Below are 72,089 nucleotides of genomic sequence, written 5' to 3' on the forward strand. Positions count from 1 at the left end.
GAGTTTGAGAGACTTCCGAGCTTAATGGTTCGGGCTCCGGGGTATCAACCGATTTCTCAGGTCCACCGTCCGATTCTAGGTTCGGAGGACAGGGTATGTAGTTCCGCGGATAGGTATCCGGCTCTCCAAGCTCGGAAATCCGAACATAGTTCGTCCTCAATATAGAGGGAGAGTCGGTGTTCTACTCCTCTACTACCGCTATCTGATGGGTGATCGGCGGAGATTTGATTTCTCTCTGATCGGGTTTAAGCCCAATCCGGTCTTAGTCTGTAGCGACTCCCAAAGCGGCGATGTGATCCAGGAGTTCGTTTAAAGACGACAATTCCGTCGGATCCATCCATTTGGAGTATTCATAGTCAACACAGAGGTGATTTTCGATGACCCGAGAAGTCGTCAGCGGCGGCTTAACGGCCGGACGGGCGGTCATGGTGAAGCCGCCCAGCCGGAGGGTTTGGCCCGTGGCCAGGGCTCCTCCGGAGGTGATGTTGTCCTTGATAACAAGGCGAGCCATCAATCCTATCTTCGACGTCACAGTGGAACTCTCAATGAAGCACCAATGTCTGTGTCAAAATCGGCGGATCTCGGGTAGGGGGTCCCGAACTGTGCGTCTAGGGTCGATGGTAACAGGAGACAGGGGGCACGATGTTTACCTAGGTTCGGGCCTTCTCTATGGAGGTAATACCCTACTTCCTGCTTGATTGATCTTGATGAATATGAGTATTACAAGAGCTGATCTACCACAAGACCGTAATGGCTAAAACCCTAGAAGTCTAGCCTGTATGATTATGACTGCCTCTACGGACTAACCCCTCCGGTTTATACAGACACCAGAGGGGACTAGGGTTGTACAAAGTCGGTTATAGAGAAAGGAATCTTCATATCAGAACGCCAAGCTTGCCATCCACGCCAAGGAGAGTCCTATCTGGACACGGGAGAGAGTCTTCTATTTTGTATCTTCACAGCCCATCAGTCCGACCCATGTCCAACTGGTCGGACGCCCGAGGACCCCTTAATCCAGAACTCCCTCAGTGGGTCGGGGCATCGGGGTAAGGTAACCTGAGCATGGACAACCTAGTCTGGAGGCTCGAACCCGAAGCCCGACATCTGGGCTAGGCTCGGTCTCCACTTTCTCGCCCGAAGCCTGGCTCGAAAGCCCAAAAAAGCCCAGAATGGCCATATATATATTTATTTAAAATATAGGTATAATAAATTAATAAAATATCTCAAATATGATTATTTAATTAAAAAATTCTACTGTTCATGTGCTTCAGGCTAGGCCCAATCTTGGCATTTTTTCTTTCGCCTTTGCCAAGCCGACCCCGAACTCGACCCGGCCCGTGGAATGATCAGGTTTAGGGGAGGGGACTCGAGGGAGGTTGGTAGGCCATTAGTGGGCTACTAGATGTCGGCCTCTCTCCTCTTATTCTCTAATATTCTAGTCTTTCACTTCTAGGCGGGCCAGGCCGGACTAGTTTCGGGCTGAAATTTAAAGCTCGAGTTCGGCCCGAAAATGCTGACTTGAGGCAAATTGAAGCTCGGGCCCGGCCCGGGAATTTCAGGCCGGGTTCGGGCCAGGTCGCCGGGCCGGGCTGCCCATAAGGAGGACAAGCAAATGCATAACACGGATAACAGATGCTACAAGATTGTTTGTTTAAAAAGAAGAAGAAAACATGCTACAAGATTATCATCCAGTCCACGTAGACCGTTCGGCTCACGAGGTGTAGATGGTTCCTAAGAAGGAAATCATTGATTGCAATCCATGTGCTAAGGACATCTTCAAAGCGACCTCAAACCTTCCGCAAGCGTCCAGACCGTCTCATGTCGGTCCGTGATCCAATCTGGACGTCCGTTTTCCCACAAATCAGAAGAAACCAGGGAGGCCTTTTTTGGGAGTCCGAACTGATGCCACGTAGGACTCCGACACCCAAAACACTACCCGAAAACCCGCCCGACCTCGCGTATCCATCCTTTCCTCTTTCTCTTCATCCGCTTCCTCCCTCTTCAAACGCCGTCATTCTACCACCCTGGCCACCTACCAAACCCTTCATCCTTCTCGGACATCCACCGCTACACCCGGCTGTCATGCCGCTTGTCCTCCCCCACCGGTCCACACCTCTTGTCCACCTGCCTAGCAAGTACCATCAGCCCCCTCGAGGGTCACCATGCCCGGCAAATATTTGGTGAAATTTTCGTGCTAATTTTTCTCCCTTCTTTCAAGCGATGGATTCGTACATGGACACTACAAAAAACACTTTCGTGATGATACGTGTTTGTCACAGTAGGTCACGTTTTCTATCATGCATGTACACCCATGACGATTTTATGACAGAATCAAGATAGTCATGCATGTGTTGTCGTAGAAGTGTTCTATGACAATGCTCAAATTATAATCATGGAAGCACTATAGGAATCAGGCACTTTGCCGTCTGCCATGGCTGACGGCAAAGGCATGCTTGGCAGACGGCAAAGGCCTTTGCCGTCAGCCAGCAGACGACAACACATCCGGCTGAACAAACTACGACAAAGGGCTCTTTGCCATCTGCTGGCAGATGGCAAAGATGTAAAGGTCTTTGCCCTCTGCCAGCAGACGGCAAAGGGCCTGGACGGCACACGTGGCAGCCTAGGTCCGTTAAGGGGTTAGCGGCGTGCTTTGCCGTCTGCTGGCAGACAGCAAAGATTTGCATCTTTGTCGTCTACCAGCAGAGATTTGCATCTTTGTCGTCTACCAGCAGACGGCAAAGTGCCCAAATAGGCCAGCCCAGATGCCCCCCTGGTAGCTGACTCATGGCACGCTATGCCGTCTGCTGGCAGACGGCAAAGCTGCCAAATAGGCCAGCCCATTGCACCCCAGGTTTCACACGTAGCTGCCACGTGGCAGCTTTGCCGTCTGCCAGCAGACGGCAAAGTGCGTGTATAGCCCCCGTTTTTTCTGTTTTTTCTTAAATTCAATCAATTTCATAGAATTTCACAGATATATATATATATACACACATTTGAAAATACTTTCAACAAGCATACCAACACATATACATACCAAATCATATCCCTGTCATTTGGATATGATCATCCAACACATATACATACCAAATCAAAACTCCATATGCAACATATAGAGCTAGCCAACATATCCAACAACAAGCATACAACGTTTCATCCATCCATACATATATAGGTAGCAAGTTTCACATTGTTCATCCTACAAAATCAAAACAAAAAGGAAGCACAAGGAGAAGGGTAGACTCCATCAGCGCAAGCTTCCTCATCTAAATCAAATCTGCAAATTGGGAAAGAAGAAAGTTAGAAGAAGAAGACTAGAAGAAGAATACTAGCAAGAAGAAGAAGAAGATGAAGTAGAAGAAGAAGTAGAAGAAGAAGAAGAATTTTTCTTCTCTTTCTTTTTCTCCTCTCCTCTTCTTTATCTTCTTCTTCTAACTAAGGTAACCTAGGTAATTACACCATTTTTTAGCTAAGCTAGGTAAAAATGCTAAGTGTCGGTCATTTTAGAGCTAAGGTAGGTAAATAGGTCATTTTGGAGCTTAGTAAGGTTATTATGTCATTTTTGAGGAAAATAAGCTAAGTCCATGTCATTTTGGAGGTAACCAAGATTATCATGCCATTTTTGACCTAAGTATGCTAAGCCGCTTTTTGTTTGGGCTTATGCTTTTGCTTTTGCAGCTTTTCCACTTTGGCCAAAAGCCATAAAAGCTCCTAAATAGGGGCTTTTGGAGCTTTTTTGGCTATTGATGAATCAATGTAACAATATTGAGCTCCAAAAAGCCAAAAAAGCTCCAAAAGCACCTATTTAGGAGCTTATATGGATTTTTGGGCAAAGTGAAAAAGCTCCAAAAGCAAAAGCCTAAACAAACGGGGCCTAAATATGTCATAAATGAAGTGAAGAAGCTAAGTATAGGTCATTTTTTAGCTAACCTAGGTAGTTATGCCATTTTTGAGCTAACTAAGCATATTTATTCATTTTGGAGGACAAAATGGTAAGTGTAGACCATTTTAGAGCTATGCTAGTTAAAATCGGTCATTTTGGAGGTAGGTAAGGTTATTTTGTCATTTTGGAGGAAAATAAACTAATGATATGACAGGTTGGAGCTAAACCAAGGTTATTATGCCATTTTTTTACCTAAGTAAGCTAATTATGTCATAAATGAACTAGCTAAGCTAAGTATAGATCATTATTGAGCTATCCTAGGTAGTTATGCCATTTTTAGCTAACTAAGCATATTAAGTCATTTAGGAGGAAAAATGCTAAGTATAGGTCATTTTATAGCAATTCTAGGTAAAGTATGTCATTTTGGAGCTAAGTAAGGTTATTATGTCATTTTTGAGGAAAATAAGCTAAGTATAGGTCATTTTGGAGCTAAATAGGTCATTTCCTAAGCTAAGTATGCATTTGTGAAGCAAAACACTTGGGAAAACTTACCATAATCATGGAGGTGAAGGACCGGTCGGGGTTGAGCCAGTGCCAGACAGAGAAGAATCGGTCGATTCTTGTCGGGAGGCATGATCATTTGCAATGTCTCGTTAGCATGATGCAACTCAAATGTGAATAGTAGTAACTAATGACCATTGAAATGAAACTCATCGTGGGCGCTATACCAATCTGGGGCATCGGCGGAGGGGTCTGACCGTTGTTCTGGCACACGGTCTGCACATTTTGTTTTCACGAGTCAGTCATATTAGTTAGTAATGAAACGAACATTACGTGCATGATTTGGCTAATACGCAGAAGAAACTTACCACGAGGAGCTCATATAGGGCCCGGTGAGACGCGTCATTCCGGTTCCTCTCCGCCTCCACCAGACTAGCCGTCCTCTCCTCCAGGTCCCTCTCCCTCTCCGCCGCCTGCCTGTTTGCCTCCGCCAAAAGCTCCTGGGCCCTAGCCTCGATGGCGAGCTCCATTGGCTGTGGACGAGGGCTTATCTCAGGATCAGAGCTCGTCTGGTGCTTCTTGATCTCTGGGAGAGTTCTAGGATAACGTATCAGTCCATTTCCAATGGCTACCGAGCCATGGTACCTCCCACCACCAGATAGCATCACGATCTCTGGATCAAAAGGACTCTGGCTCAGGTTGAAGTCCTCCCCTTTCCTCGTCTTCCCAATGTGTCTGTACCTCACGAGCTTGTTGTGGGAGGAGATGTTGGTGAAGCTCTCTGGATGATCGAGTTCATCCTCAAAGAATGCCTTGGCCTTCTTGTACGGGGCAGTATGGGCCATGGCATAGAGGTCGAACAGCGGTGGCACCTCCTTCTTGTTGTGTCACGCCTAAAAGAGAGGAATAAAATATTAGTTAAGGGCTCAAGCTAGCATGAAGAATGAAATTGCATGAATCGTGAAGCAAACCACATACCCAGTGATCCCCGTACTCAAATAGGTTGGAGCTCCCTTGATGGTGTGGCACACCTTGCATTTGGGCATGCTTATCCCTGACCTTGTTGTGGCCGGCTAGCCATTGGGGAGAGCACCACTCATACACCAATGCCTCCCAACAGTCCATCCTATCCGCACACCATCTCGGGGGCACCTAAGTTAGGCAAGAGAAATTTCAGCGCTACGCCTACGAATCAAATCAAGGAAACTAAGTACAAGGCCTTGAGAATAGGTAATTACCTTCATGTACTTCTCCTTACTCAAAAACTTGGCGCGGCACTTCATCTTGGACCTCCTAATGTTAGTCCAGGTGTAGTAGTCTCGAACAGCCTGCACCCGAGCCTCGTGCGATAAGTTCTGAAGTAGGCGCTTGCACTCGGCTTCGAGAACCATAGTCGCGTCCGCCTCATGTTCCTCAAGACACCTGTAGAAGGTCTGCAATCAAACAAGACAACACTGATTAGTACAATCACTAGGTACTGTTGAGTTTTAATTGGGTAAAGGAGAAATTACCCAAAACCGCCGGATCACAATGTCAGCCACCGTCTCGCACAAGACACCGTCGACCCTCTCCTCCGGCGGGGCCGGGGCAGCCATGTACAGCTCCCAGCTCAGTGCTAGCTATGGAACCTCACCCTCACCGGGCAACGTGACCCACCCCGGGAAGTGGTTCCGGCAAAGCACACCAAGGACCCGGCGGAAAGATCTTCTCTAACTTGCAGATCAACTCCGACGCCAACTCTTCCATTTCTTCTAGTAGGCCAGGCGATAGTTCTTTCGCACAAAGAACACTAAAGAAATAGCTCAGCTCTGCCAGTACTAGCCATTCATCCTTAGGGATGAAGCCACGCAACATCACCGGCATTACCCGCTCAATCCATATGTGCCAATCATGACTCTTGAGACCAAATATCTTCATTTTTTCAAGACTCGCTCCCCTCTTTAGATTCGATGCATACCCATCGGGGAACATCAACTGCATTTTCACCCACAAGATAATTTCCCTCATAGCTGGCCTTCCAAGATTGAACCATGCCTTTGGCTTTGTCCAATTCTGCTTTCCTTTCGGTGGTTGCATGTTTTGTAATGGTCTATCACATAGCGCCTCCAAATCGACTCTAGCCTTAGTATTATCCTTTGACTTCCCCTCTATGACGTACAATGTACCAAAAAGTGCCTCGGCGATATTCTTTTCAGTGTGCATCACGTCGATGTTGTGTGGGCAAAGGAGGTCTTTGAAGTAAGGCAGATCCCACAAGCATGTCTTGTGAGTCCAGGCGTGTTTCGAATTAACCCCTTGAAATACCCTGGATGCTCTGGATCTAGCTCGAGAGCGTTTAAGTGATCCAGGGTCTCTTGGCCTATCAACGCAGGTGGTGCAGAGTTTTTGACAACTCTACCTTTGATGAAGTTCTTCTTGTCTTTCCTGAACTTATGGCGAGGATCCAGGAACTGTCTATGCAAGTTGAAGTAAGAAAACTTGCGATCGGCCTAAAGCCAATGAAACACAAGAGCTCCCTTGCATGTGGGGCATGGGAACCTTCCATGCACACACCAGCCAACGAATAGTGCATACGCCGGCAAGTCATGTGTCGAGTACATGTACCAGACACGCATTATGAAGTTCTGTTTGCTAAAGGCGTCGTATGTCTTGAACCCATTATCCCAGGCTTCTTGCAATTCGTCCTTCAGCGGCTGCATGTACACATTCATATTCTTCCCCGGATAGTTGAGCCCTGGAATTATCAATGTCATGAAAATGTTCTTTCTTTGCATAATCTGTCCGGAGGGGAGATTGAGTGGAATGACAAATACGGGCCAACAACTGTATTGGGCTACCGTCAGACCAAACACACTAAACCCATCCGTGCTGATGGCGACTCGAGGATGCCTTGGATCTGCTGCTTTTCCATGATGTAATGCATCGAAGCGCTTCCACGCTTCACCGTCTGATGTGTCCAGCATCATCAGCTTCCCATGTGCATCTAGTTGGGTTCTTTTGCCCGTTTTGTGCCATGTCATCTGTCTGACCGTATCTTTGACCATGAAAAGATGTTGAAGTCTTGGTACGATTGGCATATACCGAAGAACATTCACTGGGATTTTGGTCTGCGTCTTCTCACCCATATCGTTATCTATCACAACATACCTGGATGACTTGCAAATGGGACAATAGTTTAAGTCCACATACTGAAGCTAAAGAAGGCACATCCTTTCTCACAGGCATGTATCTTCTCATAGGGCATCTTAAGAGCACGGAGGATTTTGTCTGACTGGTACAGGTTTGCAGTTAGTTGTCAGATTTCAGGTTCCGGCAAAACCCTTGAGGTTCGAACACTGGGGTGCGCACGAAGATCTCTCCCTACCTAATCATGCCCTCACTCTCACCGCGATCTCAAAGCTTAGCGCATCGAACCCACAGAAAGAGGGACACGAGAATTTATACTGGTTCGGGCCACCGACGTGGTGTAATACCCCACTCCAGTGTGGTGTGGTGGATTGCCTCTTGGGCTGAGGATGAGCAGTTATAGAGGAAGATCAGCCTCCTGAGGAGAGGTGTTCTTGTGCTTGGTGAACTTGTGTGGTTGAGGATGATCTGCATGATCCGTCCCCAGATGGGATCAACTCATCAGCTGCCTCGTATGGTGGTGGCTAGTCCTATTTATAGAGGCCCTGGTCCTCTCCCCAAATATTGAGCAGGAAGGGATCCAACAACGGCCAAATTCGAAGGAAGACAACTAGTACAAGTTATCCTGACTAAAGGTGGTCTTCGCCTGCCAAAGGCTCTGGTGGTGACGCCGTCTTGGGCTCCACGGTGACCTCCGTCCTGCCGTCCTGTTTGGTCTTGGTCTTGTTGCACTGATATGGAAACCTTTGCCTGATGCCTCAGGACTCCTCGCCTGCGCTTGCCTCTTTAGCACCAAAGAGGAAACAAGGACGCTGCGCCCGCTGGCGCCCACCTGGCTCCAGTCGTCATGGCTTGCGTCACAGGAACCTCGCGAGGTTCCCCTTGCCTTGATCTTGATACGTCTATTTTGCATAATGCTTTTATATTGATATTTGTTGCATTTTGGGATGTTATTACACGTTATGTCACATTACTTATGCCTATTCTCTCTTATTTTACAAGGTTTATATGAAGAGGGAGAATGCCGGTAGCTGGAATTCTGGGCTGGAAAAGGAGCAAATATTAGAGACCTATTCTGCACAGCTCCAAAAGTCCTGAAACTTCACGGTCCTGGTAGGCCTCCGGTGCCTATCTTCTGCTATATGAAGTCTTTTACCCTGGAAAAAAATCATAAGCAAGCTTTCGGGACGAAACACCGCCGCCATGAGGCGGAACCTTGGCGGAACCAATCTAGGGCTCCGGCGGAGCTGTTCTGTCGGGGAAACTTCCCTCCGAGAGGGGGAAATCATCGCCTTCGTCATCACCAACGATCCTCTCATCAGGAGGGGGTCAATCTCCATCAACATCTTCACCAGCACCATCTCCTCTCAAACCCTAGTTCATCTCTTGTATCCAATCTTTGTCCCAAAACCTCAGATTGGTACCTATGGGTTGCTAGGAGTGTTGATTACTCCTTGTAGTTGATGCTAGTTGGTTTAATTGGTGGAAGATCATATGTTCAGATCCATTATGCATATTAATACCCCTCTAATTATGAACATGAATATGATTTGTGAGTAGTTATGTTTGTTCCTGAGGACATGGGAGAAGTCTTGCTATAAGTAGTCATGTGAATTTGGTATTCATTCGATATTTTGATGAGATGTATGTTGTCTCTCCTCTAGTGGTGTTATGTGAACGTCGACTACATGACACTTCACCATTGTTTGCGCCTAGAGGAAGGCATCGGGAAGTAATAAGTAGATGATGGGTTGCTAGAGTGACAGAAGCTTAAACCCTAGTTTATGAGTTGCTTCGTAAGGGGCTGATTTGGATCCATATGTTTCATGCTATGGTTAGGTTTACCTTAATACTTGTTTTGTAGTTGCGGATGCTTGCAATAGGGGTTAATCATAAGTGGGATGCTTTTCCAAGAAAGGGCAGCACCCAAGCACCGGTCCACCCACATACCAAATTATCAAAGTAACGAACGCGAATCATATGAGCGTGATGAAAACTAGCTTGACGATAATTCCCATGTGTCCTCGGGAGCGTTTTCCTTCATATAAGAGTTTGTCCAGGCTTGTCCTTTGCTACAAAAAGGATTGGGCCATCTTGTTGCACCTTATTTACTTTCATTACTTGTTACCCGTTACAAATTACCTTATCACAAAACTATCTGTTACCGATAATTTCAGTGCTTGCAGATAATACCTTACTGCAAACCGCTTGTCATTTCCTTCTGCTCCTCGTTGGGTTTGACACTCTTACTTATCGAAAGGACTACGATAGATCCCCTACACTTGTGGGTCATCAAGACTCTTTTCTGGCGCCGTTGCCGTGGAGTGAAGCGCCTTTGGTAGGTGGAATTTGGTAAGGAAAAATTTATATAGTGTGCTGAAATTTACTGTCACTTGTTACTATGGAACATAATCCTTTGAGGGGCTTGTTTGGGGTATCTTCACCCCGACCAGTAGAGCAACGAGTTGCTCCTCAACCTACTGAACCTATTGAAAATGTTTGCTTTGAAATTCCTTCGGGTATGATAGAGAAACTGCTGGCTAATCCTTTCACATGTGATGGAACATTACATCCCGACTTGCACCTAATCTATGTGGATGAAGTTTGTGGATTATTTAAGCTTGCAGGTATGCCCGAGGATGTTATCAAGAAGAAGGTCGTCCCTTTATCTTTTAAGGGAAAGGCATTGACATGGTTTAGGCTATGTGATGATATGGGATCATGGAACTACAACCGATTGAAATTGGAATTTCATCAGAAGTTTTATCCTATGCATCTTGTTCATCGTGATCGTAATTGTATATATAATTTTTGGCCTCGCAAAGGAGAAAGCATCGCTCAAGCTTGGGGGAGGCTTAAGTCAATTATATTCATGCCCCAATCATGAGCTCTCAAGAGAAATTATTATTCAAAAATTTTATGCTCGGCTTTCTCTCAATAATCGCTCCATGCTCGATACTTCTTGTACTGGCTCTTTTATGATGAAGACTATTCAATTCAAATGGGATTTATTGGAAAGAATTAAATGCAACTCTGAAAATTGGGACCTCGACGAAGGTAAGGAGTCAGGTATAACACCTAAGTTTGATTGTGGTAAATCTTTTATGGATACCGATGTTTTCCGTGAATTTAGCACTAAATATGGACTTGACTCTGAGATAGTAGCTTCTTTCTGTGAATCATTTGCTACTCATGTTGATCTCCCTAAGGAGAAGTGGTTTAAATATAATCTTCCCATTGAAGTAAAGGTTCATTAAGGACTTCTCTAAAATCTCCAGGCCTCTGACTAATATCTTACAAAAAGATATTCCTTTTGTCTTTGATGATGATTGTGTAGAAGCATTTGAAATACTTAAGAAGCTTTGATTTCTGCACCTATTGTTCAGCCACCTGATTGGAATCTACCCTTTGAAATTATGTGTGATGCTAGTGATTATGCTGTAGGTGTTGTTCTAGGACAAAGAGTTGATACGAAATTAAATGTTATCCAATACGCTTGTAAAACTCTAGACAATGCCCAGAGAAATTGTGCTACTACTGAAAAAGAATTTTTAGCAGTTGTATTTGCTTGTGATAAGTTCAGACCTTATATTGTTGATTCTAAACTAACTGTTCACACTGATCATCCTGCTATTAAATACCTTATGGAAAAGAAAGATGCTAAACCTAGACTTATTAGATGGGTTCTCCAACTACAAGAATTTGATTTGCATATTATTGATAGAAAGGGAGCTGAGAACCCCGTTGCAGACAACTTGTCTAGGTTAGAGAATGTTCTTGATGACCCACTACCTATTGATGATAGCTTCCCTGATGAACAATTAGCTGTCATAAATGCTTCTCGTACTGCTCCATGGTATGCTGATTATGCTAATTACATTGTTGCCAAATTTATACCACCTAGTTTCACATACCAGCAAAAGAAAAAGTTTTTCTGTGATTTAAGACATTACTTCTGGGATGACCCACACCTTTATAAAGGAGTAGATGGTGTCATTAGACGTTGTGTACCTGAGCATGAACAGGAACAGATCCTAAGCAAGTGTCACTCCGAGGCTTATGGAGGACACCACGCTGGAGATAGAACTGCACATAAGGTATTGCAATCCGGTTTTATTGGCCTACTCTCTTCAAAGATGCCCGTAAGTTTGTCTTATCTTGTGATGAATGTCAAAGAATTGGTAATATTAGTAGACGTTAAGAAATGCCTATGAATTATTCACTTGTTATTGAACCATTTGATGTTTGGGGCTTTGATTATATGGGACCGTTTCCTTCCTCTAACGGGTATACACATATTTTAGTTGCTGTTGATTACGTTACTAAGTGGGTAGAAGCTATTCCAACTAGTAGTGCTCATCCTAACACCTATATTAAGATGCTTAAAGAAGTTATTTTTCTGAGGTTTGGAGTCCCTAGATATTTAATGACTGATGGTGGTTCACATTTTATTCATGGTGCTTTCCGTAAAATGCTTGCTAAGTATGATGTTAATGATAGAATCGCATCTCCATACCACCCGCAGTCTAGTGGTCAAGTAGAATTGAGTAATGGAGAGCTCAAATTAATTTTGCAAAAGACTATTAATAGATCTAGAAAGAATTGGTCCAAGAAACTTGATGATGTGTTATGGGCCTATAGAACTGCATATAAAAATCCTATGGGTATGTCTCCGTATAAAATGGTTTATGGAAAAGCATGTCACTTACCTCTCGAACTAGAACATAAGGCATATTGGGCCATTAAAGAGCTCAATTATGATTTCAAACTTGCCGGTGAGAAGAGACTATTTGACATTAGCTCACTTGATGAATGGAGATCCCAGGCCTACGAGAATGCCAAACTGTTTAAAGAAAAAGTTAAAAGATGGCATGACAAAAGGATACAAAAGCGTGAGTTTAATGTAGGTGATAATGTGTTGCTATTCAACTCTCGTTTAAGATTTTTTGCAGGAAAACTTCTCTCTAAATGGGAAGGTCCTTACGTTATCGAGGAGGTCTATCGTTCCGGTGCCATAAAAATCAACAACTTCGAAGGCACAGATCCGTAGGTGGTGAACGGTCAAAGAATCAAACATTATATCTCAGGTAATCCTATAAATGTTGAAACCAATGTTATTGAAACCGTAACCCCGGAGGAATACATAAGGGACACTTTCCAGAACGCTTCAGACTCCGAAAAGGAATAGGTATGTGGTACGGTAAGTAAACCGACTCCAAAACAGTTCTAATGGCAATTTTTCTCCGTTTTGGAATATTTAAGAAAATAGGAAAATAAGAAGTAGTCCGAAAGGTACACGAGGCGTCCACGAGGGTGGAGGGCGCGCCCTACCCCCCTAGGCGCGCCCCCTGCCTCATGGGCAGCTCATGTGCTCTCCGGACTCCGTTTTCTTGCACGATACTTCTTTTGGTCGGAAAAAAATTCATTATATAATCTCCCGAAGGTTTTGACCACCGTACCACGCAAATATCCTCTATTTTTTCGAGCTGTTTTCCTAACAGATCTAGATCACCATGACGTCTCCAAGTGCCCCCAAGGACAAGTTCTTCGAGAAGGTTGTCAACCCCTGCCTCGTGGAGGTGCTGCAACATCCTCAAACCATTGAGATGCATGAGGGGATGCTGCACATCCGCGATGTTGAGGGACCCAGGAGGACCGGAAGCGTGGAGACAGGACTCAAAGCAATGGAGCAGCAAGTTTTCAAGTGCCAAGGGATGGTGGAACGCGGACTCGACACCAACCACATGATGATCGCGGAGTTCACCAACAACCACAAGCTGGATGCCAAGAACATTGGGGAGGCCATCTTCAAGCTTCACGAGAAAATCGAGCACCTCCAACCCAGATCTATGACCTACAAAATCAAAACTGTGAGTATGAATATAGATTCAAGAGGATGAGTTTGGCTGCAGATTTGAGGATCCCGGAGACTCGATCATCTTTCTATGATGGTGAGCCTATGCCTTGGAAGAGGGACGACAAGCCTACATCGTCAGCAACTCCATCATCACCACCTCGGAGGAAGGAAAACTGAGTATCGGGTATGGGCACTCCCCTTGGCAACTGCCAAGCTTGGGGGAGGTGCCCCGGTATCGTATCACCATCACACTCCTATCTTTACAGTTTTTCTTAGTTCGATACTTTTGGTAATATCTTGATCTAGTAGAATAAAGTTTTAGTATGATTTAGTTTTGAGTTTTGCTTTATGATCCTCCTATGTAGTCGAGTCCGTGAGCTATATATAATAAAGATTAGTGTTGAGTCAAGGGCTTGAGTATCTTGCTATGATCTTGAGGGAATAAAAGAAAGAATAAAAAGAAATAAAAGAGATCATATTGATCTTATGGAGAGTAATGACTTCACATATAAAGAGTATGTTGAATAAAAGTTGTTGAGAATTGACAAACATAGTTTTGGTCATCGTTGCAATTAATAGGAAGTAATAAAGAAAGAGAGGTTTTCACATATAAATACACTATCTTGGACATCTTTTATGATTGTGGGCACTCATTAAAATATGACATGCTAAAGAGTTGATGTTGGACAAGGAAGCCAACGTAATGAGTTATGTTTTCTTATATCCGAAATAAAGTATATTGTCATGGATCATCCAACATGTTGAGCTTGCCTTTCCCCCTCATGCTAGCCAAATTCTTTGCACCAAGTAGATATACTACTTGTGCTTTCGAATATCCTTAAACCCAGTTTTGCCATGAGAGTCCACCATACCTACCTATGGATTGAGTAAGATTCTTCAAGTAAGTTGTCATGTTTCATGCAATAAAAATAGCTCTCTAAATATGTATGATTTATTAGTGTGGAGAAAATAAGCTTTATACGATCTTGTGATATGGAAGCAATAAAAGCGACGGACTGCATAATAAAGGTCCATATCACAAGTGGCAATATAAAGTGATGTTCTTTTGCATTAAGATTTCGTGCATCCAACCATAAAAGCACATGACAACCTCTGCTTCCCTCTGCGAAGGGCCTATCTTTTATTCTTATCTTATACCTTATGCAAGAGTCATGGTGATCTTCACCTTTTCTTTTTACACTTTATCCTTTGGCAAGCACATTGTGTTGGAAAGATCCTGATATATATATCCAATTGGATGTAAGTTGGTATGAATTATTATTGTTGACATTACCCTTGAGGTAAAAGGTTGGGAGGCAACACTATAAGCCCTTACCTTTCTCTGTGTCCGATTAAAACTCCATACCCATAAAGTATTGCGTGAGTGTTAGCAATTGTGAAAGACTAAATGATAGTTGAGTATGTGGATTTGCTGAAAACCTCTTATATTGACTCTTTCCGATGTTATGATAAATTGCAATTGCTTCAACGACCGAGATCATAGTTTGTTAGTTCTCAATGAAGTTTCTGATTCATACTTGACATTGTGAATAGATTATTACTTGAGCATAAGAAATCATATGACAATGTCTATATATGTTGCTGTTATAAGAATGATCATGATGCCCACATGTCTGTATTTCATTTTATCAACACCTCTATCTCTAAACATGTGGACATATTTTTCGTTATCAGCTTCCGCTTGAGGACAAGCGAGGTCTAAGCATGGGGGAGTTGATACATCCATTTTGCATCATGCTTTTATATTGATATTTATTGCATTTTGGGCTGTTATTACACATTATGTCACATTACTTATGCCTATTCTCTCTTATTTTACAAGGTTTATATGAAGAGGGAGAATGCCGGCAGCTGGAATTCTGGGCTAGAAAAGGAGCAAATATTACAGACCTATTGTGCACAGCTCCAAAAGTCCTGAAACTTCATGGAGACACATTTTGAATTAATAAAAAATACTGGCGAAAGAATCCACCAGAGGGGGCCCACACCCTGGCCACGAGGGTGGGGGGCGCGCCCTGCCCCCTGGGCACGCCCCCTGTCTCGTGGGCCCCCTGGCAGGCCTCCGATGCCTATCTTCTGCTATATGAAGTCTTTTACCCTGGAAAAAATCATAAGCAAGCTTTCGGGACGAAACACCGCCGCCACGAGGCGAAACCAATCTAGGGCTCTGGCGGAGCTGTTCTGCTGGGGAAACTTCCCTCCGGGAGGGGGAAATCATCGCCATCGTCATCACCAACGATCCTCTCATCGGGAGGGGGTCAATCTCCATCAACATCTTCACCAGCACCATCTCCTCTCAAACCCTAGTTCATCTCTTGTATCCAATCTTTGTCCCAAAACCTCAGATTGGTACCTGTGGGTTGCTTGTAGTGTTGATTACTCCTTGTAGTTGATGCTAGTTGGTTTCATTGGTGGAAGATCATATGTTCATATCCATTATGCATATTAATACCCCTCTGATTATGAACATGAATATGATTTGTGAGTAGTTACGTTTGTTCCTGAGGACAAGGGTTGTCTTGCTATAAGTAGTCATGTGAGTTTGGGATTCGTTTGATATTTTGATGAGATGTATGTTGTCTCTCCTCCAGTGGTGTTATGTGAACGTCGACTACATGACACTTCACCATTGTTTGGGCCTAGAGGAAGGCATTGGGAAGTAATAAGTAGATGATGGGTTGCTAGAGTGACAGAAGCTTAAACCCTAGTTTATGAGTTGCTTCGTAAGGGGCTGATTTGGATCCATATGTTTCATGCTATGGTTAGGTTTACCTTAATACTTCTTTTGTAGTTGCGGATGCTTGCAATAGGGGTTAATCATAAGTGGGATGCTTGTCCAAGAAAGGGCAGCACCCAAGCACCGGTCCACCCACATACCAAATTATCAAAGTAACGAACGTGAATCATATGAGCGTGATAAAAACTAGCTTGACGATAATTCCCATGTGTCCTCGGGAGCGTTTTCCTTCATATAAGAGTTTGTCCAGGCTTGTCCTTTGCTACAAAAAGGATTGGGCCATCTTGCTGCACCTTATTTACTTTCATTACTTGTTACCTGTTACAAATTACCTTATCACAAAACTATCTGTTACCGATAATTTCAGTGCTTGCAGATAATACCTTACTGCAAACCGCTTGTCATTTCCTTCTGCTCCTCGTTGGGTTCGACACTCTTACTTATCGAAAGGACTACGATAGATCCCCTACACTTGTGGGTCATCAGATCTCTCCGCCCCTCGCGAGCCAGCCTCGTGAGGCCGCCCCCGAGGAGGTCTTGTGTCGTCCGCTTCGCGAGGCTTGGCCCCTCGTGAGGGTCTTGAGTGTTTGCTGGTGAAGGTGGGCCGTACATGGCCACTGGTGGAGCCATGCTGTGGGCCGCAGGCAGGCAAGTCTTGGGACCCCCATTCCCAGGACACCGACAGTAGCCCCCGGGCCCAAGGCGCGCTCGGACTTGGCTTTGAGGCGAAGCCAAAGGGCAAGTGCGGAGCGCCGTGGGCCCCAAGAGCCTGCGGCCCCGCTTGACGTGTGGCGATTGATTGGACGTGGGCGTTTCCGCTTCCCCACGCCGTCTCGGCAACTGCCCGACTTGACGAGTCCCTGCTGCATGCAGAGAAAAATCATCATTACCTGTGATCATGGGGGTCGCCGGTTGGCCTTCTCCCGCTATAAATGAGGAGGGGGCGGAGCCCCCGTTGCTCATATTTTCCCGCTCCACTCGCTTCTTCTTCCTTGCTTCATTGCTAGTAGCAACTCCCGTGGTGCCCATTGTCAGGACCCCGATCGTGAGTCACACCGATCTAGCATGTAACACATCATATCACTTTGCGGCCTCACGCACGGTATTCCCACAGGTGCTACCTTACATGGCCCGGGACCGTTTGCGCCTTTTGGCTCACATATATGATAGTGTCGCTAGCATCCATATGACAAAGAACCCGGGCCGACATGACTAGTCATAAACCCAAAGTGGCGCTAACTTACAGGGACAGGCATACATGACCCAGCAACGAACGTGTCGGTCATCAACGAGTGAATTCGGGCTGTAGCAACTGGGCTAGCAGGACTCCGGGAATCCGGGCTGTAGCAGGCTAACAGGACTCCGAAGGACACCGCGGGACATTTCCCCGAAGGGACAGACACATGATCGAAGAAGGACACATGCTGGCCAGTCTAAGTGTTCCGGAGCAGTAGCAACTAGGCTAACAGGACTCCGGTAAACCGGGCTGTAGCAGACTACCATCGCTCAGTGGAAGCATCAGACTACATTTCCCCATAAGAGAGGCTACCAAGGATAGACAACTAGGTTGTCGGATCCCACACATACCAAGCATCTCAATCATACACACAATATGCCCGATATGTGTAAATACAACATGGCATCACAACATGATTCTACAACTCAAGTATTTATTCAATAGGCTCCGAGGAGCGATATATTACAAACATGGGTCTCATGACCCAACATTCAGAGCATACAAGTTAAAGCACATGCGGAAGCTTAACATGTCTGAGTACAGACATCTACAAATGAAAAAGGCTGAGAAGCCGGACTATCTACCAGATCCAGCCAAGGGCACAAGATCGTAGCTGAGGTATCAAGCTAAACGTCGAAGTCCATGTGGAACTACTAGCGAGACTGAAGTCTCTCTGCAAAAACATAAATTAAGCAAACGTGCGTGCAAATGTACTCAGCAAGACTTACATCAGAACTAGCTACATATGCATCGGTATCAACAAAGGGGGTGGTGGATTTTAACTGCAGCAAGCCAGCTTTGACTCGGTGGCTAACTTGAACTACGACTGCAAGTAACTCTTTTGAGGTGGCACACACGAGTCCACATATTCACCAATCAATACACCACTATGGATCCACTCCCGCCTCCTTACGAGAACGCCATCCATAGCACTCACGCTTATCTTGCGTATTTTAGAGTATCCACTTTCACTTGTCTATGAACTGTTATAGGCAACCCAGAAGTCCTTTACCGCGGACACGGCTATTCGAATAGATCATTTATAACCCTGCAGGGGTGTACTTCTTCACACATGTTTCCACCACTTAGCGTCTGCACACGACCTGTGCTCGGCGGACTTCAAGCGAAAGCCGACGTGGGTGCATACCATGACCTGACTAACCACACAAGTCTCTAGTCCAGGTTCATCGCCTATTCGTGTTCCATCCGCGAGAAGATCCGGCTGGGGTTTCGCTCACAACCCCAAACGATGTGTGCAGGGTTCCCGAGACACCAAACTGGGCGACTCGGTACACCGGGCCACGGTGTATCTACCGCATCATAGCCCAACCCTAGGGTCAGCGCTACGCACGGCCTCCAACACATATCCTACAAACACCAGAAACTAGTTGCAACTCCTGGACAGATAACAGGGGCGGTTAATAAGTCGAGCGGGGTCATATTTCAGGGACCAACGTGTGGTAGTAGCTGTTCATGGATCACAAACACAGAACTCAGTTCCTAAGGACGGTTTCAGTGACACAACCCACCATGTACTTCTACATGGCCTCTCACTGCTACCTTTACCAAATCGTGTTCACACACTTAGCTCTCAACAGTAGGACATGTTCACCACATTCCAATTCATCCCCGATGAATCAGACCTGACTCAACTCTAAGTAGTAGCAGGCATGACAAACAAGCATGAATGAGTAGGCACATCAAGGCTCAAACAACTCCTACTCATGCTAGTGGGTTTCATATATTTACTGTGGCAATGACAGGTCATGCAAAGGAAAAGGGGTTAAACTACCACATCATGTAACAGTTGAATCATTGTTGTCCTAATGCAGTAAAAGAGAGCAGGAGCGAGAGAGCGGGATTGTATTAGAATGAACAAGGGGGGTTTTGCTTGCCTGGCACTTTTGAAGATAGTATAGCTCTTCATCGGTGTCATCAAACTCATCGTCGATACGTCGTCTACTGAGAGGGGACAAACACCGGAAAACAAGGGAGAACACAATCAATGCAATGCACAATATGATGCATGATCATGACATGGCAATATGAGTGTGTTGGCCTAATGCAACTACAACCAAATGGGTTTGGGTCATTTTGAACCAAAGGTTCAAAGTTCAAACTCATTTGTGATCTTAAATAGTGCCTTATTATGTTTTGCACTAAACAGCAAGTTAACTTGTTTAAACATGCATGAAACCAGTATAGATGGATAGATTGGATTTTTCTGATCATTTTTCATATATAACACTTTGCATTTGGAGATACAGATTAATTTCTATGATTTTTAGAAGTTAGCACTATTTTCTGGAATTTCCTGAATAAGAATAATCCAGTAAATGAGTTATTGCGTCAGCATTGCGTCAGGGTGATGTCAGCAGTCAACAGAGACGGTCCAGGTCAAACCTGACCTGTGGGTCCCGTCTGTTAGTGACTAACCTAACTAATCTAATTTAGTTAGCGTTAAACTAACACTAATCTAGTTTAGTTAGTGGCCTGGGTCCCACACGTCAGTGACCCAGGGGGTCAAACTGGGGTCAACCCGGGTCAAACTGGTCAACTCACCGGCGTTTAGCCGCCGGTGAGGCCAGACACGGCGGGGCAGTGCGGGTTTCCATTTGGTCGCCGGAGGGCATCTACGTGACACGGGGAGTGAGCCGCGTCGAGTGGTGGTGGTGGTGGTTGAGCTCCAGGTCGCCGGAAACAATGCCGACGACGAGTTGTGTGGCTGCCGGAGTTCGGGTGAGGTTGAACTCGTCGCTGTGGTGATCTTGGAGGCTCAAGGCCGGCTCCTACGTGGTCTACGTGGTGTTGTGAAGTCACTGGACATGGTGGTGTGCCCGTTGGGTGGCCGGAGCATCGTCGGCGACGAGCTCAGGCGGCGGCGCGTGCGGTGAAGCTCATTGCGGTCAAAGCAGTGGACGACAGCGAGAACGAGAGGGATGGGAGGGGGCAGAAGCTCACGGTGAACACGATGAGCTAGGCGGCACAGTCGGGGACGAGCTGCTGTAGCGGTGACAGCGAAGGGGATCTCCGGCGGTGGCGGAGTCGGGCGAGGTTGATGCAGTGGCTTCGGGGCAAGCGAACACTCGGGGCTCGGCATGCTCGATGGAGAGGATGACGTCGGAGCTGCTGGACACGGCAAGGCGGCGTGCAGTCGACGGTGGTCGCGGTTTCACGGCGACGCGGCTGCGGCGGTGTCGGCCATGGTGGGAGAGGGCAAGGGAGAGGCGCTGGGGGAGAATGGAGGTGTCCAGGGGGTCGGGGAGACGATGTGGAGGTCGTCCAGACGTCCAGGGGCTCGAGCGGCAAGTAGCTGGCGCCGTGGCAAGCTCGCGCACGCCGGCATCACCTCCCTGCCTGCCTGGCAAGGACGAAGCAGCTGGCTGGCACGGGCCAGCACAGTGCTGGGCCACCAGGTGGGCCGGCTGGTGGCTTTGCCAGGTAAGTCCAGTTTCCTTTTATGTTCTGTTTTCTTTTATTTCTGCAAGTTTGTGGCTTTTCTAAAAATGCTTAGGCACTTTCAAAAATCACCAAACTGCTCATGCCCACTGTTTAGCATATAACCAACATGGAACATTCCAGTTTAGGATTATTTGGACATTTAAAATATTCTATAGCATTTAAATGCCCAAATGCAAATAGAGTATGATTTAATTCAGTGACCCTATGATGTCCTAGAAATATGTGCACCATTTTTGTCAGAGGTTTAAGACCAAGGCAAAGATGATGAACATTTTAGAATTGCATTTCAGGTTCATTGAAAATAATTTTAGTAAACCCTAGTTGGTTTCAGGGGGGTGGTGGTGGTTCTGTCATCCCCATTTCAACTTTCTGTGAAAAGTAAACATGATGCAACACCAGATGCTAGCACTAGGCATTACCAGAACTAGGGATGTGACAACTCATCCCCACTAAACAAGAATCTCGTCCCGAGATTCAAGCGTAGGGTAAGATGAAGGGGGGACGCAAACTAGCACAATCTTCATGATCCAGGTTGCACTTCGTGAGAACGTTCATTCAATCATCCGCTTTGTCTCGACGTCTTGCTCTGAGAACTCCATGTCGGCGTTCTGGGAACGGGGGTCCCCAGACTTGCCTTCCTGCGGCCCGCGGCGTGGCTATGCTAGCAGGCCTGTACGGCCCATCTTCATCAACAAGGCATTCCAGACCCTCGCGAGGGGCCAAGCGTCACAAGGCGGATGACGCAATACCTCCTCGGGAGCGGCTTCACCAGGTTGCCTCGCGAGGAGCAGAGAGATCAAAGCAGGGCAAACCTCGCGAGGCTCTCGTGACATGAGCCATGACGATCAAGATCAGGTGGGCGCCAGGCGGGCGCCAGCGCGCGCAGTGTCCTTGTTTCCTCTCTGGTGCTAAGGAGGCAAGCGCAGGCGCAGAGTATCGAGGCATCAAGCAAAGGTTTCCATATCGGTGCAACGAGACCAAGACCAGCAGGGCGGCAAGACGGAGGTCACCATGGAGCCCAATGCGGTGTCACCACTAGAGCCTTTTGCAGGCGAAGAACGCTTTTGTTAGGATAAGCTGTACTAGTTGACCCCTTTAAAATTGGCCGTTGTTGGCTCCCTTCCCGCTCAATATTTGGAAAGAGGACCAGGGCCTATATAACTAGAACTAGCCACCGTAGTAAGGGGATGGATTCCATCTTCCATCCTCATACCCACGAGTTCATTAAGCACAAGAACACCTCAACCACAGGAGGCTGTTCTTCCCCTTGTACTGTTCATCATCAGCCCAAGAGGCAATCCACCACCACCACACTGGAGTAGGGTATTACACCACATCGGTGGCCCGAACCAGTATAAATCTTGTGTCTTTTGTGTCGTGAGTTCGTCGAGTTCGTGTTTGAGATCTTAGCAAACCTAGGACGTGGATCGGTAGGAGGGAAAGAACTTCGCGCGCACCCCAGAGTTCGAACCTTAAGGGTTTTGCCGGAACCCGAGATCCGACATTTGGCGCGCCAGGTAGGGGTGCGGCGAAGCTTCCCTTCCGTCGCTCCATGTCACCTCGCTCCGTCATCTCCATGGCGGACGCTCGCCGTGCTCGCGCTGAGCGCCGGGCTGCCCTCGCCACCCGCGTTGCTCAGACGGCTCCCATCGACGGGCCAACTCGTCGTTCTCCGTCGCCTGCCGCCAACGCCGCCACCGGCCCGGCGGGGAACGAGCAGCAAGCATCCTTGCTGCACCCCTTGGTGCGGCGGGACGGCCACACCACCAGTCCATCGCCGACTCCCGCTGGTTCGTCGTCCCACACTCGTCGCGCTCCCATGGACGCACGGGCCACACTCCTCATGGCGCACGAGCTCCTGCGCTACCGCCCGGTCGACGACCTCTACGAGGACTGGCTCGACCGCATCGCCAAGCTTGTCCGCGCCGCAGGGGGCTGCCATCCCTCTCTCCGCCTCGCCCTCCGCCAGCTATAGGAGACGTAGCTCACGGAGCACCTCCACCACCCCTGCCCCAAGACGGCGCCCTGGCGCCAAGGCGCGCGCCTCCATCGCGCGACCCACCGCGTCCGGCGCCCGCGCGTGAAGAAAGAAGCTACCAAGAAGTTCCTCGACCGCAAGAGAATGCTTCGCCACTCCTCGCACCACCGCGCTAGGATTGTCTGCCGCGGCAGGGCCCCACGCCGCTTGCTGTGGCGACACGTGGGCATCAAGACCAAGCTCCGCCTCCAAGATGGGCCCCGGCAACCACGACCGGCTGCCACGCCTTCACACCCGAGCTACGTAGCGTCGCCTAGTCGGGCAAGTTCAAGCCAGATCTGCCCCCTCGCTACGACGGCACCTCGACCCCACGGAGTTCCTGCAGCTCTACGAGCTGAGCATCGAGGCGGCCAACGGCGACGAGAAAGTCATGGCGAACTGGTTCCCCATGGTGCTCAAAGACGGCACCCGTTCGTGGCTCCTGAACCTGCCTCCAGGCTCGATCTCCTCCTGGGACGAGATGCGCGACCGCTTCGTCGCCAACTTCCATGGCAATTGCGACCGCCCACCGGCCGCGGGAGACCTGGGTCGCGTCAAGCAACAACCAGGAGAGATCCTCCAGAAATACATCGAGCGCTTCAACAACGTTCGTCTCAAGATCCCCAAGGTGACGGACGAGGCCATCATCTCCGCGTTCTCTGATGGCGTCCATGACGTCAAGATGAAGGAGGAGCTCGCCATCCACGAGGAGCTGTGCACATCTCAGGAGCTGTTCAACCTGGCGACCAAGTGTGCAAGAGCTGAGGAAGGGCGCCTCTCCCTCCTTGAGCTCCCGGCTGCGGACACGGAGGAGAAGAAAGCCAAGGTCAAGGACGTGAAGCGCAAGGGAGCAGCCGTGCTCGCGGCGGAGCCGGACACCAAGCGCGGCAGAGGTGGACCCGAATCATCCAAGAGCAACCGACCGTTCTGCGCCTTCCATAACCTGCACACCCACAACACCAGCGACTGTCAAGAGCTCAGAGCCATTCGAGAACAACGCTTCAGTCGACGCCCCGAGCGCAACGACCGGGGCTACGGCCGGGGAGGAGGACGTGGTGGCGGACGCTGGGACGACCGTGGCCCGCGCCAGGAGTGGCACGACCGACCTCGTGAGGACCGCTGGCAGGGTCAGCCTCGCGAGGGGGCCTGGAGGGACCAGCCTCGTGAGGATCATCCTCAGGGCAACGCCGGTCTTCCACCACTATCGCCACCACCAAGAAGGAATGACGACCACCATCAAGATGAGGGGGCTGGGGGCTTCTAGGAGCCACGTGCTATTGCCTGCATCTTAGGCGGAGCTCAGGTGTCGGATCACGGGTTCCGGCAAAACCCTCAAGGTTCGAACACTGGGGTGCGCGCGAAGATTTCCTCCCTACCTATCTACGCCCTAGCTCGCTAAGATCTCGCGGACGAACTCGATGAACTCACAACACAAAGACACAAGATTTATACTGGTTCGGGCCACCGTTGTGGTGTAATACCCTACTCTAGTGTGGTGGTGGTGGATTGCCTCTTGGGCTGATGATATACAGTACAAGGGGAAGAACAACCTCCTCAGGTTGAGGTGTTCTTGTGCTCTACGAACTTGTGGATGTGAAGATGGGCGATGGAATCGATCCCCTTCCCAGTGGTGGCTAGTTCTACTTATATAGGCCCTGGTCCTCTTCCCAAATATTAAGCGGGAAGGGAGCCAACAACGGCCGATTTGAAAGGGGACAGCTAGTACAGCTTATGTTGACAAAAGCGGTCTTCGCCTGCGAAAGGCTCTGGTGATGACGCCGTCTTGGGCTCCACGGTGACCTCCGTCTTGCCGTCCTGCTGGTCTTGGTCTCATTGCACTTATATGGAAACCTTTGCTTGATGCCTCGGTACTCCGCGCCTGCGCTTGCCCCCTTAGCACCAAAGAGGAAACAAGGACGCTGCGCGCGCTGGCGCCCGCCTGATCTTGATCGTCATGGCTCACGTCACGAGAGCCTCGCGAGGTTTGCCCTGTCTTGATTTCTCCGCTCCTCGCGAGGCAGCCTGGTGAGGCCGCTCTTGAGGAGGTCTTTCGCCGTCTGCCTCGCGAGGCTTGGCCCCTCGCGAGGGTCTTGAATGTCTCGTTGATGAAGATGGACCGTACAGGCCTGCTAGCATAGCCACGCCGTGGGCCGCAGGCAGGCAAGTCTGGGGACCCTCGTTCCCAGAACGCCGACAGTAGCCCCCGGGCCCAAGGCACGCTCGGGCTTGGCTTCGAGGCAAAGCCAATGGTCAAGCGCGGAGCACCGCGGGCCCCAAAAGCCTGCGGCCTTGGTCGACGCGTGGCGGTTGATTAGACGTGGGCGTCTCCGCTTCCCCATGCTGCCTCGGCAACTGCTTCGACTTGACAAGTCCCTGCGACATGCAAGGAAAACCATCATTACCTGTGATCGTGGGGGGCGCTGGTTGGCCTTCTCCTGCTATAAATGGGGAAGGGGGCAGAGCCCCCATCGCCCATCTCTTCCGTGTTCACTTGCTTCTTTCTTCCTTTTCTCCATTGCTAGTTGTAGGTCTGATGGCGCCGATCCGAAGATTCTCCGCTGACGAGAAAGGAAAGGCTCCCCGCGATGTCCCAGGGCCGCTCCCGCCGAAGAAGAGGTCGACTCATCATCGTGACGAGGCGGCGATGCAGGTGGTGACGAGGCCTTGGTGCGAGCGGCCTCCTCCAGGGTATCTGCTACCCTTGTACGCCCAAGCTGGGGGTGCAGGAGGAAGGGCGATGCACGGTGCCGCCCGCGCCGGGCCCACGGTCGCCGTGTGACGGCGACACGCGCCGTTGTCCCTGGAATCCACGCCATGGATTCCTCGCATGAGCTTGTGCTATGGGCGCCGATGCCCCCAAGCTCTTGTATCCGCTTCCCGTGGTTCTTCTTTGACGTGATGCCGCCGAGGGGGCCTCTCGAGCTCTGGTTGCAGCATGCCGACTGCGACGCCCCGGCGACCGGAGCAGAGGTTGAAGTAGTCTCCACCGGCAAGATCTTCATGACCCGCGGCTGGGGCGAGGTCGCGCGGGTTTGCCGCACAGAAGGCGCCCTCGCGATCCACTTCGAGTACGACAGCGCCTCCACGCTTTTCTTCAAGGTCTTCGACACGGAGGGCCGCCGCTTGGAGTGTTGCTCTGGAGGGGAGCGCCAGGATGACGCGTGCTCTGCTCGTGGCTACTCCAGCAGCAGCGACCCACGGGAGTCCAGCGGTTCTCCGAGCTCTACGAGACTCTGGAGACGAGCGATGACAGCTACGTGCCCCCGAGCTCTCGCCGGGCTCGGAGCAGGGCTGCGGCGTCAAGCCGCCGCTGATTTGGATGGGGTTGGCGCCGGTCTCTCGCGGCCCACTGTTGATGATGGCATCAGTCGTGGGAGGGTGTAGATAGGATTCTACTAAGTTCTCATCTTTTGTTCCCTGCGAGGAATCAAGAAATGCCCCGCGGGGGCGTGTAAGGATCTGTGGTATCTTTTGTGTATATCTTCCTTATTATGAAAATCTGCGAATGCATGTCTTGTTAAGGCTCGGTCTCCCCTTTCCAACCTCGCGACAGCTTATTGCTCTACGCTGACAGGTCCCGGTCCCCAGGCAAGCTGCAGCCGTCGCTGGTATGCCAGGTCGCGTGCCGTGGTTAAGGCCAGGAGGTGAGCGGCCCGAGGTCCAGTAAGAGCTCCTGAGGCACGATGCGCAGGGGGTCCCCTTTAGCGCTCAAGCAGCTGTGGTAAGATAAGAAAGGGAGGCGACGTTGCCGCAACAGGGCTGCGGCGAGCGTGTCCCCTAGGTTCCAACAATTAGTTGTCCTGAGCTCGTGACTTATCTTGGCGGTCCGGGGTCGATTCTTCGCGATGCGCCAGACCTATGCGCGAATATCCGCAGCGTAGCTAGGTCAGGCCCGTACGAGTCCTCCCCCTTCCAATGCTCTCCTTTGTGCTCTACATCCTCAGGTCCCGGCCCTCGAGCGAGCTCAGCCGCCGCTGGTATGCCAGGTCGCGATCACTACAAAAAAATACACTTCCATGATGATACGTGTTTGTCACACTAGGTCGCGTTTTTTGTCATGCATGTACATCCATGACAAATTTATGACAGAATCCAGATAGTCATACCTGTGCTGTCGTAGAAGTGTTCCATGACATTACCAAAATTATCATCACGAAGTGTCCACTTCCATGACGATAAATCGCGCGTCACAGAAGTGCTTTCGTCAAGGGTGACCGACACGTGGCATCCACCGTAACGGAACGCCGTTAAGCTATCGGGTCGGGTTTTGGATCCGATAACCCGTTAACAGCCCCGACCAATGGGGATTTTCCATGTGTAAAATCATCATTGGCTGGAGGAAACACGTGTCGGCTCATCGCTGGGGCAGATGTCATCCACTCATTGGACAGAAGGCGCCTATGATACGTCGGCACGTGCACGGCCCAACAGTGGCCCATTCCTATGAAAAGGCCGGCCTGTTTGACTTGGTCAAAACCTGGCGGGCCGGCCCATGGAAAGCCTGTTAACGGCCTGTTTGCATATAGCCCATTTACGGCCCGCTAACCAAAGGCCCGTTACGCCCTATTCGAATTAGGCCCAGTAGCGTCATCTGGACCATCCAATATGATTCCAGCCCGTTTTCACTTCTGGCCCATGTATGGCCCATGACGTCTTTCGGCCCATATGAGGCCCTATGTAACTCTTGGCCTATTAATGGCCCGTGCTGAAACTGGCCCGTAATGAACAGTGTATTACTTTACACCCATTAACGGCCCATGGTGAAACTGGCCCGTAATGAACAGTGTATCACTTTATACCCATTAACGGCCCGTTATTCCGTTGGGCCGTTTCCAGCCCATGTTATCTTTCGGCCTTCTCAGAGCCCATTTATTCTTGGGCTATTTTCCAGCATTCGTTTACTTACGGCCCGTTACTGTCATTTTCTGCTTGTGGGCCAAATTCAGCCCGTCGTTACAGTCGGCCCGTTTGTGGTCCGTTAATACGTTGGGCCGTTTTCATAGCGTCGTCAAATACGGCCTATTAACGATGGCCCGTTATGGCCGGCCCATGAACGGACGATTCCAACTCTAGCCCGTTTACGGCCAGAATGCGGTCTGTTTGGCCAATCGATCATACAGCCCGTATAAGGCCCATTGATGATACGACCCGTAGAAGGGCCCATTGTTTCTACGGCCCGTAGAAGGCCCGGTCTTTCTACGGCCCGTAGAAGGCCCACTGTTTATACGGGCCGTAGAAGGCCCACTGTTTCTACGGCCCGTAGGAGGCCCAGTGTCACTACAGTAAATATTAGCCCATGGTTATTGTGGCCTAGTTTTAAAAAATAGGTTATTGCAGCCACTAGCAAACCGCAGAAAAAGAATTGCACTGACTACAAGCAAACAAATAAACAAGACAACAAGGAAATAAATAAGCAAGCAACTTACACTAGGCTATCATGGCTATTACACATATTACATCCATTGGGCATCAAAGTTCGCCACCAGTGCAAATATAGGGAACACAGCAGCATATAAACGCCGCAGCAAAACAAGTCCAGAACTGAAACCACTTCAGAAGAGCTCAAGAAACAATATCCTGGGTACCCATAATGCTGGCAAGATGCTTAGCAAGCTTATTAACTTTCTCTTGTTTGGCGCTAAGTCCTCCAGCGCTTGCTGTTGCACCAGAAAGAATGCATCTGAATTCTGCAGGGACTTCCTCAGTCCTTCGGCTTCCTGTCGCATAACATCTGATCGATGTCTTTCAACTTGAAGTTGAGACTCAAGAAGCCGAACTGATTCAGGCAACGAGTTCGAAGAGCTGGTGCCAGCAGTGGTAGCCAGTAACTCGAACACTACATCAAGACAGGACTTTGGGGTTGTCTCAGTGTCTTCAATATAGTTTTTATCAGCTTTCTTGGAGACCAACAGGGATGTCTCACTATCTTGAACCTTATCTGCATTACTTCCTTTACCATTGCATAACAGGGTACTCTTCTCCAATATTTTATCCGCGTTCTAAAAGAGAAACAAACAAACACATCTCAGGTTTACAATGTAGTATATGAAACTCATTTTGGTAAACCAGTTCAGTAGTAAGGTGGACAGGATAACAGCATGAAACAAACATATATCTATGTAGTATGGTCACTGTATGGTCTATATCATTCTAGTTTATGTTGCCAAATCAAGATAGATACAGTTCGAATCATATCTATTTAAGACAAAGCAGCATAGACAGAATATAAGTGTGGGAAACTACACAGCAATAACAACACTTGTAATGTGCATGGCATGAGAACATAACTGTTTATTCAATTGAAACTGAAATCAACATAGAGCAAGTTACAACAGCAAACAGCCAAACACGTTGAAGAAACAGGTTTAAAACATACCTGTTGCGCCATTGGAGTTTCAATTGCATCCTTCAAATTTGAAATTAGTTGGTATCAGTAAATACAGTGATGCAAGAGCAAAGTAGTATGAACCATAGCTACGGAACCTGACCTGAGAACAATTCTTCTTCTGCTTTAAGCGTTGACTTCGGGTTCGGAGTGGTGGTCCTCGTGATTTGGGCACTGCAGTTGCCTTACTAACTGCTCGTGTTTGGGTGCTCTGTGGTGGAGACGGTGCTGTGTCAACGGGAACTGGGTGTCTATCTGCTGGGGTTGGGGTTAGAAGGGGTGTAGCTGGTTCTCTGTCCAACTGGGTAGGGGTACAATCTGCATGAGTGTGGGTTATGTGTGGTGGGGCTGGTTCTTGGGCAAGTACAACCGTGGTTCTATCTGCATCGACAGGTAGCACGATCTTTTCTGAAGACCGTGTTTTTACTCCCACAGATACTGCCATCACTCCCTCCAATTGAAATGGCTGATAAACAAGAAAAGTAATTGAATGTACAGACATTGTAAGATAGACAGGTGCAATGGATAGTAGGGAAGAAAACAGGGCATGAAATAATTCACATTTATGTTGTCTAAGCAAACAGAATAGCAGGACATAATTTCACATATATGATGGCTAATTAAACAGGATAGCATGACACAATTTCACATGTATGATGGCTAACTAAACAGGATAGAATGACATACTTCAAAATATGATGACTATGTAAACAGGATGACATGATATAACTATACGATGTGTCTATTAAAGTGGTTGGCATGCCATAAATCACAAACATGCCGTCGATGGAAACATGATGGCATGATATAATTCACGGATAGAATGACATAATTTAAAATATGATGACTATGTAAACAGGATGAGATGATATAACTATATTATGTCTTTAGAAAATGGGTTGGCATGCCATAATTCAGATACATGCTGTCTATGTAAACATCATGGCATGACATAATTCAAATATATGATTTATATACTAAGGAAGTGAGCAGAGGGCAATCGCATATATGATGTGTCAACTAAGGAGATGGCATTCAATATTGTGTATATGATGTAAAAACTAAGCATTGCAATACAACATATGCATTATATGAGTAATATAACCCTGCCAAGTTTGAGCATACACCTCAGGGGGATAATAGGACTGGTCATCTGCCTCTGAATCCTCCTCTGAAGAGCTATCTGTAACCAGCAAGATATCTGCTTCAGCAGGTAGCATTGTCTGCTCTGAAGACCTTGTTTTCACTCCAGATTTCTCCATCACCAATTCAAATGGCTGATGCACAGGAAGAGCAGTTGAATATACAAACATTGTCGACAAAAGCAATGAGAATACAAAAAAGGACGGCATGATATAATTCACATATATGACGCTTGCCTAAACAGCATGGCATTGCATAATTCACATACATAATGCCTTGCAACAAGATAACATTGCATAATTCACATATATAATGTCTTGCAACAAGATGGCATTGCATAATTCACATATATGGTAATTAGACACTAAACAGGTGGCATTCACACAAAGCATGTCTAAACTAAGCAAATGACATAGCAATGCAAGATACCATACGCACGATATGAGCAACATAACCCTGCCAAGTTAGGGCATGCACCTCGGGGGGGGGATATGACTGGTCATCTGTCTCTGAATCCTCCTCTGAGGAGCTATCGGTAACCAGCAAGACATGCGCTTCGTCAGATAGCATTGTCTGCTCTGAAGACCTTGTTTCCACTCCAGATTTTTCCATGACCGTGCCGAATGGCTGATGCACAGGAAGAGTAATTGAATGTACTAAAATTGTTGACAAATTTAACACGTAATAAAAAAATGATGGCATGATATAATTCACATATAAGATGACTGGCTAACCAGGGTGGCATTGCAAAATTCACATATATGATGCCTGGCTAGACAAGATGGCATTGCATGATTCACATATACGATAAAGAAACTAAACAGATGGCATTGACACAAAGCATGTCTAAACTAAGCAGATGACATCTTTAATGTATACAGTAAGCAATGCAAGGCACCATATGCATGATATTACCAACATCAGCATGCCAAGTTAGAGCGAAGACCTCATGGGGTAAATAGGAGTGGTCTTCTCCTTCTGAATCCCCCTCAGAACAGTTATCTTCCTCTTGATTACGATCCGAAATGGGTGGAGGGGGGCTGCCTTTGCGCCCACCATGGAACGACGTCTGCATGAAATTTTATTGCCACGCAAGGCTCGTCTCTTTTGCTCTACATGATCAGTTCCATTGTGTACAATAACTGGCATGCATAGGAATAAAACATAGTGAGATTATGTAAGGAGTGCATGCACAAATCCAGAGTGATGGTAGCAAACTGTGGATAGACCCAAAACCAATGATAGCAGGCAGATAATAGCTTTAGTTCAAAAATACAGATAATGGCTCCTTTAATGTTTGTTTGCACCCAACATGAAACTCATAGTAGACACCGGAGATTAACCAGATAGTAGACAGATAGTACTGATTGCTGCCCCAATATGTACCCCACAACCATTTAAAAACTCAAGTTTCAGCATTAGTTTGGACCTGACTCGGAGTCTAATAGGTGAACACAACGATAATGTAGCATGTCATCATATTAACCGACGCATAACGTAAGCAGACACGAAAGAGTGCGACCTCTCTTGCAGACTCGTGTAGTCCTCAAGGTCTGTCGGTAATGCAGTTGATGATGGTAATGCAGTTGCCGTGGCTGCCGGCGGCGGGGAAGAAGATCTGAGGCGGCGAAAGACAGTCTGGAGAGCGGATCCCTGCTGTGGTGAACCCTTCCGTCGTTGGAGCAGCTGAGCTGGGGTGGAACACAGCGCCGCAGGAGCAGGACAAACCACACAAGGTTTTCTTTGACACATATCTGTAACAGAAGTAATTGAGTAAGGGCTTGTTTGAATTGAGGATTCTAACAATGCAGGGATAGGAAATAAACAGGAATAGGATAGGAATGCACGTGCAAAACAGAGAATTTAAAAACACAGGATTTCTGCCAATCTGGGTGTTTGATTCACAACAATTGGAAGATCACAGGATGCAAAAAAGCATGGTGAGATTAAGTCAAACCACAAGAAAATGTACGGTTATAATTCTATTATGCTACTATCTCTTAGTCTTGTGCTTGATGAATAGGAATATGAAAAAGAGGAGAAGTGGAAATTAGAATTCCTATGGTTTTTCTTTCAAGGAGACACTAAAGGAACAAATCCTACAGTTTTCCTTTGCTCCATTCCTTTGCACCAAATTCATGAAAAGTAGTACCATAGGAAACTTTCCAATTCCGATGTTTTTCATTCACTTTTCCTTTCAAGCACTGGCGATTCTAGTAGGCAGGCTTGAGCAAGGAAAATCCTACACTAAAAAATGTTTTTGTGCTACTTCTATTACTTTGGACCCAGGCCACTGCCATACTAGCTCAACTCCCAGGCCCATCGACAAATGCACAGCTCAAACGCGCAGAGATAAATAATGATGGCGTTCAAGAGAGTCCATCACGGATAGCTAAGTTGCCTGGTACCTCACTGCTTGTCATATAGTAGGATAAAATAATCGTATTTCCCGTTACTACGAGTGCTCAGTGGACAATATATATAACATGTAGAGTAAAAAACAGATGCAACAAGTGTACAACCTCTTTGGCGAAGCCATGTCGATCTCAGCGTGATTGGGTTGGCCGGTGAGGATGCTCCGGCTGACTTGGCTGTCGGAGGAGGGGAAGAAGATCTTAGGCGTCTGGAGATGGAGCCCGAGGTACTGCTCCGCTGTGATGGAGGGTTTCGTCGTTGGAGCAGCTCCGGTGAGTTGTACGACGCCGAGGCTGAAGCAGGACAAGAGAGACAACGAACAACGTTAACCTGAGTGGAATTCTAATAGCATCTCCAATACATGACGTAAAATACATAACCACAAAGTGCTAGATGTAAAATACATCAGCCGCTCATCTCTGAACTTAACTGTCGAAACTGAATATAACTGTCGAAAGTGAACTTAACTGTCGAAACTGAACTTAACTGTCGAAACTGAATTTTGCTGTCGAAACTGAACTTTGCTGTCGAAACTGAACGCACTAGCAAGGTGAGGCTACACGTCGGTCGACTGACTTTTTCATCTCTGGTCAGTCGATTTTGCAGCCGTTGGATACGAAATCAAGGGCCTGTGATTCATCTTCAACCTCCACCCCCCTGAGCCGCCAGCCACCACCGGCCAAACAGCAGCCCCCCGCCGCCCGCGGCCGGCGGTGCGCCGCCCCGCCCGCCCCGAAAACCATCCCCACTGCCGGTCCGCCGCCGCCCTGGCCATCCCTCTAGGCCCCCCCCCCGTGCCGAGCTTTTTCTCCGGCGATCCCCCCGCCACCGCCGGCGACCACCGCCCCCATCCTGAACCCTAAGATAGATAATGGGGTACCTCTTCGGCGAGCCCCCCTCCCCGCTGCGGCTGGTTCTTCCTTCACCCCGGCGAACCCCCCCACCCCCTGAAAATCGACTGACCCAAAAGTCAATTTAGTCGACTGAAGTGTAGCTAAATCGGAGCAGCATCGCAAGCAAGAGCAAGAGCTAGAGCAGCAGCGCGAGCAAGAGCAATAGCAAGAGCAGACCGGGCAGAGGACCGAGAGCAAGAGCAAAGCAGCAGTGCGAGCGAGAGCTAAAGCAGCAACAGCTCCTACTGATGTGGACGTCGCCGCCGAGGGAGCGACGCCGTGGAGGAGTGGCCGGCGACGCCGCCGTGGATGGAGCCGCGCCGTGTCGGCTCGGGACCGAGCGTCGACAGCACTGTGAGATCGAATCAAGAAGAAAATGCGGCGATTATTGTACAACCTCTTTGGTGGCACCGATTAGGTCGGAGCTTCATTCGAGGAAACGGTGATGATGATGCTCTTCCGGTGGTGCAGGTGAAGACGGCGGTGTGGGAATGGAGGTGGCGCGAAAGACGAGGGGAACGTCGGGGCAGCTCCTTGGAGGTGGAGGACGGGGTGGCTGAACCGGCGGGACGATAAGTTCGACGACGGATCCTCATCCGGTACGGTGGATGAGGGACGTCGAGGTGTTGCTGTGGACGACGTCATCGGGGAAGAGGCTCCGGCTGGGTGGCGGACGGAGCAGGGTGTGGGGTTTCGTCGCGGGTTTTCGCAACCTCGGTGTACGAATGGGTGGGCGGATGGGATGGCAGTGGGGAACCATGGCTTAGAGACGCGCTTGTCCGAAATGTGGGGTAAGTTACGAAAGTACCCCCACTGATTTGAGGCGGTTCTTTCGGTTCAGGGGTACCACGGGCATTTTGCGTGTCGGGATTTCACAGGAGGTGGGAGTTTTCACGCGCGTTGTAATTTCGGAATAGCAAGGCGCGAGTTGAGATGGAGGGAGTTTTCGGAGCACAACGAGACAAAGATATATCTTAAATATTTTGGGCTAACAAGGCACGGGTTGAAGAGGCGGGAGTTTTGCAACACGATAGACAGAGACGCTAGCTTGAATTTTCGGCATAACAAGGCGCGGCTTGAAATTTCGGAAGAACAAGCTTAATGTGTACGCAAAAAAAAGACAATTTGCACCTCAACACGCACAACACACACACAAACACCATTTAGACTAGAGTAAGGTACACGTGCATTGCACGCATGAGATTTGGCAACCAAATTATGAATAAATACCACATTATAGCATGCAAGCTTTGAGTCATATATGCATGATGTAGATGTTCGTTTAATTCTTATAGTTCATTTCATTCAAAATCATCTAGTTTTTATAAGAAAGCTAATCTATTTTAAGATTCATGGAATTGTGCGTCGTAAGACATAAAGTAAAAAACAAATAATGGCAAATCATGTAGAAAAACATTTGGGCAATTCTGATACGGAAGATTGTAGAACAAATAAGAAGTGCTTGTGTTTTGATGTTTGTGCATTATGCTTAAGTTCAACCATGGAGTCTTCTAGATTATACATGTGGCGAAATCTGGTGGAATCTAGATGATATCCAACGGCCAGTAGTGCTCAAATTTGCCATCTTTGGACCATCGGATTCGCCTCATCCAACGACGATCTTTCAAAGTTAAAGTTACCCGCACACAATATAAAAAAATATAATATATATATATAGGGGTATAGATATAGATATGTGATGCGAAAGCCGCCCATCATCTCCAATTAGAATAGTGTGTCCATGCACGGATGCGGCGTGGCCAAATGATGTGTGCCATCCGTATCTCAAATTCAAATCAGTCTGACCTTGTTCAATGTGTATACATTACAACATGCTCGTTTTCAAACCACACCGCGCAGATCTCCGTTATATTCATGCATGCATGGGTTTCAAACATCAGGATCTCTTATTCAAATATTTGAATTCAAGTTTACATTGATTATGACCTCACCTATTCTTTTACACCCACACAGTAGTCTTCTCTTTATAATTGTACCACTAACTTTCTCTCGTGCATGCATGCACACACACTACCAGTCGGCATTATCCATCGCACGCATGCAATCTTTTTCTTCAGGTCGGTCTCCCATGAAGGCACACACCCACACACATCCCCCTCTCCATCATATCGGGCATTCTTTATCTCTCACGCGTGCATGCGCAACGATCGATGTTCCTCTATGTATGTGTGTATATAGCTAGGTCTTTCATAGTTTTCCACACAAACCGATCAATCGATATATCCAGTGAGGTCTCACCCTCTTTCCCACGTCCACATCGATCAATCTATACCTCTCTATATAGGATTAACATATATAGCTAGTGCACCCACATTAATTCTATATCCAACGTCCCCCTCTCATCATCCATGCCTTCCGCTTCATCTCTCAGACGTGTGCACAATGGCGAAGACAGGGGCAGTAAGGCCCCTGCCCCCTCCCCCCTAACATCACTATATATCAAGGCTAATATGAATGTGATCATTAGACAATTGCTGCTAAAAATGGTTTAAGTTCATGAATTGACCCTCCTCGTAAAGGATTAGCAATGCTTGGCCCCTAGCTCATTTATTTTTCATGGCTCCGCCACTGCGCGCAACAGCGCACGTGTTCGCCCCCTCTCTCTAAATATCGATCTCGCACTTGTGCATTCCTTCATAGTCTCCCTCCACTCGGCCCCTCGTACCATCTTCTAGCCCCCACCGGATTTTGCCACATGTACAGTCTAGCAGACTCCATGGTTGAACTTAAGCATAATGCACAAACCTCAAAACAACAGTGGTTCTCTTTTGTTCTAGAATCTTCCGTATCATAACTGCCCAAACTTTTTTTCTATTTGAATTGCCCTTATTTGTTTTTACTTTATGCTTTACAACACACAATTCCATGAATCATAAAATAGATTAAGGGCTTCTTTGATTCAAAGGATTCTCAAAGGAATTTTGGAGGATTCTAATCATTAGGAATTTTTCCTATCTTGGTTGTTTGATTCGTAGGATTGTAAACCATAGGAATTTTTCCATATGATTCATTTGCACTAGATTTCATAGGAAACATCCCATCCACTCAAACCTCTTTGAAAGAATTCTGCGTTTTTTCTATGCACAATCAAACACTCGTACAATCCTGTAGGATTCAAGACGACATTCCACCATACTCGATCGATTCGTTATCCTCTGGGTGCTCGACCTTTGACCTGTATGCCCACCACCTCCGCATGACTGTCGCCTCGGGCGAATCTGTCTGCTCCATCGCCCAGAGGAGATACTCGATGAACTCGGAGGACTGCGGCGTGACTGCCGCTGAGGAGTACATGTACATCGCCGCCGTCTCGCTCTTTCGCATACATTGCCACATGGCCCGCACCATCCTCGAAATCTCCCACTCATTGTCAAACAAACTAAGGATCTCCTTCAACCTGGCTAACTTTGCCTGGTCGCCGCCGGCGATCTGCCTGATTCGCTGCTGCATCCTCTCCATAGATGTCCTTCTGAGTGGTCCGGTGCTAGCTTTGGAAGATGGGAGGAGAGACGGTGGTCTTGCAATAGAGAAGAGGGAGAGGCGAGACGGTGGTTTTGGAATGGAGATGATGGAGAGGAGAGGAGGTGGTTTTGCAGTGGAGAAGATCAGAAGAGGGAGAGGCGAGATGGTGGTTTTGGAATGGAGATGATGGAGAGGAGAGGAGGTGGTTTTGCAATGGAGAAGATCAGAAGAGGGAGAGGCGAGACGGTGGTTTTGGAATGGAGATGATGGAGAGGAGAGGAGGTGGTTTTGCAATGGAGAAGAGGGAGAGGAGCGTGCGGCAGCGATTTAGGATTGGACGAGAGGGCCGGCGCGCTGTGACTAGATCAAAATCAAAATCAATTTACCCTTCAATTAAGAAAGCGACCCCACATTAACTAGTCTCCCTTTTATTCTGGGTCATAATTGACCATGATTTTTGCACATAAAATATATGTTATACGTTGCAAAAATAATATAATTTGAAAGTACATTCAGATACGAACCAAACGATACAATTTTTGGTGACATGCATTCACATTTTGCTTGTCAAATACAGTACGTGGTCAAACTTTGACCTAAAATACGCAAAACAACAAAAAAATACTTCCAAGACCAGCGCCGCTCTTCCGCTCTTCTCCTCTTAAACCACCGCCGCTCCTCTCCTGTTCCAATCTAAATGCAGCGCCGCTCCTCTCCTCTTCCATTTCAAAACCACCGCCCCTCCTCTCGTGTTCCTGTCCAAAACCAGCGTCGCTCCTCTCCCGTTCTAATCCGAAACCAGCGCTGCTCCTCTCCTCTTCCATTCAAAAACCACCGGGCGAGTGAAGGTGCTGTGGAGAAGTAGATCGATGGAGGAGTACAACCGATACGTGAGGATCGCAGACGGCGACCCTGTGAAGCTAGCTAGGATGTTGGAGATACAGTCTTGGTTTGACAACAAGGACCAACTAGAGACGACGGCGACATCCATGGCCAAATGTCTGCAATAGAGCGAAAAGGCGGCGATACTCCCGGAGGGAGTCGCGCCGGAGTACATAGAGCTGCTCCTCTGGGCCATGGAGCAAACAGATTCACCGAATCCGACCGTGAGGGAGCGGTGGTGGGAGTATCAATCCCAGATGGAGCATCCACTAGAGATTGAAGGATCGAGCATCTACAGGGTGCCGTTTGTGAGGGTGTCCTGGCAGAGCGAGCCGGTGGAGTCTTCGTCGACCGAACCCAACTGCAAGAGGAGAAAAGTAGTTGGCCCGACGACGCTTCCGCGCCATCGTCTCCCTCGCCGTTCACATCGTCTCACGGGGCGGCTGTCTGCCGCCGAGGAATAGGAGGGGGCTGCCCCCCAGCCCAATAGTCGGGCAGGTTGTGAATTGTAAGGAGGAGCTTAGGGTTGTCAGTATTTGCAGGTTGTGAATTGTGTTTTGTGTTGTGTATTTTGAGAGTACTTTCAGATATGAATGTCTTTTGAATTTTAGATTTTCAGTATTGAGCATATGAAGTATTTTATGAATTCTAGATATCTATTTTTAGGACTTAAAAAAATGTAGTTTCATAGGAGTATAAAAGTGCAGACAATGTGATTCTCAGAGAACAAACTGCAAGTTTCAGTTTCAGATAAGAAACTGCAAGTTCAGTTTCAGATAAGAAACTGCATCTTTCAGAGGCAGAGCATTTATATTAACACGGCCTTTTCAAACAGGGTTAACATCATGTTGGAAGTTTTATTCATGGTCGAAAATGGAACTACCAGCCAGTTAACATCATGCTGATCAACATTCATGCATAGCACATCTTCATATGATTCACAGTCAAAATGCCCACACAATGTCGAGTGTGCGAAACACAGAGAAAACAAGGGACGAAGTTTTGGCAAGTGTTGGACGTGGTTTTGGGCTGCCCCGTCTAGGCTTTCATTTTTAACATGCGCAGCCCACGACCTCGGATGGGAGGTCCATAGGCCTGTTTGTATTTGCTTAGGGCCGTCATGTATCGACCGGCCTATGGACCTCCCATCCGAGGTTTATTTTTGGCAGCCCAATTTATGTATTTTTTGAAGAAAACGCAGAGGTCTGTTCTATTTTTCTATATAAGAATAGGAAAGCCAGGTCCAACTTATGTTTCCCTTCTAACTATATTATATATATTTAAATTATTTTATATGTTATATATTATTTTTATTGTCATCATATATTTAATAGATACTTACATATGTAAGAAAACAATATCCCACATCTTATTAACTTATAAAAATAATTTCTTAACAAATAAAATCCTGGATTGTTTTGGCACGAAAATCCTAGTGATTGTGTACAAAAGCTTGGTAAGATTTAAGGACGAATGTAATAATATCACTTATTATTTAAATATATTTATAACAAAATGCTCAGCCCCTTTTTATTTTTTGATAACATTGCTGGCCCAACCCAACATTATAATTAGAATCAGCCCAGCAAAATCGTGTATTTCGAGAAAGTGCAAATGGCCTGTAATTTTTTAGGAAATAAAATAAATGGGCCGCATGGACGCTACATTATTTGTTCACCCAGCCCAGCTAATGGCTGTAATTCAAAAAAAGAGATCAAATTGACTGTAAATTCTACCGTGCAAAAAAAAGACTGTAAATTCTGAAAAAATGGGTTGAATACGTGCCACATTTTTGGAGGCTGAAATGTGGGCCAATAGGTCGAAGCCAACGCAAGTCGTTGTCAATTTAGTCAACAAATGATTCTGACATGTTAGCCGTTGGATTTACATCCAAGGACTGGCATCCATCTTCAATCTCTCGTCTTCTTCCTCCAGCGCTGCCGGGACCACCTCCCGCCTCCTGCTGCTAGCAGCTCTGCTTAGCACGCTTCGCTATGAAGCGCTACTCCACCGTTGGCCAGGCCATCCCTCCACCCCTCCACACCTCCTGTTCTTCTCCACCGACTGCCGAACCACACCGCACTAGAACCAGTTAACCCTCGTACACCTCTCCGTGTGCGACTCTACTCCCGCATCTTCCCATCTCCGGCTCGTTGCTGTCCGGGGCCTCGCCGTAGTCCACCACCTTGGATGCACTCGGCGCGGCGTGGTCAACGAACGACACCGTCGGAAGTAGACTGTGCGTGGAGAGGCTGACAGCTGGGTCCACGGCCGAACACAAGGAAATGCCTCCTTATTACGCGCAAAATAATGATTCCTCCACCTGACATCTGGGACCCACCGGAAGGGCCTCTGTATTTCACGAAAATAACGTGCCCCCCGCTGACATGTCGGACCCACTAGATATCTTCGCACGCAAGGAAGTGCCTCCTTATTACGCACAAAAAAAATGAATACTCCCCCTGCCAGGTGGAACCCAACATAGTGGGAGTCTGACTTGTCGGCCTACCAAGTTGACGGGGACGGAGGGCTTTGTCAACTTAGTCAATATGAACGATTCTAGCTCCTGTTACCGTACGATGTTCATCCAACGGCCGTAGTGCTTCTTCAACCTCTGGTCTTCTTGCTCCAGCCGCCCAAACCAGCGCCGGTCGTGCCGCGTGCTCCTGCCTCCCGTGGTCGGCTGTGATGCCGCGAAGGCCTTACCGCCGCCTACTACTCCCACCGCTGGCCAGGCCATCCCTCTACTCACCCACACCCCCTGTTATTCTACGGCGACCGCAGCCTCACACCGCAGCCGAACCAGTGAACCCTCGTACTCCTCTTCGCGTGGGCATCCACTGTTGCGTCTTCCCCGGCTCCGAGTCGTCCCCTTCCTAGTCCTCGCCATCGTCCACCGCCGTGGTGCTCTCGGCGCGGCGTGGTCAACGTGGTCAAGGAACGACTTCCATTGGACGTGGACGGTACGTGGAGAGGCTGACAGAACCGCAGCAAGGAAGTGCCTCGTTATTACGCGCAAAATAATGATTCCTCCACCTGACGGCGGGGACCCACCGGACGGGCCACCGTATTTCATGAAAAAAACGTTTCCCCTGACTGTTGGGACCCACCAGCTACATCTTCGCACGCAAGGAAGTGCGTCCGGGCAAAAAAAAAAGATTCGCCCCCCTGACTGCTGGGACCCACCAGCTACATCTTCGCACGCAAGGAAGTGCCTGACAGTCGGGACCCACCTGGTCGAAGCGTACGTAGCGTTGTCATTCTGGTCGCGAACGTGTACGTACATATATACTGGTGGATGTAGAGGCGCACACGTGTCGTAGTAGAGGCGCGTACGTGTCGTAGTAGAGGCGCGCACGTAGCATGTACATGTACGTACAGCGGCCAGGGTGCAAGAAAGAAAATACGGCCACGTATGTGTACATACGGGCGGGGTCTCGAACGCCTACTCGCGCATACATACGGCCAGGGCTCGTATACATGGCTGGGTCGGAACGGAGAAACAGCGTCGTCGTCGTGTTCATGGGGAGGCAACGGAATGTGTCGTGTTCATGGGGAGGCAACGGAATGCTTGTGTTCATGGGGAGGCAACGGAGGCGTCATGTTCATGGGGAGGCAACGGAATGCGTCGTGTTCATCGGGAGGCAACAGAACGCGTGGGAGCCAACCGGCTGGGTCGGAACGGAATGCGTGGTCGTGTTCATCGGGAGGGCTTGGACGGAACAGGCGATGGAAACGAGGCCCGGTGTATCGTAAAACGGAGGAAACGGACCTCCTACGTTCGGAACGGGGTCTTGTTGATCAGGAGGGGTGTGGCGTACCGCAAAATGGAGGAAACGGACCTCCTACGGTCGAAACGGGGGTCCTGTTGATCGGGAGGGGTGTGGCGTACCGCAAAACGGAGGAAACGGACCTCCTACGGTCGAAACGGGGGTCCTGTTGATCGGGAGGGGTGTGGCGTACCGCAAAATGGACGAAACGGACCTCCTACGGTCGAAACGGGGGTCCTATTGATCGGGAGGGGTGTGGCGTACCGCAAAACGGACGAAACGGACCTCCTACGGTCGAAACGGGGGTCCTGTTCATCGGGAGGGGTGTGGCGTACCGCAAAACGGGACTCCACGGGATACTGCTCATCTCCACCGTCGACCTCCTCCAGCCTCCACGGGCTCCTGTTCATCCAGCCTCCACCGCGCGCTACTCCACCGGCTACTGTTGAACCACCCCTCCACGGGCACCCCTCCACCGTCTACTGTTCATCCAGCCCTCCACACCACGGGGTCCTGTTCAACCACCCCTCCACGGGCACCCCTCCACCGTCTACTATTCATCCAGCCCTCCACACCACGGGGTCCTATTCGTCCAGAGGCAACGCCACCGCTCACTGTTCATCCACCCCCCCTCGCAACGCTCACTGTTCATCCAATCGATCGGCTTCAGTTAGCAGCAGTAGCGAAGGAATCGCTCGATCGGGTTCAGTTAACAGCCATCGATCGATCGCTCGGGTTTAGTAACGCGTAGCCTGCAGTGCAATCGCTCGGGTTCAGTTAGAGCCCAACGCCTCGCTCGAGTTCAGTTAGAGCCAACGCCTCGCACACACGCGCGTACGTGTACGAGAGAAACGCAAATCGGTCGGTCCCCCGACCTCCCACTGTAACTGGGAACTCCCCGAAATTTTCCTCCCCCTCGCTTCTACCATGGTTTTTTTCCGTCATGGACGGCCCAAAGAATTTCATGCAGGTGCGTCTCCGGCCCGCCCAGGACGAAAAGCCCATTTTCTGTCATGATTTTTTTTCATAGAAGTAGGAGCCCACCACATCTATGATCATACCGGGTTTTGTCACAATTATCGTCATAGAAGTGTCATATGTATGACAGAAAAAAATTTCGTTCGGCCCAAAATGTCACGGATGTGTCTTTTTTTTGTAGTGGATGTCGTGGTCAAGGCCAGGGGGTGAGGGCTGGAGAGCCAGTAAGAGCTCCTGAGTTGCGATGCTCAGGGGCCCCCCTTTTAACGTGCAAGCGGATTACTTGGAAGAGGTGGGAGCTCGCGGTGCTGCCTGGTGTTATCCTCGTGAGATTCCCATGAGCCAGCACAAGGAGGAACACAGTCTGCCGTTATGGTCGCCAGCCCGCCGCTGGTTGCTCCGCGAGGGGGTGAAGGCACTGAGGGCCCGTTGAGGTGACGTGCACGGGGCGTGCCGCGAGCCAGAGCTCCACCGCTCAGGTTTGTCGACGTGGTAGGGACGGACCCGTGCGCCAGCGCTGTGCCGGTATGAGGAGGCCCCGTGGGAGGCGACGATCGAGCCGGTAGTAACATGGGTAGGTTAAACATGAAAGCAGCAGGCTTAAGTAAAAGTAGGGAAGATACGTGCCACTGGGTCAGGCCCGAGCGGCTTGGGGATGATGCAGCCCAAGGGGCGCCCCCAACAGGGTTAGCTAAAGACATAAAAAGGGATACATGCCACAGGGACGGACCCACGCGGCCTGGGAATGATGCAGCCCGAGGGGCGCTCCCAGCTGAACGAACTTGGAAAACGTCACCTGGTTCTGTTGAATAAGAGATGTCGGGGCAGCTGAAGGTACGCTGTGAAGGGATTGCTCCTCACGAGCCACCGGGGCCCTGAGCCTCGGGAGGCTCTGGGGGCTCAGGTGGTTCCCTGAGGACCGTCTCCATCTCTGCCAGGACAGCGTGGTGCCTGGCCTCCTGAGCCGCCAGGACACGCCGCAGGTTGCGCTGATTGGTTGACGACACGCTCGGCAGGACAAAAGGCTGTGTGGTGGACCCTCGCAACGGCCCACGCGCGAAGGCCAAAAAGGCTCCTGAAATGCGGCCCTGTTGAGCCCTGGAATGTCGATGCCGACGCGCAGCCCGGCATCCTCGCCTGGATGGGGAGCTGCGCCTCATGAGCGGCGGTCGCCGCGCATGGCCCTTGCGTCTTGCAGTTCCTGAGTGGTCTTGGTGATGAATTCCTGAGCGGTGGGCACTCCTCGCCTTGTGTCCTCCTGAGGGATACGTGCTGTGAAGCACGCCTCCAAGTGGTGCCCAAGCGCCTCCCTCGTGATGTTGGCAAGGTCTGAGGCCCTCCAGAAGAGAGCCCCCGAGCCCTGCCCGAGGAGGGCGCTAGGCGCGCCTTCCTATGCGACGGAGGGAGGCGCCCTGGAGCGTGCGCTGATCCTGACGAGGCTCCAGTTACGACGCCATCCTCCTGAGATCCTACACCGCGCAGCTTCTTCTTCTTCTTGGGGAAGGCCTCAGGAGGGCCCTCGCCCTTGCTGTCGGGGTTGTCGATTGCTGCAGCTTGGAAGGCATGCTCGAGGGAGCATACCGCGTCTCTTTCTTCGCATGGGACCATGATGATTCCGCCGCTTCCCGGCATCTTGAGGACGTTGTAGCCATGATCGGTCACCGCCATGAACTTGTCCAGGGCTGGATACCCGAGGATGGCATTGTACGGCAGATGGATGTGCGCGAGGTCGAAGTCAATGAGCTCGGTGCGGTAGTTCTTGCGTTCTCCGAAGGTGACAGGGAGGCGGACCTGCCCTATCGGTGTGGTGGAGCCGTCGGTCACTCCCGAGAAAGGCTTGGTAGGCTGAAGCTGGTCATATGGGACTTGGAGGTTGTTGAACGTGTCGACGGGCAGGACGTTGAGTCCTGCGCCGCCGTCGATGAGGGTCTTGGTAACTTGCACGTTGCTAATGAATGGTGAACAAAGCATCGGGAGGGCGCCAGCGGTCGCTGCGCACTTGAGCTGATCTGCCGAGTTGAAGGTGATGGTGCACTGGGACCACCTGAGCGGGCGCGTGGCTTCAAGCTTGGGGAGGACTGCATTCACTTCACGAGCAAACTGTTTGAAGATATGCTGCGAGGCTGGGGCCTGGGCTCCGCCCAAGATGCAGGCGATAGCGCGCGGCTCCTGGAAGCCCCCAGACCCCTCGTCTTGATGGTGGTCGTCATTCCTTCTTGGTGATGGCGGTAGCGGGGGAAGACCGGCGTTGCCCCGAGGACAATCCTCGCGAGGCTGGTCCCTCCAGGCGCCCTCGCGAGGATGATCCTGCCAGTGGTCCTCACGAGGCCGGTCGCGCCACTCCTGGCGCGGGCCACGGTTGTCCCAACGCCCGCCACCACGTCCTCCTCCTCGGCCGTAGCCCCGGTCGCCCCGCTCGGGGCGTCGACCGAAGCGTCCTTCACGAATGGCTCTGAGCTCTTGACAGTCGCTGGTGTTGTGGGTATTCAGGTTGTGAAAGGCGTAGAATGGACGACTGCTTTTGGATGACTCGGGCTGGTCTCTGCCTCGCTTGGTGTCCGGCTCCGCTGCGAGCACGGCTACTCCCTTGCGCTTCACGTCCTTGGCCTTGGCTTTCTTCTCCTCCAGGTCCGCAGTTGGCAGCTCGAGGAGGGACAGGCGCCCCTCCTCAGCTCTTGGGCACTTGGTCGCCAGGTTGAATAGCTCCTGGGATGTGCACAGCTCCTCGTGAATAGCGAGCTCTTCCTTCATCTTGACATCGCGGACGCCATCAGAGAACGCAGAGATGATGGCCTCGTCCGTCACCTTGGGGATCTTGAGACGAATGTTGTTGAAGCGCTGGATGAACTTCTGGAGGGTCTCTCCTGGTTGTTGCTTGAGACGGTGCAGGTCACCCGCAGCCGGCGGGCGGTCACGAGTGCCCTGGAAGTTGGCGACGAAGCGGTCGCGCATCTCGTCTCATGAGGAGATCGAGCCCGGAGGCAGGTTCAGGAGCCACAAATGGGCGCCGTCTTTGAGTGCCATGGGGAACCAGTTCGCCATGACCTTTTCGTCGCCGTTGGCCGCCTCGATGCTCAGCTCGTAGAGCCGCAGGAACTCCGCGGGGTCAGGGGTGCCGTCGTAGCGAGGAGGCAGATCTGGCTTGAACTTGCCTGGCCAAGCAACGCTACGCAGCTCGGGGGTGAAGGCGCTGCAGCCGGCCGTGGTCGCTGGGGCCTGTCTTGGAGGTGGAGCTTGGTCTTGACGCCCACGTGCCGCCACAGCGAGCGGCACGGGGCCCTGCCGCGGCAGACGATCCTGGCGCGGCGGTGCTAGGAGTGGCGGAGCGTTCTCACAAGAGCTGCAGGTCACCCCTGGACACCGCCATCACCCACAAGAGGTGCCCCTTCCTTGGTAGCATCGCCTTCACCTGCACCGTCGGCCAAAGGCGCGAGAGCGAAGCCGCGGAACTTCTTCAGCAGGGCCTCCACCTGGCCCTTCACGGCGGCGGTAGCAGCCGCACAACGCTCCTCATCTACAGGCTCCAGCAGCTCGTCAAGGCGGGCGGAGGGATCGCGAAGGTAAAGGTGGCTGAAGACCCGCGTAAGCGCGGCCGAGGAAAGGACGCATGGCTCGTCCTCTGCCATGGGGCCGATGCCGGCCACGACCTCCTCAAGCGCGTTGACCAAGTAGGGAAGAAGCTTGGCGGGGCCATCCTCGTTGGTGGACAGTGGCCTCTCCAAGCCCTTCTCGTAGAGCGCCTTCGGCGCCACGCGAGACCTCTTCTCGAGAAGCGCGAAGGCCTCGCGGTCTTCAGCCAGGACCTCCGCCTTGGCGTCAAGGTCGACCTCCTTCGCCTTCACCTTCCGCTCCAGCTCCTCCAGCCGGTCGCGCTCCGCGGCCTGCGCCTTCGCCAGCCCCCCCAGCTCGGCGTTGCGATCCCTGACGGTGTCCTCCCAGGCCCTCAGTGCCTCCGCCTCCTCGTGAAGCAGCAGGGCAGACTGACAACCATAATAGCTCGCTGTGTCTCTCCTTGTGCTGACTCGCAGGAATCTCATGAGAATGACAGCAGGCGGCCCCATGAGCTCCCTCTCCTCCCATGCGACCCGCTTGCGCGTTAAAAGGGGGGCTCTTGAGCATTGCGACTCAGGAGCTCCTACTGGCTCTCCAGCCCTCACCCCCTGGCCTTGACAACGGCACGCGACCTGGCATACCAGCGGCGACTGAGCTCGCTCGAGAGCCGGGACCTGAGGACATAGAGCCTAAAGGAGAGCATGGAGAAGAGGGGAAGTCTCGCATAGGCCTGGCCTAGCTACGCATTAGCGAGGCGCGTCACAAGGAATCGACCCCAAACCATCAAGATAAGTCTCGCGCTCAGATTGGCTTAATTGTTGGAGCCTAAGGGTCACGCTCGCCGCAGCCCTGTTGCGGCCACGTCGCCTCCCTTACTTGCCTTACCATGGCTGCTTGAGCGCTAAAGGGGACCTCCTGAGCATCGCGCCTCAGGGGCACTTACTGGACCTCGGGCTGCTCACCTCCTGGCCTTGACCACGGCACGCGACCTGCATACCAGCGACGGCTGCATCCTGCCTGGGGACCGGGACCTATCAGCGTAGAGCAACAAGCTGTCGCGAGGTTGGAAAGGGGAGACCGAGCCTTAACAGGACATGCGTTCGCATATTCTCATAATAAGGAAGATATACACAAAAGACATCACAAACCCTTACACGCCCCCACGGGGTACTTCTTGGTTCCTCGCAGGAAACAAAAGATGAGGACCTAGGGCAATCCTATCTACACCCTCCTGCGGCTGACGCCATCATCAATAGTGGGCCGCGGGAGGCCGGCGCCAACCCCATCCAGATCAGCGGCAGCGACGGCTGGACGCCGCAGCCCTGCTCCGAGCCCGGCGAGAGCTCGGGGGCACGTAGCTGTCGTCGCTCATCTCCGGAGTCTCGTAGAGCTCGGGAGAATCGCTGGACTCCCAGGAGTCACTACTGCTGGAGTAGCCGCGAGTGGAGCGCGCGTCATCCTGGCGCTCCCCTCCAGGGCAACACTCCAAGCGGTGGCCCTCTGTGTCAAACACCTTGAAGTGCAGCGTGGAAGCGCCATCATACTCGAAGTGGATCGCGAGGGCGCCCTCTGCACGGCAAACCCACGCGACCTCGCCCCAGCCGCGGGTCATGAAGATCTTGCCGGAGGAGACCGCATCGACCTCTGCTACGGTCGCTGGAGCGTCGTAGTCTGCATGCTGCAGCCAGAGCTCGAGGGGTCCCCTCAGAGGCATCATGCCAGAGAAGAACCGCGGGAAGCGAATCCAAGAGCTTGGAGGCATCGGCACCCATAGCACGAGCTCGCGCGAGGAATCCGTGGCGTGGATTCCAGGGGCGACGGCGCGTGTCGCCATCGCATGGCGACCGCAGACGCAGCGCGGGCGGCGCCGCTCGTCGCTCCTTCCTCTTGAGCCCTCGGCTTGGGCGTACAAGGGTAGCAGATACCCTGGAGGATGCCTCTCGCACCAAGGCCTCGTCACCACCTGCATCGCCGCTTCGTCGCGACGATGAACCGACCTCTTCTTCGGCAGGAGCGGCCCTGGATCATCGCGGGGAGCCTTTCCTTTCTCTTCAGCGGAGAACCTTCGGATCGGCGCCATCGGAGCTGCTGCTTGCAATGGAGCAGAGGAGGAAGAAGCAAGGGAAACGGGAAGAGATGGGTGGCAGGGGCTCTGCCCCCTCCCCATTTATAGCGGAAGAAGGCCAACCGACTCCTCCCACGATCACAGGTAATAATGGTTTTCCTTGCATGTCGCAGGGACTTGTCAAGTCGGGCAGTTGCCGTGGTAGCGTGGGGAAGCGGAGATGCCCACGTCCAATCAACCGCCACGCGTCGACCATGGCCACAGGCTTTTGGGGCCCTGGGCGCTCCGCACTTGACCTTTGGCTTCGCCTCGAAGCCAAGCCCGAGCGCGCCTTGGGCCCGGGGGCTACTGTCGGCGTTTTGGGAACGGGGGTCCCCAGACTTGCCTCCCCGCGGCCCGCGGCGTGGCTATGCTAGCAGGCCTGTACGGCCCATCTTCATCAACAAGGCATTCAAGACCCTCACGAGGGGCCAAGCCTCGCGAGGTGGACGACGCAAGACCTCATCAAGATCAGGCGGGCGCCAGCGCGCGCAGCGTCCTTGTTTCCTCTCTGGTGCTATGGAGGCAAGCGCAGGCGCAGAGTACCGAGGCATCAAGCAAAGGTTTCCATATCGGTGCAACGAGACCAAGACCAGCAGGACGGCAAGACGGAGGTCACCATGGAGCCCCAATGCGGCGTCACCACTAGAGCCTTTTGCACGCGAAGACCGCTTTTGTCAGGATAAGCTGTACTAGCTGTCCCCTTTCAAATTGGCCGTTGTTGGCTCCTTTCCCGCTCAATATTTGGGAAGAGGACCAGGGCCTATATATGTAGAACTAGCCACCGTAGTAAGTGGATGGATTCCATCTTCCATCCTCACACCCAGGAGTTCACTAAGCACAAGAACACCTCAACCTCAGGAGGCTGTTCTTCCCCTTGTTCTGTTCATCATCAGCCCAAGAGGCAATCCACCACCACCACACTAGAGTAGGGTATTACACCACATCGGTGGCCCGAACCAATATAAATCTTGTGTCTTTTGTGTCATGAGTTCGTTGAGTTCGTGTTTGAGATCTTAGTAAACCTAGGGCGTGGATCGGTAGGAGGGAAAGAACTTCGCCCGCACCCCAGAGTTCGAACCTTAAGGGTTTTGCCGGAACCCGAGATCCGACACTCCATTCAACATGACAATGAGAAGAAAGGAAAAACCCTGGAAGAATTGATCTTTCGAAAGTCGAGCAACTTATGCTCAACCCACGGAATGAGACATTAAAACATCTCGCGAGCTGAGACAAAAAGCAAACCTCCAAAGGGATGGAGTGAAGCAGATGACGAAGGTTCACTCGGTAGACAACAATTTTATGCTTAAGAAGGTGGTGAACGGTTGTCAACGTAGCGAGGAGTTGAGTTGCCAAGATACCATAACGAAACATCTTAGAGAAGGCGACTCGTAGAATTATTACCTTAAGTGGCAAAAGAATTACTTTTGATTCATGGATCATCGAAACGCTCTAAACCAGCCTAATGCAGTTCACCAGCAATCGTTTGGCGGAGTATGAAAGAATGGTATACCCGGACTAAGATGGGCGATGTGGACTACCTTGTTGAAGACAACGCAATGGATGATTTTTGCTTATCATCGGAAATGGACGGAACCCGTGGTAGGACCACTTTGAAGATGATCCTGATCAGTAATTACTGAGAAGGGTAGTCCATAGTAGGATGACACAATGGCGGTGCAAGCTGGGAACAAAATGTAAATGCTGGGAATGATTCTGGTAACTGGGAAGAACTCAACAGTCAAGAGTGATTCCACTGTTTGAATGGTTATAGAATATTCGAGGAAACTGAGAGCAAATCCTAATTAATGCCGACGATAGAACCTAGTGCTTGCGCGTGCTCTCAAGAACTTGAGCATTTCCATATTCATCAAGGTTTACCAACATCCGAGCCAGGATCTTGGTGACACCTCGTACTACCATGATGAATGTTGGTGGAGGATGCAGATGCAAAGGAAAATAACACCTTCTCAGATTTCACCTTAGCGAGGCCAAGGAAACATAATCTGGATGATTGACCGAGAGACGTTTAGCATTCCGCTTCTAACGTTCTCCTTGATGTACTAGCACGACCCATTTATTAAAATGGTTTGGTGCTACCTCTTGAGCACTGTGTTGGTTTTCCTTTGAAGAGGAAAGGGTGATGCAGTAAAGCAGCGTAAATATTTCCCTCAGTTTTTGAGAACCAAGGAATCAATCTAGTAGGAGACCACGCACGAGTCCCTCGCACCTACACAAACAAATAAATCCTTGCAAGCAACGCGATAAAGGGGTTGTCAATCCCTGCATGGCCACTTACGAGAGTAAGATCTGATAGATATGATAAGATAATATTTTTGGTATTTTAAAGATAAAGATGCAAAGTAAAGAAAGCAAAATAAAGACGGCGCCAGAAATAGCTTGTTGATGGGAGATTAATATGATGGAAAAATAGACCCGGGGGCCATAGGTTTCACTAGTAGCTTCTCTCAAGAGCATAAGTATTACGGTGGGTGAACAAATTACTGTTGAGCAATTGATAGAATTGAGTATAGTTATGAGAATATCTAGGTATGATCATGTATATAGGCATCACGTTCGAGACAAGTAGACTGACTCCTGCCTGCATCTACTACTATTACTCCACACATCGACCGCTATCCAGCATGCATCTAGAGTATTAAGTTCATAAGAACAGAGTAACGCTTTAAGTAAGATGACATGATGTAGAGGGATAAACTCATGCAATGTGATATAAACCCCATCTTGTTATCCTCGATGGCAACAATACAATACGTGCCTTGCTGCCCCTACTGTCACTAGGAAAGGACACCGCAAGATTGGACCCAAAGCTAAGCACTTCTCCTATTGCAAGAAAGATCAATCTAGTAGGCCAAACCAAACTGATAATTCGAAGAGACTTGCAAAGATAATCAATCATACATAAAGGAATTCAGAAAAGATTCAAATATTATTCATAGATAAACTTGATCATAAACCCACAATTCATCGGTCTCAACAAACACACCGCAAAAGAAGATTACATCGAATAGATCTCCACGAGAGAGGCGGAGAACATTGTATTGAGATCCAAAAAGAGAGAAGAAGCCATCTAGCTAATAACTATTGTAACATCCCAAATTTTCAATTAGGAATGTTATACATAGATCATTCGTGCATATCATATTTTATTGCATTTTGATTTATGATCCTCGAAATTCTAAGCAACTCAAGGACCCACGGAGAGAGTTGGGGATTTCACCGTTTTCATATTTGAATTTTATCAAATATTGAAACAAGGATCATTGGTTTTAATTATTTTCTCTCCGAAAATATTTCATATATGAGAGGAGATAATATGACTTCTCCAAAATAAATGAAATATTGGAGGAAAAATATTAAAATCAAATATTTTATTTTATTCGGATTTTATTGCTTTTTTATTTGCATAGGAAAAATATGCGTTTTTCAAAATTGCATTATAGGCCCAAATAAATGTTTACCCTGTCCGTCTTATTTTTAGAGGACGGGGAAAATTTATTTTGGAATTTTTGGAGTCCGTTTAGTACTCTTTTTCTTTCTTTTTCTGCACGCCGGAATTGTTTTTTTTAAGAGGAAACCGCCTAACGGGCCGTGTCCGACCGGGACTCCACCCGGCCGGCCTTATAAGCTGGGGCCCGGACCCGGAGCCCACCAGCCGCGCCGCCCGCCCGAACCCTAGCGCTGCCAGAGCCCCGCGCCGCCGCCCGACGCCGCTGCCCGCCCCACCGGAGCCGTCGCCCCACCCCGCCGGAGCCGCCGCCGCCGCCGGTTTTCGCGGGTTAACCGTCGTTTAATTTTCGGTTCGATCGGTTTTTTTAGAACCCTAGATCCATTTTTTATTAGATCGGTTCGGTTAAATAGCGGATGTTCGTCTGTACGTTCATTTTAACGAACGGTTTTCGCCCGTTAGCCGCAGATAGCGAACGTTGGTTCGTTACTCTGTTCGTCAGTTTTTCTTTTTCTAGGATTTTTCGCGATTATTTCCGATCGCGATTTCTAATCCGATTTTCGTTTTAGCGTATCTTTTCGCTCGTTTACCGGAATCAGGCGATTCAAGCGCCTAGGTCTTCGTCTCGAAGTCCTCTTTTTGTTTAACCAAATTGAACAAGATTTTGCTACTGTAAAATTTGACTTTAGTCCAGATTAGTAATCAGATCTTGTTTCTTTTGCCGTTTGAGTTTTGTTGCTTCGTTTGATTTGATTCTTTTTGCAAACCGGAGTTCTTAAGTTGAACTTTCTGGTTAGATCTCTTATTTGAGTTTTACCCGTGCATCTTGCTTGATTGCTTATTGTTTGTTTGTTTGTTTGTTTGCGATAGAGTACCCGGAGTGCGAAGCGTGTTACCACGAGTCTCTAGGTTTCGCGGATCATCAGCAAGGCAAGTAACACTTTGATCATATCTCTTTACTACCCAGTTTTATTGCATTAGATCAATCCTCAAACAATTGCATGGTTAGGATCTGATTAAATTGTGGGTTTGGGAAGTAGATGAGGTAGTACCTATTCACATGTTTATCATCAAACCTTTGGGAGTTACTTCTACGTTGCTTATACTGCTATGCTATGCTCTTAGACATGGATTGGGTTTGAGTGTATTCATGACAGATGTGAGTTTGTTAATTAATGGTTCAACTTAAGGTGGCAACTTAAATACACATCTGGGTGGATTGGTTGCGGGCACCTGTAGAATCCAGTGTTGTCCTAGGATATCCCGGAGGACCCGTGTGATGATCCTATGGCTCGCCACCCAGGCTCAAAGAGATCATAAGACAATTCATGCTAGAAACTTCCGTGTGCAGCCACAAGCCATTATGGGCTCTGGCATAGTTGGGTAAGTTGCGTGAAGCTCTCGAAGAGGTAGACTAGCAGATGTAGTGGGTTGTAGGTGGTACTGTCTATCCAGAGTAGAGAGTTAATGCCTCAGAAAGACTATGTCTCGAATCTCCGACCATGGATGTATTCGGGTCTTGTGGGGAAAAGTGCGCAAACCTCTGCAGAGTGTACAAACTAATCATGGTTAGCCGTGTCCCCGGTTATGGACATCTTGAGTATCTAGTTCTTGGATTATCATGTGGATCTCATCACTCTTATTATAATTTGATTGGGTTTAATGATGATGTTTAAATGGGATTGAGTTGGAGGAACCTTCTCAATGTTTAACAACTACCATGATAGTTAAATAAAATTTATTCCTTTGTTGTAGGGAAAAATTGGCTTTTCGCAAAACATTTTAACCATACAGCCTCCACCAGCCATATGTGCATGTAGTGATAGCATTATTTCTGTTTCATTACTCTCTTGTGTTACATTGCCAGCATATTCCATGTGCTGACCCGTTTTCGGGCTGCAACGTATCATGTTGCAGACTTTTTAGACAACGAGTAAGGAGCCTTAGGTCATGGTCTTTCACTCAGTGATGCCGTTGGAGTTGATGGACTCGCTTTATCTTCCAAGCCTTCCGCTGTTATCGTTTTAGATGGCCTTAAGCCATATTATTGTAATAAGTTCTCTTTTGAGACATTCGATGTAATAAGAGGGTGATTGCTACTCTGTTATAAATCCTTCAAGTACTGTGCGTGTCAGCATTACCGATCCAGGGATGACACTGATGCACAGAGATCAGGCTGTTTGAGGTCTGGTCGCTACAACTATGGACCCGAAGGTCTGAGGTAAACTACTCACACATCATCAGAGAGGCTATGGTGTTGATGTAGAAGCCCTTCGTGATCGATGCCCCCTCCGACGGAGCCCCGGAAAAGGCCCCAAGATGGGATCTCATGGATAGAGAAGGTTGCGGCGGTGGAATTAGGTTTTTGGCTCCATATCTGGTAGTTTGGGGGTACGTAGGTATATATAGGAGGAAGAAGTACGTCGGTGGAGCAACGTGGGGCCCACGAGGGTGGAGGGCGCGCCTGGGGAGGGGGGTAGGCGCCCCCCTACCTCGTGCCTTCCTGGTTGATGTCTTGACGTAGGGTCCAAGTCCTCTGGATCACGTTCGTTCCGAAAATCACGTTCCCGAAGGTTTCATTCCGTTTGGACTCCGTTTGATATTCTTTTTCTGTGAAACTCTGAAATAGGCAAAAAACAGCAGCTCTGGGCTGGGCCTCCGGTTAATAGGTTAGTCCTAATAATAATATAAAAGTGTATAATAAAGCCCGATAATGTCCAAAACAGAATATAATATAGCATGGAACAATAAAAAATTATAGATACGTTGGAGACGTATCATTTGGTACCTAGAACATCAAGTAAAAGGTCGGTCTTCGGGAACACAAAAATTCATAAGGAACAACTAGGGAGTAAATCCTATGAAATCCTTATGGGGAGGTGGCCAACTTCCTCAATCAATATACTAAAATAATAGGTCTTCCGGCTGGGTGTGTTGGCCACGGCATCCAATTTACCAGGTTACAGAGAGACAAATATTATAGTTCTTGGGAAATGTTCCAACCATCATATCTGCCTGAGATTCAGATCTGGTTGGTGTGAGAATAATCCAGACTCATTGGGTCTGGAAAGAAAAATGAAAGTTTGCAACACAAATTGACGAGATGACATTGCGAGATTCTCGGGAAATGAACTACCACTTCAGGAATCAGCTACTTTGCCGTCTGCCAAGGCAGACGGCAAAGGCATGGAAGGCGGATGGCAAAGGCCTTTGCCGTCTGCCGCGGACGGCAAAAGGCGCTGGCAAAGAAAGGATCGGCAAAGACCTTCTTTGCCATCTGCTTCCTGACGCGGACGGCAAAGTAGCCTTTGCCATCAGCGGCGGACGGCAAAGAAAGCCGACGGCAATAAATTCGCTGTTAGTCCATTAGGTGGCTAACGGCAGTCTTTGCCGTCCGTGGCTGAAGGCAAAGAGCATCAAGCCTTTGCCGTCTGCCACTGTAGGCAAACTGACCAAATGGGTCAACTGCCAGGAAGCACAGGTGGTTGCCACGTGGCTTCTTTGCCGTCCGCCGCGGATGGCAAAGAGCCCGTTGCCGTCGGTGGCAGACGGCAAAGAGCCTGCATTGCCTCTTTTTCTGTTTTTTCTTATACCCAACCATTTTCACGGCAAATAGATGATACATATATATTTTTCACATGGCAAGTTCACAGCAAACATATGAGATATCCAACACATATAATTTCATCATACATGCATAGTTCCATCAACAATACATAGCAAGTTCCACATACATGCATCCAACCATACATATTACAATAGTGTCATCCTACCATACATGCATAGTTCATCGATACAAAAGAAACATAGTTCATCCAAACAAGCACTCCATCTATGCAAGCTTCCGTGAAGCAAATGAATTCTGCAAAATGGGAAATAAGAAAGTTAGAAGAAGAAGATTAGAAGAAGAAGAAGAAGAAGAAAATGAAGAAGAAGAAGAAGAATATATGACATTTATGAGCTAATTTAGGTGAAATTGATCATTTGTGAGCTAACTAAGGTGAAATGGATCGTTTATGAGCTAACCTAGGTGAAATGGATCGCTTATGAGCTAACTTAGGTAAAATGCATCATTTTAGAGCTAACCTCGGTAAGATGGATCATTTTGGAGCTAACCTAGGTAAAATGGGTCATTTTAGAGCTAACTTGGGTAAAATGGATCATTTATGAGCTAAGTAAGGTAAAATGGGTCATTTTAGAGCTAACTTAGGTAAAATGGATCGTTTATGAGCTAACTAAGGTAAAATGGATCGTTTTAGAACTAACTTAGGTAAAATGGATCGTTTATGAGCTAACTAAGCTAATTATGCCATTTTTGACATAAGTAAGCTAAGTACATGTCATTATTGAGCAAACCTAGTTAACTAAGCATATTAGAGCTAACTTTGGTCATTTTGGAGGAAACAAAGCTAAGTTTAGATCGTTTTAGAGTTAACTTAGGTAAAATGGGTGGTTTTGGAGGTCAGCAAGCTTATTAAGTCATTTTGGAGGAAATAAAGCTAAGTCTAGGTCTTTATGCATTTGTTAAGAAAAACACTAGAGAAACTTACCGTGATCATGGAGGTGTGGGAGCTGGCTGGGTCGTGCCGGTAGTTGGAGAAGGATCGTGCGATGCTTGTCTGGAGTTACGCTGCACCAAAGATCATTTCCAATGTCTCGTTAGCATGATGACACTCAAATGTTAAGACTAGCACGTCATCCCAGGAGCAATCTCTGGCATCGGCGGAGCGGTCTGAACGGATTTCTTGCACACATACTACACATTTGGTTTTGACGACTCAGTAATACTAGTTATTAATGAGACAAACACTACATGAATGTTTTGGCTAATCAGCAGAAGAAACTTACCACAAGGAGCTCGTACATTTCCCTTGCCTGCATGTCATTCCGTGCCCTCTCCTCCTCCAACATATTTGTCGTCCTCTCCTCCAACTCCCGCTGCCTCTCCGCCACCTCCGACAGAAGTTTCCCCGTTCTATCTCTCTCACTCTGTATAGCAGCCTGCAACACCACTCCTCGTTAGCATTTGTAATCATTGATGGAAGAGCACACAATGTAATGGAGAAAGATAGCTGAGTACGTACAAATCTAACCTTGAAGGCGAGTTGGACTGGCCATTCATGAGGCCTTATCTCAGGAGCGGATCTCGACCGGCGCGCCTTGATCTCCAGGAGAGTGCTAGGACAACGGATAATTCCATCTCCAATGGCTATCGAGCCATGGGACCTCCCGCCACCAGCTATCATCACCAGCTCTGGATCAATGGGACCCTGGCTCTGGTTAAAGTCCTCCCCTTTCCTCGCCTTCCCTTGATCTCTATATTTCATGAGCTTGTCGTGGGAGGAGATGTTGGTGAAGTTGTTTGCATCATCGAGGTCAGACGGAGAGAATGCCTTGACTTTCTTGTAAGAAGCAGTATGGGCCATGGCATAGAGGTCGTACACCTCTGGCACCTTATCCGCCTTATTGTAGCGTGCTTGAAAGAGAGAAACAACGTAAATTAGTAATTAAAGGGATCAAGCTAGCATGATGAATGAATTGCATGAATCATGAAGCAAACCACATACACAATTCCGCCCGAACTGATAAGTTGGAGCTGCCTTGATGGTGTGGCACACCTTCCATTTGGGCACGTTTGACCTTGGCCGCGTTGTGGACGGCTAGCCATTCTTTTGAGCACCACTCATTGACCAACACCTCCCAACAATCCATCCGATCCGCACACCATCTCGGAGGCGCCTAAGTTAGCAAATAGAAACTTGAGCGCTACGGCTATGAATTACTGAATGAAGCAAGTAAGTACAAGGCCTTAAGAATTACCTTCATGTACTGCTCCTTACTCAGGAACTTCTCGCGGCACGCCGGCTTGGGCTTCTTGATACCACGCAAGGCGTAGTAGTCTCGAACAGCCTGCACCCGAGCCTCGTGCCGTAAGTTCTGTAGTAGGCGCTTGCAGACGTTCTCGATAACATTTGCCGCCTCCTCCTCGTATCCCTCCTCACACCTGTAGAATGACTGCAATCAAATGAGACAATATTGATTAGTACAATTAATAACTAGCTAGTTGAAGATTTTTAATTGTGTAAAGGAGAAATTACCCAGAACTTTTTGATCACCATGTCTGCCCTCGTGTTGCACAAGACACCGTCGATAATCTCACCCGGCGGGGCCGGGGCATCCAAGTAGTGCTCCTAGCTCAATCCAAGCTCTGGAAGCCGACCCTCACTAGGCAACATGACAAACCCCGGGAAGTTTTGCCGGCAAAGCACTCCAAGGACGGAGTTGGGCCGGCGGACCTTCTCATGGTGGTCCCAACCCCTGCAGCATGACAAGGCCAACGCATTGGATATTTGAAGAAACGTGAATGTAGAATGTACAAAAATATTAAATGCACTTAGCTCTCCCCATCAGGGAAAATCAACCACCTCTGCTCGCGGGTCGCCGGCATGGACGGGAGCCGTGTACAACCACGCTGGTAGACGATGCCCCCTCCTCCTCAATATCAGTCGGCTCCCCGCCATCATCAGCATGGCCACTCAGCCCCTCAGGCTGATCCGGCCAGGTACCCCATCCAGACGTGTGCTTGTCCGGGGTCTCGTGGGACCAACTCTCGTGGGCCGAAGGCCCGTGGACCCAAGGCTCGTGGACCGGAGTCCGTGTAGCCTCCTCCTCGGACGAGTCCACCCTAGCAGTCACGTACTCGGGTGAAACAGCTGGGGATGGCGGCGAGGAAGGCACCCTGGAAGTCACGTGCTCGGGTGAAACAGCTGGGGGTGGCGGCGAGGAAGGCACCCTAGCAGTCACCCTACCTCCTCTCCTGCTGGGATGGACCCGAACACAGGCACCGTGCCAGCGTGTGTAGCTCCCGTGGTGGGTGACAATCAAGAAGGTGATAACCATAGATAGATTATGCATGAAAAGCAAACTAGCTCAGGTAAATGCAAGAACGATACACGCCACTGGGTTGGACCCGAGCAGCTTGGGGATGATGAAGCCCGAGGGCGCCCCCAGCAGAGCAAGCTAAAGACGTAAAAGGATACATGCCGCAGGGACAGGCCCACGCGGCCTGGGAATGATGCAGCCCGGGGGGCACTCCCAGCTAAATAAACATGGAAAATGTCATCTGGTTCTGTTGTCGAAGGGATGTTGGGGTAGCTGAAGACACGTGGCGAAGGGGTTGCTCCTCATGAGCCATCGGGGCCCTGAGCCTCGGGAGGCTCTGGGGCCCGGACGGCTCCTCGAGGACCATCTCCATCTCCGTCAGGACTGCGTGATGCCTGGCCTCCTAAGCCGCCAGGATGCTCCGCAGGTTGCACTGGAAGGCAGCTGCCACGCTCGGCAGGTCGAACGACATGCGAACATAGCTGTGAGGTGGGCCCACACAACGTCCCACGCGTGAAGGCCAGAAGAGCTCCTGAGATGTGGCCCTGTTGAGCCCTGGGATGTCGATGCAGACGCGCAGCCCGCCATCCTCGCCTGGATGGGGAGCTGCGCCAGGTGGGCGGCGGTCGCCGCGCATGGCTCTTGCATCCTGCAGCTCCTGAATGACCTTGGTGATGAACTCCTTAGCGTCGGGCGCTCCTCGCCCGGTGTTCTCCTGAGGGAAACGTGCCGCAAAGCACGCCTCCTTGTGGTGCCCGAGCGCCTCCCTCGTGATGCGGGCTAGGTCTGAGGCCCTCCAGAAGAGAGCCCCCGAGCCCTGCCCGAGGAGGGCGCCGGGTGCGCCTTCCTATGCAAGGGAGGGAGGCGCCCCAGGCGCAGGCGCCGATCCTGATGTTGCACCGCCTGAGGTGCCGTCCCCCTGAGGTCCTGTGCAGAGTAGCTGCTTCTTCTTCTTGGGGCGGCCTCAGGAGGGTACCGTGCTGCATTGTTGTCGGGGTCTTCGATCGCTGCGGCTTGGAAGGCGCGCTCGAGGGAGCACACCGCATCTCTCTCTTCGCAGGGGACGGTGATAATCCCGCCGCTTCCTGGCATCTTGAGGATGTTGTAGCCGTCGTGGGTCACCACCATGAACTTGGCCAGGGCCGGACATCTGAGGAGGGCATTGTACGGTAGACAGATGTGAGCCACGTCGAAGTCGATGAGCTCGGTGCGGTAGTTGTTGCGCTGTCCGAAGGTGACAGGGAGGCGGACCTGCCCTATCGGGGTGGTGGACCCGTCGGTCACTCCTGAGAAGGGCTTGCTAGGCTGAAGCTGATCGTATGGCACTTGGAGCCTGTCGAACGTCTCGACGGACAGGACGTTAAGCCCTGCACCACCGTCGATGAGGGTCTTGGTGACTTGTAGGTTGCTGATGACGGGTGAGCAGAGCATCGGGAGGGCGCCAGTGGTGGCGCGCACTTGAGCTGGTCCGCCGAGCTAAAGGTGATGGCGCACTTGGACCACCTGAGCGGGCGCGTGGCCTCGAGCCTAGGAAGGGCTGCGTTCACCTCGCGAGCAAACTGCTTGAAGATGCGTTGAGAAGCTGGGGCCTGAGCTCCGCCTAAGATGCAGCCGATGGCGCGCGGTTCCTGGAAGGCCCCGGCCCCCTCGTCCTGATGGTGGTCATCGTTCCTTCTTGGCGGTGGTGGCAGCGGAGGAAGGCCAGCGTTGCCTTGGCCACGGTCCTCGCGAGGACGATCCCTCCAGGCGCCTTCACGAGGCTGGTCCTGCCAGCGGTCCTCGCGAGGCCGGTCGCGCCACTCCTGGCGAGGGCCGCGATCGTCCCAGCGTCCTCCGCCTCGTCCTCCTCCTCGGCCGTAGCCCCGGTCGTTGCACTCGGGGCGTCGACCGAGGCGTCCATCTCGAATGGCCCTGAGCTCTTGACAGTCGTTGGTGTTGTGGCTGTGTACGTTGTGGAAGGAGCAGAACGGCCGGCTGCTCTTGGATGATTCGGGATGGTCTCGGTCGCGCTTCGTGTCTGGCTCCGCTGTGAGCACGGCTACTCCCTTGCGCCTCACGTCCTTGGCCTTGGCTTTCTTCTCCTCTGGGTTGGCAGCTGGGAGCTCGAGGAGGGAAAGGCGCCCCTCCTCAGCTCTCACGCACTTGGTCGCTAGGTTGAACAGCTCCAAAGCCGTACATAGCTCCTCGTGGATGGCGAGCTCCTCCTTCATCTTGACGTCGCGGACGCCATCAAAAAACGCCGAAATGATGGCCTCATCCGTCACCTTGGGGATCTTGAGACGAACGTTGTTGAAGCGGTGGATGTACTTCTGCAGGGTCACTCCTGGCTGCTGCTTGATGCGGCGTAGGTCACCCGCGGCTGCAGGGCGGTCGCGAGTGCCCTGGAAGTTGGTGACGAAGCGGTCGCACATCTCGCCCCAGCAGGAGATCGAGCCCGGGGGCAGGTTCAGGAGCCACGAGCGAGCGCCATCCTTGAGAGCCATGGGGAACCAGTTCGCCATGACTTTCTAGTCGCCATTGGCCGCCTCGATGTTCAGCTCGTAGAGCTGCAGGAACTCCGCGGGGTCGGGGGTGCCGTCGTAGCGAGGAGGCAGGTCCGGCTTGAACTTGCCTGGCCAGGCGACGCTACGCAGCTCAGGGGTGAAGGCGCGACTGCCTGCTGTGGCCAATGGGGCCATTGCTGATGCGGAGCCTGCCCTTGATGCCCGCGCACCGCCGCTGCAGGCGGCACACGGTCTTGTCGCAGTGGTGCTGCGAGCACGGGCGCATTCTCTTGCGGCCGGGGAACTTCTTAGCAGCTTCCTTCTTCTCGCGCGGGCACCCGACGCGGTGGGTCGCGCAGGGGGGGAGCACCTTGGTGCCAGAGCGCCGTCTTGGTGCTGAGGTGGTGGAGGCGCTCCATGAGCCACGTCGCCCGCAGCTGGCGGAGGGCGAGGCAGCGAGAGGGATGGCGCGGGGGGCCCCCTGCGGCGCTGACGAGCTCGGCGATGCGGTCGAGCCAGTCTTCGTAGATGTCATCGACTCGGCGGTAGCGCAGGAGCTCGCGTGCCATGAGCAGCGTGGCGTGCGCGTCCGTGGGAGCACGACGAGCATGAGATGACGAGCCGGCTGGGGTTAGCGACAGAGTGGTGGTGCGGCCGTCCCGCCGCACCAAAGGGTGCAGCGAGGATGCTTGCTGCTCGTTTCCCACCGGGACGGTGGCGGCGTTGGCGGTGGGCGACGGGGAGGCCTGCCGACAGGAGCGGTCTGAGCGACGCGGGCGGCGAGGTCAGCCAGGCGCTCAGCGCGGGCCCGACGAGCGTCCGCCATGGATGCGACGAAGCGACGGGACGCGAATAGGCGAGAGGAAAGCTTCGGCGCACCCCTACCTGGCGCGCCAAATGTCGGATTTCGGGTTCCGGCAAAACCCTTGAGGTTCGAACACTGGGGTGCGCACGAAGATCTCTCCCTACCTAATCACGCCCTCACTTTCACCGCGATCTCAAAGCTTAGTGCGTCGAACCCACAGAAAGAAGGACACGAGAATTTATACTGGTTCGGGCCATCGATGTGGTGTAATACCCTACTCCAATGGCGTGTGGTGGATTGCCTCTTGGGCTGAGGATGAGCAGTTACAAAGGAAGAGCAGCCTCCTGGGGAGAGGTGTTCTTGTGCTTGGTGAACTTGTGTGGTTGAGGATGATCTGAATGATCCGTCCCCAGATGGGATCAGCTCATCAGCTCCCTCCTATGGTGGTGGCTAGTCCTATTTATAGAGGCCCTGGTCCTCTCCCCAAATATTGAGCGGGAAGGGATCCAACACCGGCCAAATTCGAAGGGAGACAACTAGTACAAGTTATCCTGACTAAAGGTGGTCTTCGCCTGCCAAAGGCTCTGGTGGTGACGCCGTCTTGGGCTCCACGGTGACCTCCGTCCTGCCGTCCTGTTGGTCTTGGTCTTGTTGCACCGATATGGAAACCTTTGCCTGATGCCTCGGGACTCCTCGCGCGCGCTTGCCTCTTTAGCACCAAAGAGGAAACGAGGACACTGCGCACGCTGGCGCCTGCCTAGCTCCAGTCGTCATGGATTACGTCACAGGAACCTCGCGAGGTTCCCCTTGCCTTGATCTCTCCGTCCCTCGCGAGCCAGCCTGGTGAGGCCGCCCCCGAGGAGGTCTTGTGTCATCCCCCTCGTGAGGCTTGGCCCCTCGCGAGGGTCTTGAGTGTTTGCCGGGGAAGGTGGGCCGTACAGGGCCGCTGGTGGAGCCATGCCGTGGGCTGCAGGCAGGCAAGTCTGGGGACCCCCGTTCCCAGGATGCCGACAGTAGTACATGGCCTTTGGGTAGAAAACGTCCGAATGTTGTCATCATCGCATCGTAGCATTCTCTGCCCAAGTTGAATTGAGCCTTCAGAGCCATTATTTGTGAGATGGCATCCAGCTGACAAAGCTCAGTGTGCTCGTGGAGAGGACGTTTTGAAGACTACAACATTTCATTGAAGGCCTTTGAAGATTCCTCCATCTCATCGTCCGAGTCCCAAGCAGCATCAAAGTCTTGCACCATGTCTTCCATCCCGGTACCATGCTCGTTGGTGCGACGATGAAGCACCTCAGCTCTGGCACGTTGGGCAGACTTGCCATGAAATGTCCACACCGTATAACCTAGCACGAAACCCCTCTTCTGCATGTGTTGGCCCATTTCATCGTCTGTCCTCTTGTGCCAATTGTCGGACCCAGCACAGGGGCACCAGGTTGTCCTCTGGCCATTTGCAAATGCGGCTCTCACAAACCCCTTGGTTTTTGTTAACCATTCATTGGTCATGTCTTTCTGACTAGTGTGACCGATGTACATCCACGCACGATCACTCATCTTGCCTAGCTACTGGACACATAAGAAATATATATATATATATATATATATATATATATATCAACATGTATATATTCATCAGTTAATGGAGTTTGTTACTTTTATTACGTCCATGCAACCTAGACACTAATAGGTAAAGATAGGTCCTAATCCCACCTGAGTATGTGTAGATTGGGTTCGTTTTCCCATGCTCTGCTCCGGATCCGACGCAAAATTTCGGCAGCACCTCCCCGCTGTTCTCCTGATACACGTCTCGGCAATAAGCAGAGAAGATGTGTACCCGAAGAACAACAGGGAGGCACTGACGAAATTCTGCACCGGATCCGGAGCAGAGCATATGGGAAAAACGACCCCAATCTACACATACTCGGGTTGTCCATGGATAACGCTGGACAATTCGAAAGAATCACGGTTATAAATATGCAAATGCATGCATATTTATATATGTAGCCCTTTCGAACGGGAGACGCATAGTGGTCACGCATACTGATGATTGAAGACACCTATAGCTAGCAAGTTTCATCGGCACGAAGACCAGAATAGAGCAAATGAATGGGGGAGGAGGAGATGTCATTTGTGCTCACCCACGAACGCGGGGGCGGAGCTCGTTGAACGCACGGGGAGGTCGTCAAACACCAGACCGTCGCAGCGACGGAACAACTGCACATTTAAAACCACCTAATCAACACAAATATGATGTTTTTATGACAAAATCAAAAAATATATGACCTAACTCATAATTCCTAAATATATGACCCCGTCGGCCTCTGGAAGGCCGAAGAGCACCTTTTTCGGGAGCTGTCGGGGGTCGGGGTGTCGGGGGTGTCGTGTCGGGGTGCTGTGTCGGGGTCGGGGGTGCCGTGTCGGGGTGTCGTGGTGTCGTGTCGGGGGTCAAGCTATCGGTGGTGTCGTGTCGGGGTCGGGGTCGCGGTGTCATGTCGGGGTCGGGGTGTCGTGGTGTCGTGTCGTGGTCGGGGTGTCAGGGTCAGGGGGTCAGGGTGTCGGGGTTCCGGTCATGTCTTCTTCTTCTTCTTCTTCTATTCTTCTCCTCCTCCTCCTCCTCCTCTTCTTCTTCTTCTTCTTCTTCTTTATTTTCCTTTTTCCTCTCCTTATTTTTCTTCTTCTTCCTTCTTTTCCTTCTTCCTCTTGTCTTCTTTTTCTTCTTCATTTTCCTTATTTTCCTTTTTCCTCTCCACTCCTACTTTTTCTTCTTTTCTTCTTTTTTTCATCTCACAAAATGTACTAATAACCTAAAATCTACTAACCTAAAATATGACTAAATATTAAAAAAACTAACCTACAATCTACTAACCAAAAATCTACTAACCCAAAAAAGCAACTAAATCAACTAACCTAAATTACTAACAGTACAACCTAAATCAAAAAACATCAATGAAAAAAGAAAGAAAGAAAAGGGAAGAACCTCACCAGGGGGCAGCTGGACGGAGCGGCGTCGGACGGTGGGGGCGGCTGGACGGAGAGGCGCCGGGCGACGGGGGGCGGAGCGGCAACGGGCGGTGGGGCGCCGGGGCGCCGGGGCGGTCGCAAGGCCTGGGCGGGGCTGCGGGCGGCCTAGGGGGTCGGGAGCGGTGGGGGTCGGGGGCGGCGGGGGCGATGGGGGTTGGGGACGGGGGCGGCTCGGGCACGGGGGCGGCACGGGTGAGGTGAGGGGAGAGAGAGAGGGGGGTGGGGCACGGGCGCTGACCGTTTTTTAGTTACGTCAAAGCTCTTTGCCGTCTGCTAGTAGACGGCAAAAGCCTAGCTAGTGGGGTGGGGCCGGGGGAAATAGTCGTTAGGTTGGTCACTTTCTTTGCCATCTGCTAGCAGACGGCAAAGAAAGTGGACGTTAGGTCATTCTCGTTAGTGGTCCACCCTCCCTCTTTGCCGTCTGCTAGCGGACGACAAAGCTTCTATGCCGTCTGCTAGCAGACGGCAAAGAGCAGGCTGGCGGCAAACATGATCTTTGTCATCAGTTGCTGTAAGCTGATGGCAAAGACCTTCTTTGCCGTCAGCTAGCAGACGGCAAAGAGATGGCTGACGGTAAAGATCCTGATTCTAGTAGTGAAGTGTCCACTTCCATGACGATAAATATCGCGTCATGGAAGTGTTTTCGCAAAGGTAACCGACACATGGCATCCACCGTAATGGGTCACCGTTAAGTTCTTGGGTTTGGTTTTATATTCGATAACCCATTAACATCCATGACCAATGGCAATTTTCCACGTGTAAAATTCTCATTGGCCGAGGGAACCATGTGTCAGCTCGGTGTAGGGACAGATGTCATGCACCCAATGGATGAGACACGCATATGATACACCGACACATGCATGAGGTAAGGCCCATGGGGACCACCACCCACTTGGGCGCAAGAGGCCCCTGGCACGCCTTGATGGGTGATGGGGCCCATGGAGGTCCTTTCTACCACCTCTCGGCTCTATAAATGCCCAAATATTCCTGAAACCCCAGGGGAGTCGACAAAACACAATTCCAGACGCTGCAAGTTCCAGAACCACGAGATCCAATCTAGAGCCCTATTCTGGCACCTTGTCGGAGGGAAACACGACCACAGAGGGGTTCATCATCCTCATTCGTGCTCCTCTGATGATGCGCGAGTAGTTTACTATAGACCTACGGGTCTGATACGTCTCCAACGTATCTATAATTTTTTATTGTTCCATGCTATTATATTATCTGTTTTGGATGTTTAATGGGCATTACTATGCACTTTTATATTATTTTTGGGACTAACCTATTAACTGAAGGCCCAGTGCAAATTGTTGTTTTTTTGCCTATTTCAGTGTTTTGCAGAAAAGGAATACCAAACGGAATCCAAACGGAATGAAACCTTCGCGAGGATCGTTTTTGGAACAAACGCAATCCAGGAGACTTGGAGTGGACGTCAAGAAAGCAGCGAGGAAGCCACGAGGCAGGAGGGCGCGCCCCCGACCCTCGTGGGCCCCTCGCAGCTCCACCGACCTACTTCCTTCGCCTATATATACTCATATACCCTGAAAACATCCAGGAGCACCACGAAACCCTATTTCCACCGCCGCAACCTTCTGTACCCGTGAGATCCCATCTTGGGGCCTTTTCCGGAGCTCCGCCGGAGGGGGAATCGATCACGGATGGTATCTACATCAACACCATGGCCTCTCCGATGATGCGTGAGTAGTTTACCACAGACCTTCGGGTCCATAGTTATTAGCTAGATGGCTTGTTCTCTCTCTTTGGATCTCAATACAAAGTTCTCCTCGATTCTCTTGGAGATCTATTCAATGTAAATCTTTTTGCGGTGTGTTTGTCGAGATTCGATGAATTGTGGGTTTATGATCAAGATTATCTATGAACAATATTTGATTCTTCTCTGAATTCTTTTATGCATGATTTAAATATCTTTGCAAGTCTCTTTGAATTATCAGTTTGGTTTGGCCTACTAGATTGATATTGCTTGCAATGGGAGAAGTGCTTAGCTTTGGGTTCAATCTTGCGGTGTCCTTTCCCAGTGACAGCAGGGGCAGCAAGGCATGTATTGTATTGTTGCCATCGAGGATAAAAATATGGGGTTTATATCATATTGCTTGAGTTTATCCCTCTACATCATGTCATCTTGCCTAATGCGTTACTCTGTTCTTATGAACTTAATACTCTAGATGCATGTTGGATAGCGGTCGATGTGTGGAGTAATAGTAGTAGATGCAGAATCGTTTCGGTCTTCTTGTCATGGACGTGATGCCTATATACATGATCATGCCGAGATATTCTCATAACTATGTGCTTTTCTATCAATTGCTCGACAGTAATTTGTTCACCCACCGTAAATTATGCTATCTTGAGAGAAGCCACTAGTGAAACCTATGGCCCCGGGGTCTATCTTCCATCATATTAATCTCCCGTCAACTAGCTAGTTCTGTCGCTATTTATTTTGCAATCTTTACTTTTCAATCTATACAACAAAAATACCAAAAATATTTATCTTATTATCTCTATCTGATCTCACTTTTGCAAGTGGCCGTGAAGGGATTGACAACCCCTTTATCGCGTTGGTTGCAAGGTTCTTGATTGTTTGTGCAGGTACGAGGGACTTGCGTGTAGTCTCCTACTGGATTGATACCTTGGTTCTCAAAAACTGAGGGAAATACTTACGCTACTTTGTTGCATCACCCTTTCCTCTTCAAGGGAAAACCAATGCATGCTCAAGAGGTAGCAGGGTCCGTAGTAGTAGCTAGATGGCTTCTTCTATCTTTTTGATACTCAATACAATGTTCTCCTTGATGTTCTTGGAGATCTATTTGATGTAATGACTTTTTGCAGTGTGTTTGTTGGGATCCGATGAAGTGCGAGTTTATGTTCAGTTCTATCTGTGAATATTATTTGAGTCTTCTTTGATCTCTTATATGCATGATTGTTATAGCCTCGTATTTGTTCTCCGAAACTTTTGTTTGGTTTGGCCAACTAGATTGATTTTTCTTGCAATGAGAAGTGGTGCTTTGTGATGGGTTCGATCTTGCGGTGTCCTCACCCAGTGACAGAAAGGGTAGCGAAGCATGATACGTCTCCAACGTATCTATAATTTTTTATTGCTTCATGCTATATTATATTCTGTTTTGGATGATTAATGGGCTTTGTTATACACATTTATATTATTTTTGGGACTAACCTATTAACCGGAGGCCCAGCCCAAATTGCTGTATTTTTTGCCTATTTCAGAGTTTCGCAGAAAAAGAATATCAAACGGAGTCCAAACGGAATGAAACCTTCGGGAACGTGATTTTCGGAACAAACGTGATCCAGAGGACTTGGACCCTACGTCAAGAAAGCAACCAGGAGGGCATGAGGCAGGGGGCGCGCCCTCCACCCTCGTGGGGCCCACGTTGCTCCACCGACGTACTTCTTCCTCCTATATATACCTATGTACCCCCAAACCAACAGAAGCATCCACGAAAACCTAATTCCACCGCCGCAATCTTCTGTACCCATGAGATCCCATCTTGGGGCCTTTTCCGGCGTCCTGCCGGAGGGGGCATTGATCACGGAGGGCTTCTACATCAACATCATAGCCTCTCCGATGATGTGTGAGTAGTTCACCTCAGACCTTCGGGTCCATAGTTATTAGCTAGATGGCTTGTTCTCTCTCTTTGGATCTCAATACAAAGTTCTCCATGATTCTCGTGGAGATCTTTTCGATATAATCTTCTTTTGCAGTGTGTTTGTTGAGACCGATGAACTGTGGGTTTATGATCAAGTTTATCTATGAACAATATTTGAATCTTCTCTTAATTCTTTTATGTATGATTGGTTATCTTTGCAAGTCTCTTCGAATTATTAGTTTGGTTTGGCCTGCTAGATTGATCTTTCTTGCAATGGGAGAAGTGCTTAGCTTTGGGTTCAATCTTACGGTGTCCTTTCCCAGTGACAGCAGGAGCAGCAAGGCACGTATTGTATTGTTGCCATCGAGGATAACAAGATGGGGTTTATTTCATATTGCATGAGTTTATCCCTCTACATCATGTCATCTTACTTAAAGCGTTACTCTGTTCTTATGAACTTAATACTCTAGATGTGTGCTGGATAGTGGTCGATGTGTGGAGTAATAGTAGTAGATGCAGGCAGGAGTTGGTCTACTTGTCACGGATGTGATGCCTATATACATGATCATACCTAGATATTCTCATAACTATGCTCAATTCTATCAATTGCTCAACAGTAATTTGTTCACCCACCGTAATACTTATGCTCTTGAGAGAAGCCACTAGTGAAACCTATGGCCCCCGGGTCTATTTTCCATCATATTAATCTTCCAAAACTTAGCTATTTTATTGCCTTTTATTTTACTTTGCATCTTTATTATAAAAATACCAAAAATATTATCTTATCATATCTATCAGGTCTCACTTTCGTAAGTGACCGTGAAGGGATTTACAACCCCTTTATTGCGTTGGTTGTGAGGTTTTTATTTGCTTGTGTAGGTGCGAGGGACTTGAGCGTGGCCTCCTACTGGATTGATACCTTGGTTCTCAAAACTAAGGGAAATACTTACACTACTTTGCTGCATCACCCTTTCCTCTTCAAGGGAAAACTAACGCAATGCTCAAGAGGTAGCAAGAAGGATTCCTGGCGCCGTTGCCGGGGAGTCTACGCAAAAGTCAACATACCAAGTACCCATCAAGAACTCTTATCTCCCGCATTAGATTATTTGCCATTTGCCTCTCGTTTTCCTCTCGCCCACTTCACCCTTCCCGTTTTATGCGCCCTCTCTTTTCCGTTCGCCTCTTTTTCGCTCGCTTCTTGTTTGCTTGTGTGTTGGATTGCTTGCTTGTCACGATGGCTCAAGATAATAATAAATTGTGTGACTTCACCAATACCAACAACAATGATTTCCTTAGCACTCCGATTGCTCCTCTTACCGATACTGAATCTTGTGAAATTAATGCTGCTTTGTTGAATCTTGTCATGAAAGATAAATTTGCCGGCCTTCCTAGTGAAGATGCCGCTACCCATCTAAATAGCTTCGTTGATTTGTGTGATATGCAAAATAAGAAAGATGTGGACAATGATATTGTTAAATTGAAGCTATTTCCTTTTTCGGTTAGAGATCGTGCTAAAGCTTGGTTTTTGTCTTTGCCTAAAAATAGTATTGATTCTTGGAATAAGTGCAAAGATGCTTTTATCTCTAAGTATTTTCCTCCCGCTAAGATCATCTCTCTTAGAAACGATATTATGAATTTTAAGCAACTTGATCATGAACATGTTGCACAAGCTTGGGAGAGGATGAAATTAATGATACGTAATTGCCCTACACATGGTTTAAATCTTTGGATGATTATACAAAAAATTTATGCCAGATTGAATTTTGCTTCAAGAAATCTTTTAGATTCGGCCGCGGGAGGCACTTTTATGGAAATCACTTTAGGAGAAGCTACTAAACTCCTAGATAATATTATGGTTAATTATTCTCAATGGCACACCGAAAGATCTACTAATAAAAAAGTGCATGCGATAGAAGAAATTAATGTTTTGAGTGGAAAGATGGATGAACTTATGAAATATATTTGCTACTAAGAGTGTTTCTTCTAATCCTAATGATATGCCTTTGTCTACTTTGATTGAGAATAATAATGAATCTAGGGATGTGAATTTTGTTGGTAGGAATAATTTTGCTAACAACGCGTATAGAGGAAACTTTAATAAGATGCCCTCCGAATTTGAGACTAGTGTTAAAGAATTTATGAATTCGCAAAAGAATTTCAATGCTTTGCTTGAAGAAAAGTTGCCTAAGATTGATGAATTGGCTAGGAACATTGATAGAATTTATCTTGATGTTGATTCTTTGAAACTTAGATCTATTCCGCCTAAGCATGATATCAATGAGTCTCTCAACGCCATGAGAATTTCCATTGATGATTGCAAAGAAAGAACGGCTAGGATGCGTGCTAAGAAAGTTTGCTTTGTGAAAGCGTGTTCTTCTAGTTTCTATGAAAATAAAGATGAAGATCTAAAAGTTATTGATGTGTCCCCTATTAAATCTTTGTTTTCCAATATGAATCTTGATAATGATGGGACTGAATATGATCCACCTTTACCTAGAAGGCGTTCCAAAAATTCGGAGTTTTTAGATCTTGATGTTAAAATTGGTAAAAGTGGGACATAAGAGATCAAAACTTTAGATATCAATGAACCCACTATTTTGGATTTCAAGGAATTTAATTATGATAATTTCTCTTTGATAGATTGTATTTCCTTGTTGCAATCCGTGCTAAATTCTCCACATGCTTATAGTCAACATAAAGCTTTTACTAAACATATCGTTGATGCTTTGATGCAATCTTATGAAGAAAAACTTGAGTTGGAAGTTTCTATCCCTAGAAAACTTTATGATGAGTGGGAACCTACTATTAAAATTAAAATTAAAGATCATGAATGCTATGCTTTGTGTGATTTGGGTGCTAGAGTTTCCACAATTCCAAAAACTTTGTGTGATTTGCTAGGATTCCGTGAATTTGATGATTGCTCTTTAAACTTGCACCTTGCGGATTCCACCATTAAGAAACCTATGGGAAGAATTAACGATGTTCTTATTGTTGCAAATAGGAACTATGTGCCCGTAGATTTTATTGTTCTTGACATAGATTGCAATCCTTCATGTCATATTATTCTTGGTAAACCTTTCCTTAGAACGATTGGTGCAATTATTGATATGAAGGAAGAAATATTAAATTCCAATTTCCGTTAAAGAAAGGCATGGAACACTTTCCTAGAAATAAAATTAAACTACCATATGAATCTATTATGAGAGCCACTTATGGATTGCCTACCAAAGATGGCAATACCTAGATTTATCCTTTCTTTTATGCCTAGCTAGGGGCGTTAAACGATAGCGCTTGTTGGGAGGCAACCCAATTTTATTTTTAGTTTTTTTGCTTTTTGCTTCTGTTTAGGAATAAATTTTTGAT

Source organism: Triticum aestivum, chromosome 4D (genome assembly GCF_018294505.1).
Source record: "Triticum aestivum cultivar Chinese Spring chromosome 4D, IWGSC CS RefSeq v2.1, whole genome shotgun sequence".
NCBI classification, from domain to species: Eukaryota; Viridiplantae; Streptophyta; class Magnoliopsida; order Poales; family Poaceae; genus Triticum; species Triticum aestivum.